Genomic DNA, 72,089 nt, shown 5'->3' with positions numbered 1-72,089 from the left:
ACATTCAGCCTATATTCAAGTCAAGTTCTTTTGCTATGGTTATTTTGGGTTTATTTCTTCAAGTTTTAAATCATCAAATTAATGGCTTTAAAAATCACTTCAAATAAATTTACCCCAGGCCTTTTTTTTATTTTAAACAACTGCTTTTTTAGATTACATGGAGCAGAAATAACTTAAATTTCCCTAAGAATTAATAATACTAAAACTAATATGTATTGATACTGAAAGAGTTTTAGCCTGAATAAGATTCAGGAGAACTGCATTCTAGTCCTGTCTCTGCCACTGATCGTCCCCAGAACATTGGGTGATAAGATTAGATGATCTAACTTCACAAGCAGTTCTAGAATTCTAAGACTCACAAAATTTGGAAAGTGATTTATAAATATATAGACACATCTATATACATGTACATCTAAATTATCAACCTAATGTTAGAAGAATCAAGTGAAAAATTACAACTTGGGGGGTAAAAGAAAAAAAGGAAAGGAAAGAAAAAACATTTGTCTCTCCTATTTAATGATTCAACAATAATAGTTATTAGTAGTACCTTTTTCACTGTGTCCTTCAGATTTTGCACATTTCTGTAGATATGATGGTCATCACTCTGAATGCGCTACAAAAAAAAAACCAGAGTGATTATTTTAGCATTGTCATATTGACACTTTATGAACCTCGGTGTCTCTAACTGAGGTATGTTGCAATTCACCTGGAATTAAAGTTCTTAGCATCTGTGCCCACAATGACCTAGATTTCACCAATGACCTAAATTTTCCAAGCTCTTAAATTCCCTTGGACACCAGAATCCAATCATTTCCCTTATATGGAACCTCTCTTCATTTTTGCAAAATCATATTGAAGTTTAAGTTTGTGGAAAGAGCGGAGTGGCTTATGCAAATTCTGCCAAGATTAAAACCTTCACTATACCCCATCAAAAATGCATGCTCAGAACAAGAAACGTACATAAAACATATTGTATAAACAATAGGTCCTCCTCAATAGGTACTAAGTACCCTTTGTTCTGCTCACTTCACTCAAATTTTTTCTTAGTTTTAAATGTTCAGAGCCATCAAATTCACATACATTTGATTTTGTCATTTCCCATGACATCAAAAGTGCAGGAGTCTTTGCCTACCACCATGGAACATTAACTCTTCTCATTTCCCTCTTTTCTCTTTCCCGTCCCTTCTCTTGATTAATTTGTATGAAGTGGATCCATTTTCTCACCTACGTGTCTTTTTTTTTACAGCTCCCAACATCTTTCTCATCTCACATTACTTGAGTTGCTTTTCCTAGGGACAAATGAGTCTTCTACGCACTTGTCTTTCAGACTCCACCCATCACCATAAACTCAAAGTGTGACTTTTGCTTTAATTAAGGAAAAACAAATACTCTATGCTTCTAAATGACTCTTATAATGGCGTTGCTGAGATCCCTCCAACTGCCAGCATGGGAGGGGGCAAAGAAGATTGGGGAGAAAGGGCTCTAAATGGAAGAAGGAGGGAAGGCAGGTATCTAGGCAACTCGGCGTGGGTGGAGTTAGGCTGGGAAAAGGACTTACACAATGGCGTAACTTGTTGCTGAGGCTGGCCAGGAAGGACACCACCTCCTGCATATAAGGCTGGAACCTATCAGACTGGGGGAGCAGTACTTCTTCAATGGTAAAGTTCAGCACCTGCCTCATCAGAGAGCAGCGCTCATTCATCTGCAGGCAAATTTAGCAGTCATCACATTAGGACACCTCAGAAGACCCAAACCGTGGCCACCACCGCCCCAGACAATCATAACCGTGGCACACTGCCAGCTCGTCACTACTATTGCTTACATGGACTCCGCGAAACAATTTCTCTCCAATGAGACGAACATCTGTGTTGTTATCTGCCAAACTAGCCTGCAGGAGAAAAAAAGACTTAAGTGCTTGGACATCAAGGAGACGAAAAAAAAGTTTGCAAGTAGAAATGTACTCTATCCTCTCTCCCAAGAGCAGCCCCATGAAGTCTAAGGAAAGAATTCAGATGGGTACACGAGTCTACAATAATGCACAGAGGAGTACAGGGAAGATGAATGTTCTGAGGGGTAACTGCATGACTCCTTTTGGGGTAAAACTCAATGTATGTACATATTTTAAAGACTGAAATGGAAAGTCTTCTGATAAAGCCCAATCTTGGAAGTCTATGGAGAGACAGAAAATAATCTCGGGTCTACCAGTAGAGATAAATAGTGGATTCTTAAAGATCTTAAATGTGCCCTGCGGACAAGTTTAAGAACTATCTGTGTTCCACGTAGATAACATACAATAGAGAGAGATTGAGATGAGTACCTCCTCAGCCAGCATGAAGGTGCGGTTGGTGATATAGGGCTGCTGGAAGTCGGACTCGTCCAGCCGGCAGTGAGGCCTGACGGGCACAGCCACTCCCTCCTGCCCCCACAGGGCAATGAAGAGAAGACAGCTGGCGGCCAGAGAACCCATGAGGGAAAAGCTCGCAGATTTCTGCAGGGTGGCCATTGCAGACAACTTGAGAAATTGGCAGCTAGGGAAGGTCAGCCTGGTATCAAGAAAACAAGAACATAAAGGGAAAAAAATTAAGTGTCAAGAAATATCACAACAAACAAAGCAATCAATAAGAGTTTGCTGAAACACTTACCTGTTTCAGTGATTCTGCTTGTGATGGGAAGGTAGAAGCTGCTGCTTTTATAGTCCCTAGGACACCAAACTTTTTTTACTTGTGAAAAAACTATGACATCAGCAATTATCTAATTTCCAGTGATGTCTTCTGAGAACCACCTAACCACCGTAGGAGCCCACAAAACGCCACCTCCTGTCCTTCCCACCTTGATATGCAAGTGTTTCCCTAAAACGTCACTTTGGTTCCAGAGGACACTCTTTCAGGTAAATCCTAGAAATTTTCTAAACCTGACATATTTTTCAAAGAAACCAATTTTTTTGTTTTTATAGATTCCAAGTTTATTTTTTGATCTCCTATAGTAACTGAGTAAGCATTTTGGTCACGGACTCATCTTTGTACGAGCTTCATAGATTCTTATCTCATTAGAGTTGGTCAGAAATAAGGACCCGTGTCCTATATCCTCTGCTTTAAAATAAATAGTAATTGTATCTGGGAGATAATTCAATTTTTAAAAATAATTTTATCTCATATGCTAAATCCTGAAGAAGACTTAAATTTTAAAAATTAGAAGCATTGGCTAATCTAAGCACTGTGTCCTCTTATTCTTTTTTTCAAGTGATCATAACAATTATAGTAGATGCAATTACATCTCAAATTCTTTTTATTAAATTGAAAGCAATATCAAATTGAGTTTGGAAATATTAATATTGAACAATCCTATCATTATTTTGAATATACAAGTATTTAAAGAATACAGGGATAGAGTAGTTCATGTTGAAATCTTACCTGCACTCATTCTAAACAACAACACACAAGTCTCAGAATAGCATTTTCAAAAATCTTATAATAATTTTTAGTATATATATATGGATATCTAAAGAAAAGACTATGGCTACATGTTGATTTTACATTATTAAAAATACACAGACTTCTAAATAACACCTAAAATCTAGACTAGAAACCCTCCCAAGGGATGGGAGCAGGGAGCAGGTGTCGATCTTTTGCCACAAGAAGGAATGTGAATTCTTACAAATTATTTCAATCAGATTTTTTCTCCTCACAACTACTGCAGATTAGGAGTATTGAAGAACTGGAAGAAGGAAAGTGAGTCATCGTAGAACCTGGAGCATTTTGTGAGATGGCACAGACCACAGAGAAGGGTGAGAAGAGCAGGAAGACACTGAGATTTGGGGAGGTGGTCTTAAGAGAACAATGCAAAAGGGAAGGTTGGAGAAGAGTAAAGAAAAACCAGACACATTCCAAATGTTTTCTTGGGTTGTTTATGAACCCAAGATGAGGAAACTCTTCTTTATCCAATTTACTATTTATATAAGATATGGCCATTTTTGTCCAGAACTCTCTATATTATATAAGCACTAGAGTTAAACTAGTTTATGTATTAAGTAAGCTTTGCTTGGTTTGTCTGGGAGCCTGACAAGTATACATAATTTTGTTCCCATGGGAAAATTAATTTTGGCATTACTGAATTATGTGATTGTGAGAGGAACCTTCTGTCTCTTTCATCTTTGTAGCTCCAACCTTAGAACAGTGGGGCACACATAGGAAGGACTCAGTAAGAATATATGAATGGATAGATCAATAGGTCTTTGAAATTCAGTAATTTATTAAATATCTTTGGGAAATCCACAATGCCTTCTATTGAAGTGTACATCTCTCTAGAAGAAGATGGTCTTTAGGTATCTCAGGTAAAATGTTTTTTATTCTTTATACTCCTCAGTACAACACACATGATCATTGTTCCACATGAGGTTTGTGGGGGGGGGGGGAAGATCCTACCCTCATTATTCTCATTCCTTCCACACTGAACACCCACCACCACCTTTATACCTGCAATGGATTGCTGCTCCAATGTATTTGATATACATTTCTGAATAAGTATGCATCCTTGTAAAACATGAAGTGTTTAGCATGTATATTTTTTATTTTACAGGAATAATTCTCTTTCTTAGCTGTTCACTTAGCACTAGGTCTTGCTATCTATCCTATGTTGCTGTATGTACATATAGCTCCTTTTCTAACACAGCATTGTGTATCTGCATTTAACTTATTTGATTCCCCTTTGATGGACATATAAACCACCTTCAATTGCTTGCTCTACAGGCATTGCAGCACTGAGCAACCTCATGTAAGTTGTTGGATTCTATTTTTTCAGAATATCTTTGGAATAGTTACCTGGGGTAAGCCAACTGGGTCATAGGGACAAGTTCATTTACTTTTACTGGATACTACCAGATTGCTCCCCAGAAAGGCAACATGGATATACTCTTTCATACCAGTGAAGAAAGATTCCTGTTTTCTCATATTCCTTCCCACACTTGGCGTTATCCAGCTTTAATTTTGTTAGTTTTTGGACATATAAAATGATATCTCATTGTTGTTTTAATTTACATTTTTCTTCAAACATTTGTAGCCACTTGAGTTTCCTTCTTTTATGAATTGGTTGTTCATAGCAGTTACCCATTGTTCTAGTGGTCTTTGGTCTATTGTTATTGTTGTTGATTTGTTAGAGTGACCTGTGAATTACTCTTTTTAGGTTGTAAGCATAAAAACTCTTCTCCCAATTTGTGTTTTATTAATTTTGTCTATTTGTCCTTTGTTGAACAGAAAACTTAATTTGGCTGTAACTTAAGATGTTATATTTCATTTTATGGTTTGCACTTTTCAGTGCTTTGTTTAAAAAAAATCTTTATCTCTAAATCACAAAGATGTTCTTTATCTTGTCTTTTATTTACTCTAGAGTTTTGCCTTTTATACTTAGGTCTGTTATGACTTTTTGTATATGATGGAAAGTAGGTAGCCAGCTTTATTTTCTCCACATAGTGAGTCAGTTTTCCAACACAGTTTACTAAACAATGAATCCTTTATTACATGTCAGTTTCCCATAAACAAATAGTTACCTCAAAACTCTCTATTCTGTTGCGTTGGTTTATTTATTTTTTTTCTTACTATTCTTGAGACAATTCCATAAAATTTTTATTACTGAAGAGTGTCTTTATATTTAGACAGGAAAGTTTATCCTTTTTGCACTACTTTTTTCAGGACTGACTTGGCTATTTTTGAACATAAATTTTCTTTTGCATAAATTTGTGAAGAATTTTTTAAGTTTTTAGGAAAATGCAGAAGAAACTTTAATTCAGTTATCATTTAATTTTGAGATTAATCTGAGAAAAATTCACTTCTTTACAATATGAAGTCATTCCACCCAAGGGCATTTACTACTTTTCTACTAATTAAGATCTTCTGTTATAACCTTTGTATTTTAAAATTTTCTCCACTGAGGTATTGTGTATTATTTTCACTTCCTAGTTACTTTATAAAAGAAGTAAGAGATGAGGCTGTTAGTAATCACTTTCAACTTGGTGTGAATGAGTACCCAGTGAACTTGGAGAGAGAAATTATTGTGAGTCTCATCTCTGAGGACTAGAAGAGCATGTCCCTATTTTCAGGGTCAGTAGAGAGAAGAGATAGAGGGACACAGCAAAGAACAAGGCTAGATCCTAGAGTCTCCAAACATGGACTTTACTTATTTCCCAGTTAGTTCTGCTTGAGGATCACATTGACAGTGCCCAAGACGACTTTCTCCCACGGCTATCTCAATCTGTTCACACCTCGCCCACAACGACGCCTGTCAACCATAACCACCTCTCTCTTTTTCCTGAGGACTAAAACTTGCAAATCTGTACTGTATCTTACATTAAAGGGAAGACTATGCCACAAGAGTGTGTCTTAATGTAAAGGATGATATTTTCTTCTCTATTAATACCCGTTATGAAATCAATTTCAATTATAGAAGAAAGCAACATTTGTGCAAATTCCTTACTAATCTAGTGCATATAAACAGATTTTCACATTGACTTCCTAATGTCTGCCTTCTTCTGTCATAGATTTTTTTTTAAATCTATAGGTCCATTCTAGTCTCTCATTTCATTTATTATTTTGACTAGTAATTATTAAAAATCATAATTTACACTTGCTTATAACACCAGATATTCAAACTCATAGTGAAGCAACTAGTATCAGTGAATCTTATTATCCCAATTCTCTAAGTTTTAGGATTATTAATATTTCTCACAATCATTTGTATAGTTTAAATACTATTTTAAAATATAACTTTAAAAAGGTCATACTCAAAACTCTATGTATTTGGTTCACTTTTGTCAGACTCTCTCAGTCTCTGATGGAAAAACTGTAGGCCAATAAGTGCCAAGTAAGCTAGACATCCTTTACATTCTCATGACCTTGTTGAACTTTTTAAAATACAAATGATCAAATACAGAACCAATTCACAAACGTCAATCTTGAGAAAAATGTCCCCTTTTTCTTTTCTTTGTCACTGTCCTAATTCAGAAGCAGTGTGTGTGCTGTAAATAAGGTGACGCGTCACTAATTTAGGTCAGTCGGACAGTATGTCACTCTGAATCAGTGGCAAATCTGAAGCACACTGTTTAAAAGAAGTGTTACTCTGTTTTCACTTCCAAATTCTTACAGCCAAATAAACTAAGCCAATAAAATCTCATTCTACTTAACAAATACCTATTTTATTCCTGTTTGAATATTGCACCCTGTAGGGGTTCTTTGACCCATGTTTTATACTTTTTAAAAAGTACAGTAATAGTTAGTATAGTAATTGTGTTGTAGCAGCATTAAGATTAACCTGAGGTGGGATTAGTTTTGAGAGAAAACACTGGATGTACCTAAATACTGATTAGAGAACTGGAATTTAAGTTGTACCCCTATTAATTAATTAGCATGTCTTTAGAGAAATTAGAAGTATTGACACATCCTTAAATGAATAAGGAGGAAATTAAATATAAGAACCAAATGGAAATAGTGCTTGAAATCTTTAACAGGTTGGCAAAGGAAGGAGTTACTATAAACACCAAAGCCGTAAACAACTGGGACTATCTATTAAAATGCCCACTTGCAATATCTAATAGGAAAAATATCTGAGTGAGTTTTCCTAAGAATGGAGAAGAGAGCTTGGGGTGCTGGACAAGAAAAAAGGGTGCAATATGTTTTATTCTTTCATCTACTCATTTATTCATTCACTATAACATAAGCACAACCTCTGTCTGACACAATACTTAGAATATCATAGGTCCTCAATAAGTCTAGTTGAGTGATTACATGAATTACAAGCAAAGGTAATTAATTTTATGATTATTGCAATTATTGTCATTAGACCACTTCATTTATAAGCTCCTAGTATAGTGCCTGACATCTAACAGGCATTTAATAATTGTTCTCTTAGGTGAAGGGACAAATGGATATTTATTGAAAAAGTAACTCTCATTATTTTTATTCCTTCTTATCTTTTCAGCCACTCTTTAATGTAGAAAAGGCAAGTAGTTTTATCCCCTCTTTATAGCTGAAGAAAGTGAGATTTGTTTCTGACTTATTCAAAGCCACAGAGTCATTGTGAGAAAGCCAAACTTGATTTCAGGTCTTCTGACTCAACTGCAACCTTTATTCTCCATCTACCTCTTTCTTTTTTCATCCTCTGCAGACTGTTTTTTTCTTTAAATTCATTGCTAAAAATAACTTTGGATTATATATTTACTGTCATGGCACTGCGTTTGAGTTAAAGAACTGAAGTCCCACAGACGACATGAGGTCCACCGTATGTTGTAGCAGGGAAGCAGCCATTAACATTATAATCTCTCAGCCCTGGCCAGTTGATTCATGGATAGAACATCAGCCTGGCATATGGACGTCCCGAGTTCAATCCCCAATGAGGGCACATATGAAAAGAGATCATCTGCTTCTCTCCCCTCTCTGTCCCCCTTTTCTCCTCTTCTCCTCCCCCAGCCAGTATCTCAGTTGGTTCAAGCATTGGCCCAGGCACTGAGGATAGCTGAGTTGATTTGAGCATCAGCCCTAGTTGGGGTGCCCAGTGGAACCAATGAGGGAGTATGCAGATATATATTATTGAATATATATATATTCAATAGGTATGTGTTTGTGTATACTCTCTAGTCAATCTACTTAGATTTGAATCTGGCACTGCCTCTAGTTAACTAAATGGCCTTAGCTAAGTTATCTAAAGATTCTGTAAAAAGAAAATAATAATAATTCCTACCACATAGAGTTATTGATATAATAAATGTTCAGGAAACATTAGCTATTAATAATAATATCCTTCTTTATGGACATAATATGGAACAACCAAGAGAAAATTAAAACAGCCATAAGGTAATAAGCAGTTGGAAAATATAGATTCTGCAACTTAACTAAGTGTTTTACTTTGATCAGGCCTCACCTATTGAATTAATGAGTCTTCTTCTTGACTTGAAATTTTAATATCTTCCTTCTTTTTCATCCTCTATCATCAAACCTCCCTAAATCCTTTTGTTTCTTTCTTTGAAATATCTCTAAATTTAGTCTCTTTCCCTCTTTTAATCAATAAATATAAATTGACACTATCTGTTATTGGAACCAGTACAAGTGTGAGTAGTTGTTAAAACACAATTCCAAAAAAAAGATATTTGTAAAAGAGCTTTAAAGAGACTCAGATTTGGAATATATAAAGAGTTCTTACCAATCAATAAGAAAAAGACTACCCTGAAAAAAGAAAAATGGACAAGAGCTTGAACACTTTCCAAAAGAAGATATTTAATAAACATATGAGAGGAGTTAGACCTCTTTGGGCATAGAAAATGCAAAATTAAAACCATACACCTACCAGAATGACTCATTTTTTAAAAGACAATGTCAACTGTTAGCAAGCATTTAGAACAAATGGAACTGTGCCCTCAGTTAGTTGTTTTGACAACTTCTTGACACAGCCTGAGCAAGACCCAATGTTGAGTAAGACCAAACCTTTTCTATTCTGTATCAGAGACTCAAACAAGATAGAGGCAACTGAGTAATAAAAACTGATTCCTTCAGCTTCAATGTCGACTCCCCTCATCTCCACACACTACCAATACAGAGAAGCCCATGAGAAAGAGATTTATGCTGAATTTTACCTCAAGATAAGACTTTATCCAGAAACATCAAGGAAGTGACCAGAAATGTTTCTACCTTAGTAGAATCTTTGGCATGACCTTTTTTACTCTTTCCCACAAACATCCAATTGCAGCTGGCCAATGATCTGTTGTGCCCATTCTTAATTCTCCAACCCCATCAGGACCTCTCTTTTTAGGTTTCTTAAGAGTTGAATTAAAATTCTTTCCACACTTGGCATCATCTTAGTCTCTGAACCAAATTGTTTTTATCACCATTTAGACGTCCTCATGCTCTTCTCAGCCAGTCATGGAAATGGGTTTTTGATGGGCTTTCAGGAGCTGCGCCAGATCCTGGGGGGCTGAGAAAAAAGAGGAAGTTAGATGATGTTCGTACGGCTTCTGTTGGAAGAAAAAAAGATGGGTAACCTGACTGCACATGTATGTGTCATACACTTTCTAGTTTTTCTTTTCTCATGAACACTAGGTCCATTACTTGCATTTGTAAATAGCCATTATCTTCAGTTAGGATTGCTTTGAAGCAAACTGTGGAACAAAATGAGAGTGTTTGGGACCTTCATCTTTTTCTTTGTATACCATTTTATTCACCATTGTCTCCTCCTCTCCACTTTCCACCTTCTACCTCAGTCTGTTTTACATTTTTCTAAGGCATAAATCATAAAATTAATATTATCTATAATTTTCAAACTGCTCCCTTAGATTTCGTCTCTTTTAATCTTTATAATAACCTGTCAAGTTGTTATCTTAATTCTACAGTTAAGAAATATGAAATTCAGAAAGGTGAAATAACTTTTTCCAAGTCTCACTGCTGCATAATGACAACCTCAGGCCTTTAAAGCATGTTTCCCATTCATCATGTTATCTCAGTGTCAAGCTAAATGCATGTCTGATTACAAGATTTCAGCTATTAGAGATCCACGCAACGGAAATACTTGATCAACAAAGAGAGTTTCTTGGAATCTATAAAACTATTCTACTTCCCCATCCACATATTACCCTGTGTCTACTCCTATCATGGCACATAGTAATCTGAATTAAAGTATCCTGATTACTTCTTTAACTTCCTAACTATAGATCATTAGCTCCAGTAGGGCATGGAGATGGACAGGTCAGTTTTTACTTGCTTCTCCTGTAATTCAATTAAGTATAATTACTTCTCTCTCTCTGTCTCTCTCTCTCTCTCTCTCTCTCTCTCTCTCTTTCATTCACACACACACACACACACACACACACACACACACACACACACACACTATACCATATGCACTATACCACTTTATCTGAAGATGGTCTTTTTCTTTTTAGGAAAAGAGAGAGGGACAGATAGAAGGGAATAGAGATGAGAAGCATCAACTCGTAATTGCAGCAACTTAGTTGTTAGTTTCAGCACCTTAGTTTTTCATTGATTGCTTTCTCATATGTGCCTTGACCAGGGGGCTGCAGCTGAACCAATGACCCCTTGTTCAAGCGAGCCACCCTGGGCTCAAGCCAGTGACCCCTTGCTCAAGCCATCAACCTTGGGCTCAAGCCAGACCATGGGGTCATGTCTATGATCCATTCTCAAGCCAGGACCTTGCACTCAAGTTGGTGAGCCTGTGCTCAAGCTGGATGAGCCTGCGCTCAAGCCAGCAACCTCAGGGTTTTGAACCTGGGTCCTCAGCATCCCAGGCTGATGCTTTATCAACTGCACCACCACCTGGTTAGGTGGGATGACCTTGAGTAAAATGAAAAGACTAGAAAGTAAGAATGTGGCTACTCTGCATAATTTCCAATAAATTACATAATTATTCAAACTGATCACAGACAGGTTTTCTTTTAAATAGTAAATCTCCTTCTTATTCTTGGAACAGAAATTGAGGCAGTTATTAGGAGAGGATGGCAAGGAAGAAGGACAATGCCATTGGGCATTAAGGGGAAGAGAAGCGCAAAGCTCCTGTTTCCTCATCTTGTGAAGAATGAAACCTGCACTCATATGATCCGGGCAGCCTACCTGTGGCCTGTCCTCTGAGCTAAGGTTAAGCCTGGAAGACTCACTCAGGGAAGGTCAGGTTGAAAAGGATGATATCTCTGTGTCTCTCAAGAGTTGTCCCACTCTTCCTACCACAAGCAGACCTGCCTCTGGAGTGACTCAATGGCAGTGACTACCCAAGTCCCCTGCCACCCTACTCTCTCTACATCATTTGCAGAGCCATCCTGAAGGCACCCAAGAAGAAAAACCACAATAGCAACTATATACATCTTCCTTACTAATTCAGTTCTCTATCTCTTGCTCTGCCAACCCTGGTCACCATGAGTTGTCCCATGCTATTCAAGGTCTCCAACACAACCTCAGAAGAAGCACCCCATGCTCTGGACCTTACATCCTGCCCAGACTTATCAAAAATTTGCCTACCATTTGTTGCTACTACCCAAGGTGGTACCAGGTCACTGAGACTGTAGTCACCAGCCAATCCATTCCTAAGCACTAAGAGCTAAAAAATATTCTAAATGCAATCAACCATTTTGCAAGATTCTTTAGCATCTTAGCTCAAAAGAATGACTAATGGGTAATTTGGCCACAGTGACAAGCATGTAGAAAAAAAATATTTGATAACTATTTCTGGCCCTGGCCAGTTGGCTCAATGGTAAAGCATCAGCCCAGTGTGTGGATGTTATGGGTTCCATCCCAGTCAGGGCATATAGGAGAAGAGACCATCTGCTTCTTCACCCCTTCCCCTATCCCTTCTCATTCTCTCTCTTCCCTTCCTGCAGACATGACTCAATTGGTTCAAGTGCACCAGCCCAGGTGCTAAGGATAGCTCTGTGGAACCTCTGCTTCAGGTGCTAAAAATAGCTCCATTGTGAGAATGGCCTCAGATAGGCAGGGCCTCGGCCACCGACTGGGGTTGCCAGGTGGATCCTAATTAGGATGCATGTGGGAGTCTGTCTCTCTATCTCCCCTCCTCTCACTTGGAAAAAAAGGGGGAAAATCTTTTTAAAAACATATTTCTGCCCTGGCCGGTTGGCTCAGCGGTAGAGCGTTGGCCTAGCGTGCGGAGGACCCGGGTTCGATTCCCGGCCAGGGCACACAGGAGAAGTGCCCATTTGCTTCTCCACCCCTCCGCCACGCTTTCCTCTCTGTCTCTCTCTTCCCTTCCCGCAGCCAAGGCTCCATTGGAGCAAAGAGGGCCCGGGCGCTGGGGATGGCTCTGTGGCCTCTGCCTCAGGCGCTAGAGTGGCTCTGGTCGCAACATGGCGACACCCAGGATGGGCAGAGCATCGCCCCCTAGTGGGCAGAGCGTCGCCCCTGGTGGGTGTGCCAGGTGGATCCCGATCGGGCGCATGCGGGAGTCTGTCTAACTGTCTCTCCCTGTTTCCAAGCTTCAGAAAAATGAAAAAAGAAAAAAAAAAACAAAAACATATTTCTGTGCCTGTTACACACGTGTCGGGCTAGGCCTTAACCCTGACCTTCTGACTTTCTCATAACATTACATGTCTGTGACCCCTTTGGAAATATCTGTGGTTAGTTGCATTCACTGTAATTAAGAAAGAGTGGAGGGAGTTTTGATATTTTTGCATCAGATCCAAGATTGATTTCAGGGACCTTATAACATATTTCTACCAGGTAGCCATTAATCAACTCCCCCAAGATGTCTAGAGACTCCTCTGAGAACGTGCTCTAGCATGCTGCTTGCCTATGGGATTCCCCTGCACCACCTTGGTGGTTTAGTGTTCTCGACAATGACATAAAATGAAGAGGATCGGGGAAAGAACTGGAAGCTAGCATCACTTTACCTCAAGAGCCACAAATGCTTCCTTCTTTCATTTTCTTGCAGGCACAGATAGAATCAAAACTCTACCTTGATCTTTTGAGATAATCCACTTTCCCAGATGTCTACATTTGTCACACTGTGTTGCTAAGTGATTTATTCATGAGTTAGTATAAACACCACCAACTTGGCCAGAATTTCAATTATCATAATAAATGAAAAGTTTTGGCATTCTAATACAAGTTATGTCCTAAAATCCTGATCTAAAATTCTGTCCCAAAATCCACAAGGACCTTTTCATGACTTTACCAAAAGTCACTTCTCCCCACAAGTAAGTCTCTCACAAGAGCATTTATTGAGTGACTTCTGTGTGCCCAGCCCTATGCTAGTTGTCATTATTTAGGAGGAAAGAAACATAAGGAAAACCCCCTTGTTTGATAATCAAATTAGTGAGACAAACACTGAGAAGCAATTAGGAAACCTTAAAGTAACAAAGAGTATTGATATTAAATATAATCAAGATTCAGCCTGACCATGAGGTGGTGCAGTGGATATAGCATTGGCCTGGGATGATGAGGACTCAGGTTTGAAACCCCAGGGTCCCCAGCTTGAGAGCGGGCTCATTGGACTTGAGCATGGTGCAGGGTCGCCACCTTGAGCAAAGGATTATAGACATGACCCCAAAGGTCACTGGCTTGAAGTCCAGGATTACTGGCTAGAGCAAGGGGTCACTGACTCAGCTGGAGCCCCCGGGTCAAGGCACATATGAGAAAACAATCAATAAACAACTAAGGTGCCACAACTATGAGTTGATGCTTCTCATCTCTCTCCCTTCCTGTCTGTCCCTCTCTGTCTCTCTCTCTTCTCTCATTAAAAAAATTAAATAAATATAAATAAATAAATAAATAAAAGCAGGGTGAGAAACATGCACATGTGCAAATTTCTTGTTAAAATCCCTCTTTGTTTACCCCAGACTATATAAATATGAACAGTGGTGGAATTTAAGTGTAAAAAAATGGTATACCAAAAGGTAGTTTATTACTTCATGCATTTACTACTTAAATAAAAACAACAAAAGAGGTATACAAAACTAGATTATGTTATAAGTTTGAAAATATTAAATAATACCTGACAAAAAAAACAATAAAACTGTTATTTAAAGACATTTCCATATTGCTTCTTGATTGGCATCACTTGCAATCTTTTTCACCCATGGTTAAAATGAACATCACTACGGGCACTTAGAATACACTGTTTCACAGATGAGCATTAAAAAGAGTAAAGAATGTAAATTTGTGATTTCCACATTGGGCGGCTGCCCAGGTGCCCACCTTAGAGAGAACCCTGATTATAAGTGCCATTTTATCAACCACTTCTTCAAACTCAACAAAAAATTAGGTATTGGTCTTGCCGAACAGGTATGAACCGGCTGAATCCCACCACTGGATATGAGTATCTTTCAAGTGGCATCCAAGACTTGATGGATAAACAAAGAGTTAATGGGGAGGCCTGTATTAGAGTGGGGCTGGGTGGGCTAGGAGGCTGGGAAGAGTAAGGAAGGGTAAGTAATGGGTAGATGAAATAACATGTGGGAAGACCTGTAATTGAGAAGGAAAATAGTGTGCTCAAACAACTGAATCTCCCTCTCTTTTTTAAAAAAGCAGATTTTGGTTCTCAGCAGTCAAGCAGAAGATACCGAGATTTCTTATATACCTTCTGCCCTCATGCATGCATAGCCTCCCTATGATCAACACCCCACCTCCTCCAGAATGGTTCATTTGTTACAACTGATGAACCAACATAGACATAGCATATCACCCCAAATCACCCAAGTCCTTCAGGTGTTGGTTACAAGGCTCCTTCTCAGCAAGGCCCTTCCCCAACCATCCAGGCGACTGCCAACACCACCCAATGTATACAGTCACTATTTTCTTTTTGATTCACTACATATGACTATGTAACAAATTGCCCCAAAACTGAGCAACTTAAAAACAACATTTGTCATCTCGTATGGTTTCCAAAGGTCTGGCTTCGGGTCATTCATGACACTGTGGGCGAGATGGCTGGGGCTGCAGTCAGCTGAGGCCTGGACTGTGGCTGGAGGTTCCGTTCCTAACAAGGCTCACTCACCAGGCTGCCGGGAAAGCCTGGATTCTCACTACATGAGGCTCTTCGTAAGACCTGCATGACATGGCCACTAACACCTCCCAGACTGAGAGAGCTAAGAGAGCGGAGGAGGTCAAAGGAGGGCTTCTCCTGTGTGCCCTGGCTGGGAATCGAACCCGAGACTTCCACACGCCGGGCTGACGCTCTACCGCTGAGCCAGCCAGCCAGAGCTAGTTCATATTTTTTAAAATCAGTAACAACTATATGGCAAAGGGCTAGAAAACATTTCCCCAGAGTTAAGGGAAAGTGGGATAGTGGCAGCAACAGCAGAGATCAGCCAAACGGTTCATTGACTATTGTAGACAGCACTTCCACTCTGAAGATGATGAAAAGTAAAAGTCACACGCAAAATAAAGCTACAAATGCATTTTTTTCTCCTAAAATTTTCTGCACATGTTTGAATAGCAAAGCCAGAATTCCATAGTGTAAAAAGTGAAGATCTTCTGTGACCCTGCCCTCCATGGACAGACTCTGTACTGGCCTCGTGCATATTCCTCCACATCTCTCCTGTAGACCCACTAACTAGACTATTCTTATTTTACAAAAATGGGGTCACCATATACACTCTGTTTTTATTTCTTTTTGTTTTATTTTTCCAGGTTCTCTTTAAATCAATATATGCATTTTTAAGTTCTATTTAAGCCTATTTATAATCATTTCAAAAAAAATTATACCTCAGAGAAGAAATATTTTCTTCCTTGGTGGCTATCATCAAATAGCCCTGGTATTCAAGTTTCCCAACTTGACTAGCATAAAAAGAAATTACAATATATGCAAATCAAAATGATATAACAGTTCTATCAGCAAACCCATTATTTTTCCATGAAAAAAAAATAGTGGCATAGAAACATTTTGCATTTTGCAAACATTGTGCAAAAGATAATTTGCTGCCACTTTAAAACTCTTTGGAATTTTCTTAATGTTGAAGATGGTGGTTGTTAATGACACCCAGAGGATAAGAGGAAAGGTAGCTGAGCTCAGATGTGTACCTGAAGTCATAGGAAAGTGAGAAAGAACATCTGTAAGAGTTCAGAAATGTGTTTTTGCCAGGGAATGCAGCCCTTGATACAGTCCAAGGAACTGGTTACTGTCATGACTTGTGATCCTTTCCACTGACTAGTCAATGAAATATATGTTGAGTCCTCAGAGTCCTTCAAAAATCAGAAGTTCATTTCTTCGCTCAGCAAACATTTATCCCTTACCTCCTCCATGCTGGCCTCTGGGCTGGGTTCTGAGGAAAGTATACTTCCTATCTTCAAGGTGTTTAAATAAGTGTACAAAGTCAGAGGTGGAGTTTTCTTAAAGTAAGGAGACACTCTGAGCTAGAGACCCTCTAAGCTGTGTCCGGAAAAAAGATACAATTTACCAACCTAGTAAGAATCAGCATACACAAAGCCACCTTTGAATAACTGAGCAGTAAGGTGATATTGAAAGACATCTGTATTCTAGTATTTAGGGGTTAGGATTTCATTACATATGAGTCAGTTTCCTTTGATGGAAAATGGATATAACTGAGTACACTATAAGGATTACAGATTTGTGTGTCAATTTTCTAGCATACTGCCTGGGATACCGAGACACAAATTAATGTTGATTTTACAATGACACAAATGTTAGCTTGGTATCTGGCCACAGTGTGGAAGATAGATTGAAAGTGTAGGGAAGGGTGCAATACTGATCACAGGCAGAGGAATTGAGAAACCAGCACAACATTTAGGCAAGCAGCCATCGCCACATCGAAGGGGTAACCGTGGGAGCCAAGAGGAGAGAACAAGCTGAGAGACAGGAGGGGGAATAATCAACCACCAGGGGCTGGAGATGAGGGGTAGAGAACCAGAGAGGTCCAGAGGCACTGACTTACACCTGGGCGGCACCATTTGTTAGACTGGGGGCCATTCTGGGAAGAACACATCAATGAGGTAGTAAGTGTTATAAGTAACACGTAGACACAGACAACAGTGTGGTGGTAGCCAGAGGGAAAGGGGTGAGAGGAGGTGGGCAAAGCAGACAGAAATGGGGGCGAAAGGGACTTTGCTTGGAGTGGTGGGCACACGATGCAGCGTGCAGATGGTGTTTTATTGAGTTGCACGTCTGAACCTGTACCCCAATGAATGAAATTTAAAATATTTTTTAAAGATTTTAATTAAAAAGAGATACAGTTCATTCTCATTATCTGTGGTAGTCATGCTCTAGTTTTCCCTGCTTTCCTGAGATATTATAAGATACAGGTAAGTTTAAGGTATACAATGTGGTGACATGATACACATATATATTATCAAATGATTACCACAATAAGGTTAGTTCACACCTCCATCATGTCACATAACTACCTTTTTCTTTTGTGGTGATAACATTTCAGATCTACTCTCTCAGCAACCTCCCAGTATATCATACAATATCATCAACTATAGTCACAATGCTGTACAGTAGATCCCAGAACTTACTCAGCTTCTAAGTTTGTACCCTTCAACCAACATCTTCCCTCCTGCAGTCTCCCCGCTCCTGCAACCACCATTCTACTATTTCTCTGAGTTCTGCTTTTATTTTTTAGTTCCACATATCAGTGAGATCATATACTCATATATATATTTGTCTTTCTCTGTCCAACTTAATTTCACTTAGTATGATAAATGCCCTCGGTTCCAACCATGTGACACAAAAGGCAGAATTTTTTTTCTTTTTATGGCTAGATAATATCCCAGTGTGTGTGTGTGTGTGTGTGTGTGTGTGTGTGTGTGTGTGTGTGTGAGATGGACATTTAGGTTATCTCTACAACGTCTTGTCTTACCTCAATAATGCTGCAATGGCCATGGAGGCTATGAAAAGCTCTTATTTCCTTCGGATATGTGCCAGAAGTGGGATGGTTAGATCATATCATAGTTTCATTTTTAGTTTTTTGAAGAACTTCCATACTGTTTTTCACTGTGGGCCATAGTTGTGTTACTTGGGGAGTGACAAGACCTCAACTCTTGTCTTCCTGGAGGAAAGCATTCAATCAAGAGACAAAGTGCAGCAAGTAAAGGAGAAATTCATTGGCCATGCAAGAAGAAAGTCAGAGGAAAGGGACCTTGGAGACAGGTTTAGAAGTTTAACCTCTGCCCAATGCTCCCGTGGTTGCAGGTCTGATGGGGTCCCTTAGAGCTTTGGAGGAAGAGGAGTGCAGGGACAGGCGCCTAGGAGGAGAAGAAGAGGGGGAGGAGGGGAAGTCACGGCTATGCTCCCAAAGGGGGAGCACACTGGGTCCTCAGTTCTAAGGGATTTTAAGGGTGAGGATTTTAGGGGCCATACTGGGGAAGATCACAGTAAAATATTCATCAGCTTTCCAAGTATGTTTTTTACAGTTGTGTTCTTCACTGATTGGTCAGTGCCAAGCCTGGATCATTAGTCAGTGCGGGTGGTCCTGAGGTCAGCCGTGGCTTTCCGTTGTCTGGTTTTGCTGCCTTTCTGAGCCTGGAGCTGAAACATGAGAGACCTAGATGTCATCCCTAGGGGTTAATGCTTAAGTGCTATTCTCTGGCTTTCTTTGTTCCTCTCTAAAGGGGTCTGAAACCACAGGACTAGTGGTATGCCAGGAGAGGAAAGATCAGGGGAGGGTCCGAATTCCTTACCAGTGATATCAAATCAGGGGTCTAAACCGCATGACCAACTAAGAAAAGAAAGGTCTCCCTGGGGGAGAGGTCCTTGTTTTCCCAGTTTTGCCCACTGATTGGCACCTGGAGCTTTCCGCCCTGGTGGTCCTCTGTGCCTGGCCTATAGTGCCTGTTCTGCTCACGTCTGTCTAACTGCCTACCATCGTTGTGTTCTATAGTCTCCATGAACACTAGATTAGCAGATACTAAACCATTGCTCCTAGGGAGACTACAGGGTTGGCTTCTTGTAAGCCTCTGGTCACAACATTTTTATCAACTTATCAAATATAAACTTGTTTTACGTGTTTTCTGTTTAAAGGCATCTTACTTGATATCTACATTAATTCATTAATACTGAACTCAGAGCCACTATAATGCATGCCTGAAGAAAGCCCACGAAACACATGTGTTTTCTCCATAAAGCACCTCACAGCCTTTTTGCTCTTAGGAACACCAGACAGCACCTCAGCCCTATGCTTGGGGAAGCATTGTAAATAGCCAAGTCATCGCTGAGAAGCACAAATATGCAAAAAAAAAAAAAAGCACTAAATAGACCAGGAAAAGGAAACCAGTTTACAGCATGAGAGTTGAAAGAAGGCAGAGCATTCGTCACCTTGTTCAGTCTCTGCTGAGTCTAAGCACGTAGGGCAACAGTTTTCACTGCTCCGCACTCACCTGCAAGTGACCACAAAAGCACTGAGTGTATTGATTTGGGGGTTACAAAAGTTTTTTGAGTACATGAATTGTCAAATATAAAATCTGCAAATGATGAAGACTTACTGTATGTATACACATATAGTCAGAAAGAAATAGTCATTCTCAGAAGAAAACAGTCTCCGGTAAAAGGAGAAAATAAACGAGTTTCACATTCCAGGTAGTGCTCAAGTAAAACAAAGACCGGGTGAGAACCCCAGGATGTTGTGAACACAAGGTAATTGTTGACATCTGTTAGAGCACTGTGAGGGGAGAGGGGGAGGCAGGAACATAATTGCTTTAGTTTGAAGAATAATTGAGGTGGGCCAGTGAAGAAATGAAAACTTCGGAGAGAGATCTTTGAGGAAACTTGACTCTGCTCTTCAGAGGGGAGGCAGTCAACAATGAAATGTAAGCTCTGTGAGGGTAAGAGGTTTCCTCAGTGCCAAGAACAGTGCATGGAACATAGTAGGTGCTCAATACAAATTGTTCCTAATAGGTCTGGTTTGTTAGAGCTGGGAGACACCTTCGAGCTCATGTACCAACCCTCTAACCTTACAAAGAAAACACCAAAAAACAAAAAACTGAGGCCAAACAGGCTGAACGATTTGTCTACAGTCGCACAGCTAGCTAGTGGCAGGATTGTGGCCAGAAGCCCGAGACCTCACTTCAGTGTACATTCCCGCCACCGTGGGGCCAAAGCAAGAGAATGGGAGTGGGAGGGAGCACAGGCATCTGGCCACATCACTACAACAGGGATTTCAGCATATGGGGGTCTAGGTAAGCTTCTTCAGTGAAGCAAGAAATTTTCAAAACAGTGTGTCTAAATAGTATGACTTCATTTTGGTAAAATAAGAACAATTTAGCTACCATAGCCCTTTGAGGGGAAAATGAGGAGCGCTAGACTATTAAAGTGGTTTACTCTGCAGGGTGGAATTACAAGAGACCTTCACTTTGAACGGTACATATCTCTGCAGTGTTTGGACTTTATATAAAGGCATCTATTACTTTTGTTAAGAAAAAATAAATAAAAAATAAATACTTTAACATCTGTAGAGAAAAGTCCACCACTGCTAGAACTGTACAGTATTGTCTAAGTAGGTTAGTGGATCTTTGGCCAGTGTGAACAGTAAGCTTTGCCGGGATGCCTGCCACAGCCCGGAACGGCTGATTTCTTCACACGCCAGAGGGATCTTGGAGAATGGAGGAGATAGAATTGCTGCTGCAAAGTAGAAGGAAGACAAGGTGCTGGGAAGAAATAGGGAGGCACTCCTACTGTGGGGTGGGTGGGGAAGAGGGACAAGGGATGCTAAAAACAAACCGCACACACTCTAGGGATTGATAACATGGGCACCTACTGAGAAAGAAAATGACTCAGAGATTTGTAGTATCAAAAACAAAGGGTTTCCTGCCCACTCCCACCCCCACCTCCTTGCCCAGCTCCCATGCATGCAAAAACAGCTTGGCCATGCTCCTGCTGCCTGCACAGTTTGTAAATTACTAACCCCTGGTGGAGCTAACTTCATCAAGGCTGCTTGAGGACCCAACAAAGCGATGCATACAAAGAATAAAGCATAGTGGCAGGCTCATAGTAAATCCTTATCACGGTGGCTGAATGAATAGGCGATCTTATTGCCTCCACCTTGGGGAAATTCGCTGATTTATTTTTTGCTGCCCGTACATTTTCTCTTAATTAAATGCCATTCTAGAGCATTGTTTGGAATTGGGAAACGTGGGGCAAACACGTGTCCTGCCTGAAGACGATGCTAGAGAGTCTCCCACGTGGTGTTTCTGTTTTTGAAGACATGATGGGCAAAGGGTGGTTTAGGGGGCTTGTTAGGCAAAGGTCAAGGGTGCTCCTCTTTTTTTCCCCAGGCTCTAAATTAATCACATCTTTTTGAAAATCAGTGAGCGAAATGTTTAGAACTCCCAGAGACAGGAATGTAGCACAGGACTTTCAACTTAGATGCCATTAGTTAGTAATAGATATTCTCCGGGTTCCTTTCTCAGTGCTCCAACAGGGAGCTTCTTTTCTGGAATTGTTTCAAATATCCAAGTAGAACAGGAGACCACCTCCCCTCTCACGTCCAACTCCATGCAATTCTCACTCCACCTTCATCCCACCCTTCTGCAAATTAGAATTTGTAAAAGAGCATCCACCATCCAACTGCAGGCACGGAATGGCTGCTGCTCCCCTTGCCAGGAAATCAGTGACGGAGGCACCCTGCTACTAACACACGGACGGGTAAAGACGTGAGACTTGTACACTCAATATAATTAACAGGAACAACTTTCTCATTTCATGCATTAAGAGGAGGACTTCCTCTCTTCCCTAAAAGAAATATCACAAATTATTGAAATATGCTATAATGTCTTAATAATTGAAGCAGTGTAGTACTGCTAGGTGAACAGACAGGGCAATGGAAAAGAACAGAGTGGGAATTAGAACCAAATGCCCACTGGGATTTGGTACATAGTAAACATAGCATCTCAAATCAGTGAAATAAAGACGGATGTTTTAATAAAACTGTGCTGGGACAATTGGGTAATCACATGCAAAAAGACAAGGTTTTAATTAACAATACTCAGAATAAATCAAATAAACCAAAGACTTACACATGGGAAAAAACAGAAGAAACTTAAAAAATATAAGAAAATGCAATTGAATCCCTTTGTAACATCAGAGTAAGGCAGATCTTTCTATGATTCAAAATCCAGAGGTTCTGAGACAGAATAATGATGTACTCATCTACAAAACAAACAAAACCCCTCCGAATGGCGAAATAATGGCAATAATAATGATACACCAAGGAGAGCAAGTCAAAAGAGAAGTGACAAACTGGGAAAGATATTTGAAATGGGTATCTCAGGCAATGTAAGCTCCCCACTCTATGTTTTTCACAGGAAGGAAATATAAATGCCGTTAAACACATGAAAAGATTCCCAACCTCAGTCACAAGAAGACAACTAACCATAAGTCAGAACTGTATCCGGAAACCATGTCTCGCCTATTAGATTGGCAAAAATCCAAGAGTGAAACAACACACTGCTGGCAAGGCGGTGGAGAAAGATGCTGTTCTACTACGCTGGTCTAAGACTCATATGAAGGAAAATTTGACAAAAACCGTCAAAAATGTATTTGCCCTTCAACCTGGCGATCCCACTTCTGGGAATTTATCCTATAGATATAATTACATATTATTTGTACTGGTTTATTACTTGCAATGCTTGCATTGTAATTACAAGATTTCAAACAAATTTAATGTTCATGAAGATTATCTTAATGCCCTAAAAACCCACTAGTATGGACTAGTTAGATAAACTAGGGAATAGCCACACAAATGGAATACTATGCAGATGTGAACAGTAAAAAGTGTATGCCTTCTACATATTGATACAGACAGATCAGCACTTGTGTTATTGCTAGATAATAAGAAATATATACATTTGGTCCCCAATATTTAGCACAGAGCTCTGAAAACCCTTGTAATTTCCTAAGCAATAAGAATAACAGAATGTCTCCTTATATGCTTATGAGGTGACTTTAGTTGGTCTGCAAAACAGCTTCTGGATGTGTGCTGGTTCCCACATCCAGAAACCAAAGCAAAACAGGATAAGAGGATTTACACTTTTAACCTCATTTCCCCAGACCTCCAGGCAGGAAAGGGGCTGGAAGCTGAGTTAAGCACCAAAGCCCAGTAATTTAATCAATCATGCCTATGTCATAAAGCCTCCATATAAACAAAGGAGTTCAAAGAACTAAGCTGATGAATGCATCCACCTACTGAGGATGTGGCATTATCCCAAACTCCACAGAGACAGAAGCCCCCATGCTTGGGACCATTCCAGACCTCTCCCTACATACCTCTTCTTTTGTATGTCATTTGTATCCTTTATATCCTTTATAATAAACCAGTAATACTAAGTGAAATGTTTCCCTGGGTTTGGTGAACCATGGTAGCAAATTATTGATTCTGAGGAGGGCATCATGGGAACTCTATTTGTAGCCAAATCAAACAGGGGTGTATGCTGGCAAGCTGGGACCCCACTACTTGCAGTTGACACCTGAAATGGGGGCAGCCTTGCAGGACGGGGCCCTTAACCCATGGAGTGTGCACTAACTGTGGGTGATTAGTGTCAGACTGTTTAATATGAAGGAAAACCCCAGGCATTTGATGTCAAAGGTGTTCTCAAGGTAGAAACAGATCACAAGTGATATTACTGGGAAAATTGTTAAGAAAAAAAGGGGGAAAGTAAAGCTTTTGTGTAAGAAAAGAGAATTAAAATTATATTTTTATTTGTCTACATTTGCATTTAAAAAGTACAGGATAACTACACCAGAAACTAACAAATGCATAACTAATTCAGAAGGAGAATCAGAGTGGACAGGGGGGAGGGTGGCAATAAAACAAATATATAGAATTATCTTGTATTGTCTTGATTTTTGAACCAAAAGAATATATTGCATTGTCAAACAAGAAATTAAAATTTTAAGAAAATATATCTTTGGCACAGAATAAGATATAAAAACTGAAAACTACCCCATCCTTCTGTCTCATCCCTTAGTGTAACGTATGAAAATTACATCCTCAGGTAAAGCTCTGACCACACCCCTCAGAACCTCTTTTTCCCACTGAAGGAAGGGTTATCATATGATTGATAGATGGGAGTCTGTACTTACAGGATGGATTTGTTCAAGGATCTTCAAGCACAGGGATGTGATCAAAGGAAGACTCCATATTGGAAGGGAAGGCAAGATGTGGGAGTATTGGGTTTGTGCTTCGGGGTAAACAACCATTGCAACTCCTCACCCAAGAAAGAGAGACTAGTCTCTATTGTGCAGGAATGCTGAACAAAGCAGGACTCTACAGTCTTGTGGATTCAATCTGATTATTTATTGGGCACATTTTATGAAAGAGGCAATGTACCAAGATGTTCAAGACTGATGTCCCCAAAATCATTTGGGTTTAGATTCCAGCCTCAAGTACGGGGTGTGAACTTGGCTAGTTACTTAATTTCTGTAAACCTCAGTTACTTCAACTGCAAACTATAGGTGATAATTGGGAAAATTATCCACATATGGACACATAGCTCAATGCCTGGCACACAGTCAGGGCTTAGTAAGGAGTGACCATCAATATCATTCAGCCAGTGCTAATGGCAGCCGGTTGCCCTGTATCTCATCAGCTAGAATGTCAGGCAGAGGCACTGCAGTTCTGAAAGAAGGAGACCAAAACTTTCCCTATCTCCCTCTCATTTTATTTTCCATTTCGGTTTATATTTAAAGAGAGTGAAGCCCTCATTTGCACAGAGCCTATTGGAGCTGTGTGTGTGTGAAGGTATGGGTGTGAGTGTGGCAACACTTTCAAAAACAATCTATTCTTTATGTTTTGGGCCTAGAAGGCCACCCCCCTGAACAGGAGCAGCTATTACAGCAAGTTTGCCACATGTGGGAGAAATCCTCAGCTAAAGCTGGACATCTTCTGAATGGATTCAGTGAATCCTTTTAACACACTTCAATCATTTGGCTTCAGAAAATCTTTTCAGTACAGGTGCAAATAACAGGTTGGCCTTTTTCCTCAGATTAACTGACATATAACTGACATACAACATATGTAAGTTTAATGTGTGCCATGTGATGTTTTGTACAAGTATGTATTGTGAAATGATTACACTATAAGATTAATTAACACCTCCATCACCTCACCATTTTTTTATTGAGGTAAGAACATTTAAGATCTATTCACTTACCAACTTCCAAGTCTATAATTTAGTATTGATACCTATAGTCACCAGGCTGCACTTTAGATCTGCAGACTTATTCATCTCTAGCTGAAAGGTTGTACTCTGACCAGTATTTCTCCATTTCCCTCATCCTCCAGGCCCTGGTAACCACTACACTCCTCTCTACTTCTATGAGTTCGGCTTTTTTAGATTCCACATATGTGAGATCATACAGTGTTTGTCTTTCCCTGTCTGACTTATATCACTTATAATGCCCTCAAGGGTCATTCATGTCATCATAAAAAGTAGGGTTTGCTCTATTTATGGCTGAATAATATTTCATTGTATATATGCACCATTTCTTCTTTATCCATTCATTTATTGATGGACACTTAGGTTGTTTCCATACCTTGGCTATTGTGATTAATGCTACAATGAACACAGAGGTGCATGTATCTCTTCAAGGCAGTGACTTCATCTTCCTCACATATATACCCAGCAGTGAAATTATTGGATCATACAGTAGTTCTAATTTAACGTTGTTGTTAAACCTCCATACTGTTTCCCATTGTGGCTGCACCAATTTCTATTTCCACCAATAGTGCAGGAGGGTTCCCTTTTTTCACCAATACTATTGTCTCTTGTCTTTTTAATAAGAGTCATTCTAATAGATTTGAGCAGTTTGCCTGTAGCTGTTGTATTGTTCTTCAGTTTGGTCCTTCAATTCTCTCATCCCATTGTGTATGATAACAGTAATATCTGTACCATAGAGGAGACTCAGTAAATACCATACTTTTTTACTAAGAACTGAACCACTAGCAAGAGAAATCATTACACTGGCACAAAAGTGTAAGGGCATTTATCTCTTACCTTCTGAGACGTCACAAGTTCTAACAGGCTGGTGATTATTTGAGAACCCCGTCTAGGGAAATTCAACACACTGAACTCCAGTGCTATTTCTATGGCCCTTTCACAGTTATGCCAGGGTGCCAAATTTAGTAAGACCTTTATTGGAATCAATACCCTTGATTGGCCTACTTTCACAAGCAGTTTGGCAATGCTGAATTTTCAGAAATCATTTGCAATTGATATGTGTGCAAAGATGTTTATAAAGTCCATAGTGAGACTGCTTGTAGTATCAGAAAAGATGAGGAAGACTGCTTTGATTTGGAGAGGCAGGATAGAAAGGCAATGGAGTAAATGAACTAGAACAGCTTCATGGTTACACTCTGAGTCCCATAACTGAACTAACCTCATTTCAAAGTCCTCCTCTGCCCTCTGTTAGTCTTTAGAATCTCAGAAAATTTATGAACACCTTTCACCCCAGGATCTTCCTCTTAAAAATAAGGAAATCGCCCTAGCTGGATGGCTTGGTTGGTTAGAACATCCCCCTGATACTTAAAGGCAGCAGGTTCAATGCCCAATCAGGGAACATACAGCAACAGATTGATGTTTCTGCCTCTCTCTCTCTCTCTTTCTCTCTCTCTCTCTCTTCCTCTAACTCTAATATCAATAAATAAAAAATTGAAAAGATTACTAAAAAAAATAAGAAAAGCAGTAGCATTTATCTTATGGATAATAAGTTTATTCATGCAGAACATCTAATACAAAGCACAAAGCTGCCATATATTACCTGATAAATCTTTCAATGGAAATAATCATTCTTCCTTCATATGGTTATTGTAGTACTAAGTGAATTAACATATATATAACCTTCTGACTAGTACTGCAGTCATGAGAGCCCAATAAGTCTAAATGCTTTCAACAAAGATTCCCTGTCCTATTACAATACAATTATTATCCAGTTCTACTATACAGAAGAGAAGTTAAGCTGGAATTGAAGTTTTTACCTGATCCATGTTTTGAACTACAGAAATTGATGATCTGGTACCAGAAAATGAGACCATTTCTTTTGGTTCAATCTACTTATTTAATTTAAGCCTCTTTTAATTTAAACCTTGCTATCTCAGAGAAAAAAGTGGCACTTTTCCTGTTACAGCCCAATCTCCTGTGTGATGTTATATGGTTGCACTGTTAAAGGCAAGCCCCTTAGACTGAGTGTATCTATCAGGGTCACCGCTCTGGCATTTGTGGAGCAGCCACCAGGTGAGTAGTGGTGTCTCAGTCTCAGGCTCCACAAACAACCAACCAGGTTTTCCCCAGGCATGGCAGAAATATAACTACATTAAAACCTACTGTGATTCTCTTTATTAAGTTTTGAACTTTGTAATAACAAAGTAGTATACAATTTAGAGTATGATAATATGGTATTTGTTTTAAATAAAAATAAATTCATGGGTCTACTGTAACACTTTTCTTAGAATAAAATGGTTGAACTACCTTTGTCTGTCTAGAATAAAGTTGTTTTTCTTTATTCCTCTCTAATGAAAACCTTTTAGTTTTTTATTTATATTTCAAAAGTCAAAAAGATTTTATGTAGCTCCTTGTGGCTTTATAACAAAAATCTCTTGTGGTTAGTTTAACTACCATTTAACTATTTGTCACTGATTTGAGAGAAGACTGTAGGTGCCTCTGTCCATTTTTCAATGGCATTGGAGAGGAACATACATAGTTTAATAATTAAAAGATCTGTGTTTGGATTCCAAGTTATCTCAGTCTCAATACATTTTACAAAGAGAAGAAAGACAATACTCTTAAGATTGTTCAGAAAATTAAATTAAATACAGTAGGAAGAAAGCAAGTCACTAAAATGCATTCAATACTATTACTTCCTTTCTAATAACAGCTAGATTTTACTGTTTGCTGTGTACAGGGCACTGTGCATGAACCTACTCACAGGAGCTATTCAATAACTTGTATGGACCTAATTCCATAACTTGCCTAGGAGATGACATCAGCATGTCAAAACAAGGATCTGAACCCAGTAAATCTAACAGCACAGCCTAAATGCTGAACCCCCACACCACCCAAGGAGATGCTTTCTCAAAAAGATATTGCAAGTTGATTAATTCTGTGTCGCTTTTACGTACCAAATGTTTAGAACTTTGTCAACTAAAAAGCTTAGAGAAGTGGTTCTCAACTAGTAGATGCAGAGACACCCCAGATGGTAGTATGAGTTTCTTAAGAGTTCAAGTGGTAAATATGAAGCTCAGGCTACAAGCTAGGTGTGCACAGAAATACAATTTCTTCCATTTTTCTCTTTAATGGAACTTAATTTTCAAGTCCCATTCAGGTAGGTCAAAGAATGGAGTCCAGGTCATCACAATCAATTGAGACTCCCTCTCACTTCTCTCGCATTCCTGCTCACCAGTGGGGACAAGGAGGAGACTAAGTCCTCTCTTGTCTCTTTTATCTGCTGAGATATATATATCTTCCTGACTGTCACTCATCAAAGCCCACAGGCAGCACTCCATTTCAGTTACTTCTCAGCGCCTCTCAAAAGTACAGAACATTTTGCATGCTCTCTCATTCACTCTCTGGCCATGGGAAATTCTGGGATACAGGGGGTCCTCGGGGTATGACAGTCTCGACATACAACATTTCGAGTTTATGACGTTCACTACCATAAAAACTTCTAAAAATTGAGATATGAGTATTTTGGCTTACACTATTAGTGTTGTACTTACAGACTATGTGGGTAAATTAGTTTGGTTGTGCACAGCAGAAGAATACACAGTAATGTGGCATAAGAGTGAGGGAGTTGGAGTCCCCCAGTGCACTTACCTACGCCATTTTGGACTGTTAAAAGCACAAGTGTTCCATTTGTGTTGCTTTGTTTGGTGGGTTTTGGCCCTTATCATGGCTCCTAAACAAAAGTCAGAGTCTTCAGATGGTAGTGCTTCGAAGAAGAGGAAAGTCTATGATTTTACAACTGTGTTAGGATAGGTAAGTGACTTAGGCTAAGTGTTTCAACTTACACCAAAATTCGGGTTACATCAATTTCGTCGTAGGAACGGAACTGACCCCCTGTAATGTCTTAAAACCTTTCTACTCAGGTCATCCTCAGGTTACATAGTCGTTTTACTTTTTGCTAAACATGGGCTAGATATGTGGCAGATGTCCAAAGGTTTGCTCCCTCCCTGGACTCTACCGAGGAAGTAAGGCAGTCATCCTCTTCCACTTCGTAGTTCCCAACCCAGCAGCATGCTGGTAAATGTTTACCAATCAGTTCTGAGGGGAGAGGTCTTGGTTTGCTGCGTTTGCCAACTTCTGCAGTACAAATATTTCCACCATGGCCAACGTCACGCTACCAATGTGAGAACACTGAAGGTGGGGTTGGAAAGAGGTGGCAAGTTGGCTCCCAAGGGCAGGTGTAGCTAGCTCCAGCACACCATTGCCCCGAACTAAATTATCTATACTTCTTGCTCAGACTAACTGAATTGACTATGTCAACCCAGAGCTCCATCAAGGGGAGTCTCAGTCTCAGGGAAGCACCCCTCCTCAACAACCCACCAACATTTACCCTTCACCTTCTCATTCCCATCCCTGGTCTGGTTACTTTGAGTCTCTTAGGACTACATAGTCAACCAGTTTTTATCTTTTGAAAACAAACTCCAAAAGCTTTACTCTCTACTTTCCTAGTTATTCAATAGCTGGTAATAATGGCTTATTGTCTAGTTCTGAATTGGAAGAGAAAATAGCAGATTTGGTGATGGAGGTAGGAAGAATCTGTATTTACTAAACCAAAATAATAGCTCACTACATTACAGAAAATTCACTCTCTCTCTCATGTCCCAAAACATCTCCTGTGCTGCCTGCCAAATATCACCCTGTCTCCTCACTCCCCACATGGCAAAGGCACAGAATACTCCTTGGTGCTGCAAGTTCAGGTATGCAAGAAACAATTTCACTTATTTTTCTCTATAATGAAAATTAACTGTTTTAGCACAGCAATTTGGCCTTTTTTTTTTTTAGAAGCAATAAGAGAGAGACAGACAGGAACATCGAGCTGTTTATGTCTGTACCCTAACCAGGAATATTACCTGCAACCTTGTTTTGGGAGGACACACTAACCAAGTGAGCTAACCAGCCAGGGCCTGGGCAATTTTTTTTTTTTTTTGTATTTTTCTGAAGCTGGAAATGGGGAGAGATAGTCAGACAGACTCCCGCATGCGCCCGATCGGGATCCACCCAGAACGCCCACCAGGGGGCGATGCTCTGCCCATTCGGGGCGTCGCTCTGTTGCGACCAGAGCCACTCTAGCACCCGGGGCAGAGGCCAAGGAGCCATCCCCAGCGCCCGGGCCATCTTTTGCTCCAATGGAGCCTCGGCTGCGGGAGGGGAAGAGAGAGTCAGAGAGGAAGGAGAGGGGGAGGGGTGGAGAAGCAGATGGGCACTTCTCCTGTGTGCCCTGGCCAGGAATCGAACCTGGGACTTCTGCACGCCAGGCCGATGCTCTACCACTGAGCCAACCGGCCAGGGCTGGGCAACTTTTTTTAAATTTAAAATACACATAATCTTTGACCCAAAATTTTTAGGATTTCCTTGATATATACTTATTACAGGTTGAATTATGTCCTTTCTCCCCCAAATTCATATGTTGGAATTTTAATCCCACTACCTCAGAATGTGACTGTATTTGGAGAGAGGATCTTTAGAGAGGTAGTCAAGTTAGAATGAGATCGTCTGAGCAGACCCTAATCCAACATGACTGGTCCTTTTAAGCAGAGGAGATTGAGTCCCAGAGGAAGATCAGGTGAAGACACAGGGAGACAAAAGCCATCTGCAAAACAAGAAGAGTGATCTCAGAAGAAACCAACCAAGCCAGCATCTTGATGTCAGACTTGTAGGCCTTCAGAAATGAGAGATGAAGCATCCACCGGGTATAAAAAAAAACCACACAAATGTCGGAGACTTTCAGAGGTATAGATGTAACTTTATTGGCCAGTTTCACCTGCGCAGGGGCAAATTCCCTGGTGTCCGGAGACACCGTACTCAGTAGGAGCTGCAAATGGGAACCGCGCCTGGCGCTTACAGCTAGTTCGTTATATATCCTAAGTAAGCAAGCATAATACAGAAGCAAAAGTGGCGGTTACCTATTCACTAAGGGAGTTGCACATAGCATAGCAACAGGGGCTGGGTCAAACTCATTGGTGAACTTCAAACATAAACTTCTGATAAGGGTCTCTAACCAATGGAATGCAAATGTTTGTCTTCCTTTGTTCTTAGCCTTACAGGGTCCCTATCATTACCTCCCTGTCTCTGCTTCTACACTCTGGCAATCCCACCACACTTTCCTGAATTTAACAATTTGATCTTTTCTTGATCCTTACAAGAGAAAACAAATTTTTGTTTAAGCCACCAGAGTGTGGTACTTTGTTGTGACAGCCCTAAAAACCTCTTACACTAATCTGAAAAAAATACTTGCACATTTTTACAAGGCAGGTAGTTGTGGGACAGTACTCAGACTTTTAGATCTTGACTTCAAGTAAAGAGAACAGAGAACAAAAGAACACAGTCTGCAGCAGACACTGGGAGCGCCCTCCCCCTGGCCCCTCCTCCCCGCCTTTTTAGTGCACGCCCCACCCCACCCCCACCCTGGACTTCCAGCGGCAGCACCTGCTTTCCTTGGCCTAAGGGCTTTCTCATTCCTTCCGGGCAGCAGTAGCCAGGGCATTGATGCTATCAATGCTTATTTCCTCCACTCTCCATTCGAGCATCCTTCAGCCTCTGAGTGATGGGAGCTCCCACACTCCACGACGCTGAGATACGAGCTCCCAGAGCTTTCCCAGCTGTACTCAGCATCAGTTAGTCAGTATGGTAGGTAGCAGGTTTAATAATACACCTCTTTACTGGATACTTCTCTGATTTATTTCCAGAGTAGATGCATTTGCTGTACTTGTCCTTCAATCATCCTCTGTCTTTTCTCTAACTTCTCTTTCAAGTTCCGGTCAGGTGGGCAGTAGAATGGAATCAATGGAGAGAATGCTTGAATCTGAACAAAAGATGCCAGTGCGCTATAATACATGTGTGAGGGGCGGCCCTCCTGGCCCTTAGGTCACTGCCCTAACTCCTGTCTCCCTTGCTTGATGTTGGAATCCATGGGAGTCCGCAGGACCAGAGTAACAGGCTTTATTGAAAGGAAGAAAGGAACCCTGCCGGGCACTTCTCCGGGGGAGAAGAGCACCGAAAACAGACTGAGGTAAAACTTTATAGGGTTGGGGATAGCCTCGAGCAAGGGTGTGTTTGGCTTTCTGGAATACTCTTCACTGGGGTGATTGACCAGCTTCCTGGAGTTCCTTTGTCCCAGGGGCAATTGTCCGGTAATTAAGGGTCAGGCAGCCAAGCAGAATAGCAAAAGGGCAGTTTGGAATTCATGTATCTATCACTTGAAATACTAAATTGACTTTTATTTCTCCTGGTATCCTTCACTTTCTTTTAAAATAGAGCAATTTTATAAAACAAGAAGGAAAATAATAATAGTTATAATTATTGAGTTCTATGTGCCCTTATTAAGTGCATTGCATGCTTAAAATTATTTAATTCTCACAATAACTATTTGAGACAACTTATTATTATCCCTATTTAACATACTCACTAATTGGAGCCCAGTGTGATTAGGTAGCATGCCCAGGATCACACAGCTAACAAGTGGCAGAATCAATATTCAAACACTCCTTTGTTTGACCCAAGTGTATATGCTCTGTTTAAATGAACACTTATGGGTGTTTCTAAGCTTCTTTGTGGTCTTGTTAAGATTGTTAAGTAAATATTGTTAAGATTGTTAAGTAAATATATTAATAGGAAGTCTTGTGGAAATTGACTTATTCAGCCAGAGGAAAATATGGTAATATACTCAACACATTTGACCTTCTATCATCACCAAGTCTGGATTTGAGACACCTTGCAGACTCCATGGAAAAGATGAGTTTAGCGTTAACCAGTGCCTTGGACCCATGGAAAACCAGAAAGCAAAGACTTGGCAAACGTTCTTTAAAGCAGGTTGGTTTTGACAGAGGGATAAGTTTACAAGATTTGTTATGTCTTTATTTTAATTAATGTGAATAAAACAGCTGCAGTAAATGACACATGGCAGTGGGTTGGTGTGTTATTAGCACACATAAACACATACACATGCACACACAAAACCACACATAGCATATTTTATTGTGACTTGGATTTTTCATTATTAGCAACTAAGAGTTTAACAAAGGGAACTTGACACAGGAAAAGAAGAGGCAGACTCACTTGCTGGATATGCTGAACTTCAGAGAGAAGAAATGGAAAACTGTCATAGAAAATTTGAGAATTCATGCAGCATGTATGAAGAAATGATCTCTTTCCTTATATGGAATTCACAAGAAACAATTGCTAAATGTCTAGTAATTTATTGCAATTTGAGACTGTCTTAAGATTAAGTGAATTATTATCTGAAGCTGAAGAAACACTAGATGAATGTGTTGTGCATAGCAGAAAATATCTGTGCAAGTTCTGCACGCAGTTTTAATGAATGAATGAACAAGCTAATCACAATTTATAAAATGAAAGTCAGCAGATGTTTTTCCAGGAGCTTCTCTAATCAAAAGTACTTAGCTTCTAAGTTTTATTTTTATTATATTCTTTCAGTAGTGACTATTGTATCTGTTCAGTAGTAAACATACTGATAGCCCCTACTATTCTCTACTTTTATATTTCTTCAGATTAGAAGAACAAATCAGAATGAAACTGTTTTTCTTGGTTCTCACATTTGGATTCCCACTGATGGAAGACACTGCCACGCTCTTAGAGCATGGATCCGTGAGGGTTCTCAAGTCTTGAGAGCTACCATTCGCAGTAATTAATTTACAATCAATTTAGGTTGATTGTTTATGCCAGGTTATACTAAAGCACTTCAGATGTAGTAATGCAAAATTACAATTTAAGGTTTATAATATTATTGGTTCTTTAGGAACCAAAAGTGTAAGTATGACACAAAAACCACTTTTTAATCTTTTCGGTTTCTCCTGAACCTTAACTGTTTTTAATGGGAACACCAAATGTGAAAATACTCATTGTGGGCAAAATTTTCCTGAGTGACATGCCCAAACTATGACTATAATTGAATTTATGAGTGCAAAGTTTCTATATTTTCCCATAGTGTGGCATCTTATATTTTATCTACATTTTCTTCCTGAAATTATAAGATTTTTAGTGCATCTTTTAAAAAAAATAACTTGAAGCAAGATAGGGAATCTTTGATATTGGCTGCATATTCATTCAGGGACCAACCTTACTATCTTTCCTTTCATCAGTAATTATAGTGGGTCCTTTATCTCCCCATTGCCTGACTCACACCTGATAACATCTACAATTCATGGTTACACTAATATAGTTTGCATATGCTAGGTAATTGATTCCACCTTCTAGAGTGGCTGAGTCACAACAGCGTAGTCACAGACTTTTTTGCTTTACCACATAACGGAAGTAGACAAATCATTTCAGCCACCCCTGCCTCGAACTGCCTGTGTGTGCGCTGAATGTAGGTCATCACAGATAGGGCTACGATGCCAGGTGCCACAATTTTAGGATGCACTGCCTCCTGCTTTCCAGATTCAACCTTTGCCTCTCTGAAATACGCCTTTTTCCCCATTGTGTTAGAGAAAATTGGCCTTCAACACAATAGAACTAACTTTTTTTTTTTAATATTAGGCTGACATCACTTTATTTTTTTTAGAACTAACATTTTTAATTACATCACATTGACTAGATAAAACACCTCCACAGGCTTTAAGCCACTGAATTGTAAATTTTGTAGGTGAGGTACACAGGCTCAAACCAGCTTGCTCAAACTTAATATAACCCAAAGCCAGTGGTTCCCAACTGCCTGAATATCAAAATTACCTGGAATTACAGTTTCCAGGCCCCATCTGTCTCTGGTCAGTTCTGTGGGTGGTTTAGGCATAGTTTCCCTCTACAGTCTATTGCTACTTGTGGACTGTTTTTATTTGCTTGGTGAACTTCAGCTAAGAAAGGAAACTAAATCAAAGTACTTTATTTCTATAAGCCAAAGAATAGGTAAATGGTAGGGTAAATTTATAGTGGCTTATCTTGAGAAGCCTCTTTTCTCTTTCCTAAAATGAATTTTATCAGAAAATGATATGGAGAGAAAAGCCAGAGTGGTGTTATGGCTGCAGTGGTGGGCATGTAAACTGCCCTGGGGTCAGCTGGGAGGAAGCCCTGATTCACAGCGTTTGCTCGCTCCTGTGGTGTAAATACTCCCACCATGGCAAATTTCAAACTACTTATGGTTTAATAACCTGCTCACGAAATTTCTGAATAGTTAACAATTGGCCCCAAAACAGGCTGAGAATACTACTAGGTTTAGAATATATTGTGGGGAAAACTGAACAATTTACCAACATTACCTAAATTGTGTATTAGGTGGTTCAAATTGGTTGTGAGCTCCCCAAATATTGCTCTGTTGGCCTCATGCTCCAACTTCCAAAGGCACCTGAGTGCCCCCTAGTCCTCATCTTTTACTCAGTTTCCAAGGATATGCTCTGATATAGGTCGGGGGCATAACAGCATGGATGGGACTAGTAGATGGAGTATTTAGTGAAGATAGTGGATGTCATCTTTAAAATTACTACTCCACAGAGCCTCGGCCTCACGTGTGGATGTCCAGGGTTCAATCCCTGGTCAGGGCACACATAAGAAGTGGATGACTATCTGCTTCTCTTCCCCTCCCTCTCCCCCTTCTCTCTCTCTTCCCTTCTTGCAGCTAGTGGCTTAGTTGGTCCAAGTGTTGGCCCTGGATGCTGAGGGTAGCTCAGCTGGTCTTAGGATCAGCCCCAGATGGGGGCTGCCAGGTGGATCCTGGCTGGGGTACATGCATGAGTCTGTCTCCCTATTTCCTCTGCTCTCACTTAAAAAAAATGACTACTCTCCCTCTTACCTGCTGATAGCAGGGGTAGTACTATGGGAGAGCTGCCCTCTGCTTGAGAAAGGCTGTTCTCCTTGGCAGACCTTGTAGAGACCAGGGTGGGAATGAAACATGAAATAGTGTAAGGAAGTTTGTCTCTTAACCTGAGGGAAAAAAGGGCTGAGTATATGCTGGGGCACAACCACAGCCAGTCCAATGACAGAGACTGTTCTTTCTCCGGAAGTAGCCCTTGTGCCGCAGACTCACCGAGAGAAACTGAGTGATGGCGGCAGTCAGACAAAGCATGGGTCCTGAGCATGCCAACAGGCCCGATGCCACCACAGGTAAAAGTACCCAAAACATTCCAAAACCAAATGTAAATGACTCTAGGGTCACTTGCATTTTAGACTACTTGTTCCTTTGGTAAACTTCCAGAAGCTGGGATAAATATTTTCTGGGTGTCTACAACTACAACAAAGATACAAAATCCAACCTTGAGCTCCCTGGGTAGCCAACCACAACACTGCTCTATGTAAGGACAGGCTTGTGTTGAATGTTAACTCAGTTTCATTCTGGTTAAATCCATTTGTACAGTATATGTATAAGCCTATATATTCTTTCTTCCTGACTAGAAAGGTAGGTATTTTATTTATCTTCTAAGAAAGCAAAGTTAAAATTTTAATTCCGAAATGAATCAACCAGAGAACTGAATCACAGTAGGACTCACAATGTTAGCACTTAAGAGTAGGCAGTGTGGGCAGATTTTGAGTAAGAAGACCTAGATTTAATTTACCAGCTGAGATCTTGGGCCAGTCATTTAATCTGAGTGTTTTCCCATCTGTAAAATGAAGATATTTATGTTTATGTTTCATGGTAACATTTCCTGCCATGTACTAAGCAATTTACTATATTTTTTATTCTTAATTCTCAAAATCATCCTTCAAGAGTTCTTAAAAGTTCAGATCCCGAGATCCAGAGATGAGAGCAGAAATGAACAGTGAACATACAATCTCCATGTATGCATACTTGTGCATGTTCATCTGGGTTCTCAGCCAGGGACAATGGGAATCTCAGCATCTACGGGGAAGTGGTGGTGGTGGTGGTGGGGGGGGGGGGTAGACAGGGGCAGTAGGCGTGTGCATTTGAGGAAAAACTTCCATTGTGATTCTGATATTTTCTCCCCACTCCGGCTTGTGAAATACCAGCTTCAACGAAAGTTATTACCACCAGTTTATAATATTTATTTGGGTGTGAAGTGTGTGGAGAGATGGAATGAACTGCAGAAGGAAATGAGGAACCTTTGATAATGGAAAACATGTTTCTCAGTTGTGTTGTTGGTTTACCAAATGTACACGTTCTTTCCAAACTCACTGAGTTGTAATTTTTTAATGATTGCAGTTTATTGTACATGAAAGTAAACTTTAATAAAATTGATTAAGACATTGAATAAACCATCTCAGCTCCTAAATAACAACAAATTTCATGAAACATTTCTTAAGTAAACTACTTGCCCACCAATTCAAGTGCATGTCCTTTGAATTGCTCTTTTAGTCTGAATGATAGAGCAATACTGACCCCTCAACACTCTTCTCTCCCCTGGGCCACTGAAGAGGGCTTTTGAGAGGCAGTCAGTAGCATACTGCAAGGATAAACTGACACACAGAAACTGGGGCAATAACCTGGACTTCATGAAAACCACATCCTAATCCATCTAACACTCGATAGCTCAAATTCATGTGGAGTGACTTATTCCAATGGGTGACCCCAGACTTTGAAGTCTACAGCTTAGGTAAGATAGACTGTGAGTTACACAGTTCCCTGCAAACTAGCTATTAATAATTCCTTTCTTTAGTGTAGATCAGTGGTCAGCTGTTGAAAACTGTCCTAATCAACTACACTAACCAACTTTTATTTCCAAACTTATTTTACAATATGCCTCAGTACACATTTGTACAGAAGCTAAGATGATTTGTGTTCTAAATCCAATTATACAATAATTTCTTTTATTTCCTTCTTTAGTGCCTTAGTAACTTTTTTGAATCAACAATTTTTAAAAGTCAGTAGAATGTAAAAAAATACCTGTATACCCACAGTTCTTTATAACCCCACAATAATGCCAAGATCTTTAACAAACTAAATTACTGTGAATCAATGATTTTGAATAAGCACTTTTGACAAATTTGAACAGATTTGAAAAATTTAGAGCAGATTATTTGTTTTCTAACGAATAAGCACACTTATCTTCAGTACCTTTTATGTATATACTATTGGTAAAGATTTTATGTATTTTTTTATAAAATCTATATTTTGGGAAAATTAAATTTATCATGATTTTCAAGATTAAGACAACAGAAAATGTACTATGAGTGAAGAAATATAGTCAGAAATATAGTCCAAAAGTTTTGTTAAATTTTTAAAAAATAATTCTGCCTTGGAAATTCTACATTTTCCCTATATTTATGCAAAGATATTGTGGACTTGGCTTCATTGCATTTGGATTCCTGCAAAAGAACTATAATATTTGACTAACCTGAAGTAGAATGTTTCTAAAAGATAATTATTTGTCCCACGTAATAACATTCTGGAAAAGCCAATTCTGTTTATTCCAAATAAACAGAATTGAAATACTTGATTTGCCTCTGGCCGTTTGGCTCAGTGGTAGAGCATTGGCCTGGTGTGTGGATGTCCTGGGTTCAATTCCAGTCATGGCACCAAGGAGAAGTGACCATTTGCTTCTCCACTCCTTCCTCTTCCCTTTCTCGCTCTCTCTCCCCCTCCTGCAGCCATAGCTCCAGGCACTGAGGATGGCTCCATGGAGCCTCCACCTCAGGTGCTAAAAACAGCTTGGTTGCAAACATGGTCCCAGATGAACAGAGCATCAGCCCAGACAAGGGTTCCCGGGGGGATCCCGGTTGGGATGCATCTAGGAGTCTGTCTCTCTATCTTCCCTCCTCTCACTTGGAAAAAGAAGGAAAAAAAAAAGAAATACTTGATTTTTATTAGGAAATGTCTACAAATTTTGGTTTTCCATTATACAAATAATTTTTCAAAATCCAGACATTATTCAAATGTAAGCCAGTCCTTATACAAACAGAATACACACAAAGATAAAAATATACATATTCTCTCAGCAAACTTTGTTACATAAATAAGAAAAATATATACAGCTGGTATTTCAGATCTAAAATAAAGTATCTTAACACTGTAACCACACACCAAAAATACTAAAACAACACTACAGAAAAATTTAAAAGAACAATCCATTTTATGATATCTACAATTATAAAGATAATAATACCAATCTTAGGAAAATATGTACTTCACACTGGGATCTTAATTTTTACTTCACTTTGTTCACTTTTTGGAATATTCTCTGGATAGCTAAAATTCACAATTCTACCAGCTATCCATGACACTTAATACAACAGTTAGAACACATGAAGAAGAACTAAATAATCTGTATCTTTATAATTTGGAATAGATGTAGAAAGAATTCTTTAAAAGTTAAATTTGTATGAACCTGTGTTAAAATTTTCCAAGTAAATTGAATTGACTATGAAAAACCAAATGATTCTTCTTAAGTAGGAAGTGTTAGAAAAAAATCCAAACACTTGAAAAGTCTTAAATAGTAAAGCAATAAGGAAAAACTGATTGAGCCAACGGTTACCTAGATAAAAGCAACTCAGCTAGGTATAGATTTAATTATGTTTTGCCCCAGAAACTCTCCTTCCTTTTCTGAGCTCGTGCCAGAGTCTGAAAAGCCCGGAGACTAGATGCTGCAGAGCGAGCAGAAATCTCAGATAATCTGTCATCATCTGCAAGGAAAGAATTATAGTTAGAGCAAAAAATGTCTCTTATAAATATATTGTTTTATGACATCAACAGGAAAGCAAAGGCATCAAGCTTTGTAATGTCAATATTACCTCTGAAAGAAAAAAGTAATCTATTGAAATATAAGATACTAACATTTTGAGAACAGTTCACAGGAATTTTCCAAGTTTACCATATTCAGAAATCAACCATTCAAATGTTAAATGAGCATTCTGTTTCCTTCCTGAAATCCCAGTGTCATTACCTCAACTCATGGCTTACAATTTCAGTATTACCTGGAAACAATTCATCATCATACTGTCCTGTCCTACTTTAAAAAGCACAGCTGTTCTGAGCAAAACATTTTTTAAAACTTCTTAAAAACAAAATGCTATAGTTTAACATGGTACTTACATCACATTTCTAAAATAATCTTAATGTAGAAATAATATTTGACTTGAATATGCTATCTTTTCATTATTACTGAAATTCCTCACTCTGAGTAAGCAAATCTATTATACGATTATTTGCAAACATTGTTTTCCATTAAAAAGAAAACAGGACTGGATTCAAATTGTCCAGATATTTGAATCTGAAAACAGAACAACTTGATTTCTAATACACTAAATTCTGAAAAAAGTCCAAAACTTGCTAAGAGAAAAGAAAACTTTTAATGTGCATGAAATTAAAATACATAAAGCATTAATTCAAATTTACTTTCAAATCCAAAAATTATAAACTCAGAATTTCATACTTCTAAGGAAGAATTATAATTTCAGTTGTTCACATCAAGAATTCAAAATACCTCCTGCCACTATCAGCAGCATATGAATTTGCCATCATGAAAACTACACAGAAGAAAAATGTTCATTTTCCATAATAGTATTTTTTTTGAGAAGTGAAAATTGACAAGACTATATATACACACATTTGGAAAAATGATGGCTCTAATGCTAGGCCAAATTCCTGAGCCCCACCTAGTCAGGGTGGAGAACAGAGAGGGTACAGATCTCAGAGTGATGTGAGGCTCAATCTCTTACCATCCAGCTGACTGTCCTCAAAAAGACTCACAGGGCTTTAGGTCCCAGTTTACTCATTTGTTAAATGGAAATAACTTCACCCCCTCATAAGATTTCAAGGATCAAAAGAAATAACATCTGTGGAAGTCCTTTGTAAAGTATACAGTGCCAATGGACTGTAAGACCATCATACTGTTGTGAACTACCTGCCATATAATAAACCCTTATAGCTTTATCTTGTGTTACGGGACTATGGAAATACCTTCATCATTAAAGGCTTCGTGCTGAGGTAACTGGAAATTGTTCTTCCTTGCTTTTCCCACTTAAAAAAAAAGGCAGAAGAAATTACCTTTCAAAGCTACCCAACAGTGTATTTATAGTAAACCCTTAGTGAAAGTAAGCTGTCAAAAATTAATTTTAAATCTTTAATAAAAATTACTATGAAAGGGCCATTCATTAATTTATAATGTGTTTATTATTAACAAATATGTAAACAAATGATAAATAACCTCCTAGAATTCTTTTCAATGATTATGTTGCCGTAGTCTAACTTTAAAAGAATCTAGTAGGGTCCTGTTTAAAGATATAGATGAAATATACACATTTACAAAAAATGTCATAAAACCATAGGAAAGAAAATGGAAGACAAGAACACAGTGTCAACATTTTGTGGAAAGCAAATGAGAGGGCAGTGAGGGTGCTGTTATCACACTCAAGCAAGGTGAACCCTAAGGCGGAGAGGAGGGAAACCCAGAAGCAACCGTTCTGTCCCCCAATGGCTCAGCCCCTGAGTAGCACCGAAAGCTACTGGCCCAGCAAACAGTATGGGCACCAAGACTACGGGGGGGGGGGGGGGGACGCTATGCAAAGTATATATATGCTTGCCTAACCACTGTGCTGCACAACTGAAACCCAATACAAAATAATACTAAAGTAACTATAATTGAAAAAATTAAAATTAAAAGAACAAGTCTGCCAGATCATCCTTTAACTTGGCAAGGTGGGTAACTATCCCTCTCGCAAAAGAGAAATGGAGGTTTTGTCTCTGAAGGTTTATCAAAGCTACTTTGACTAAAGGACACCAGGTTCAACTGAGGGCACGGGGACCATATTCAAACCAGGGAGGCTGCACATACACGTACTTTATCATCTGAATGGAGTAAACATGTGATCCATAAAAAAATAGGGTGCTGTATAAAGGGAATATGCAGTGTTAAACAATTATTAGAAATTAAATATATTAGTCAAATTCTTTTTAAAAACTCAAAAGAAATGGTAGAATATATATAAAAATTAGTAATCCTTTCAAATTAAAATAAAAAGACAGATATGGCAAATAGGAGAGGTAAGGTAAGAAAATAAGATCATGATCAATATATGTCCAATACCTAAATAATAGGAGTGCTAGAAAAAAAGGGAACAGAAAATGGAGGGGAAGAAATTACTAAGTAGTTCAAAAAAATTTCCCAGAAGTAAAAAATTGAATTTCCAGACTGAAAAGGTATGCTGAGTACTAGCAAAATTAATGAAGAGAGATCCACTGTAAAATTCATAGCATTAGGTATAGAGAAAAGATCCCAAAAGGCTGCCAGGAAAAAAAATCACATATAAAAGATCAAAAATAAAACGAGCATTAGACTTCTCTTGCAACAGTAATAGTGTGAGCTAGAAAAGAGCAGAGAAGTGCCTAATGACCTAAAGGGAAATAATTCATGACCCTGAATTCTATGTCCAGGTAACATCTGGCAATGTCTGAAGACATTTTTGGTTGTCTTACCTGAGGAAGGGATGCAACTGATATCTAGTGCATTGCCTATATGTGTATGGGAAAGAACTTGAAAGACACCTCACACACAAAAGTGAACTTGGGAACAGTACAATTAACTATTCCAAAGATGAGATTTATCCTATTTAAAGAAATTACATTAATTAAAATACTAAATAACATAATTTATTAACATATAGTATATACTTATATGCCTTTGTACCTAGGAGTATAAAACTTTCATTTTAAAAGACAAAAAAATTAAGACCAAAATAATTACCGTTGTGCTGAAATTCTGGGTCTTTCAGAGAGCCCTGAATCCGACGAGAGGGATGCCAGTAGCACGAAATACAGGGTGGAGAGGGAGACCGCCCAGGTGTGTTTTTGGAGCATTCTGGATTTTTTTTGCAACATTCTGGAGGAGTTGCTGCAGCACATTTGGCGATACTGATTTCAGAATCTTCCCTCAAAGGCAGGGGATCAGCTGTTTTTACACCAGCAGCTGGAGAAGTCTGACGGGCCATCACATGGCTTCCTTTCTAAATGACAAAAAATAGATAGATAGATATCTCTGTGTGTGCACGTGTAAATAAAACATTTGAACACAAAAAAATGTATTATAAAAGGAGTAGGAGAAAATACGGGGAAACTTAGCTTCCATGTGAGATTAACATATAAACATATACTCCAAGTCTAACTAACAATTCCTTAAGTCTGACAAGACCTCCCCATCCATTGATCCTGTCCCCTCTGCACTCTACTGGACCTTACTTTCTTGAGTCCCATTTTCCCTCCCTAACCAACTCAGCTTCCATGGGTAATCATTATAATCACTTCCCTGCATACACCTTAACTCCTTTACCTTTCTCACTTTGTCTTACTCCCTTGACAAAACATGAACCCGTTAAATACAACTCTACCTACCCTGTGCCTCTGCAGCCAAACACTCCTGGGGAAAAAACACACAACCCACCCTGACTGGTCTCACATCAGATCTGTCTCACTAACCTAAAGTGGCCCTTTAATGTTGCCCTGCAATAGCTCACACTGCCCTGGTCCACTCACTCTCCCACTATCTGAAAAAAACTTCCAACATTATCTTTCCCTGCCTCATTCCCAGCAAGGGTCTTTCTTCATATTCCACCAAGAGCAAGAGACTTTCCACAAGCTCCCACCACATTTTCCTACATCCCATCAGCAGTATCCATATAATATACTCTGCCTTCCCCTTTTTAATAATGAAGGACTGTCACAGGGCCTGAGGCCCTTCCACACCCCCACCAGATCCTATGCCTTTTCTCCTATTCGAGAACACCTTTCCAACAATTTTCCTCTCACTCCTGCATCATCTTTTCTCTCTCCTTAAAACTGTTCTGATCAACATACAAATGTGCCATTGTCTCCTCTTTCTTGATCTCACTTCCTCCAAGTCTCACTCCCTTACCCTGCTCCCTTTCATGGAAAAAACTCTTGAAAGAATTGCCTGTGATGCCGTCTCCAGCTCTCCTCTCCCTTCTCTGGAACTCACATGCATTTAAGCTTTTGTCCCTATGACTATCAAAACTGCCCTCTGTCAAGGTCACCAAAATCTCCATGTAGCTAAATCAAATAATCAATTTTCATACTTATTGATCCATCAGTAGCACTGACAATTTGTCCTCCTGGACACATCCAGGACACCACAGTCCCGTGTCCCAGCACCTCATGGTTGTTCTCCTCAGTCTCTTTGCCGGTTACTCCTCAGCTTCCCAGTATCAACCACCTGGGGCTCAGGTCTGTCTGCACCTACTCTTCTGTCTGCATCCACTCCCTTGGTAACCTTCCCCAGGCTGAAGACCTTACATACCAGTACCACCTTAAAGAGCCTCAAATCTGTTAGCGGCACCTTCTACTCTCCAAACTCAATCAACTCCCTACTTCACATGGCTGCTTGTATGTCTAATAACCTTCTCAACTTGAACGTGTCCAGAACAGAACTCTTGGTCGTCCCTGACAAATCCTTTCCTCACACTGTCATGCCCGTCTCAGCTAAACAGCAGTTCCATCTTTATTGCTCAGGCCAAAAATCCTGAGTCACCCTTGGTTTTTCTCTTTCTCCCACCTCATATCTTATACATCAGCAAATCTTATCAGCTATACCTTCAATGAATATCCAGAATTAGACTTTATCACCTGACTGCCTTTACTACCACTGTGATCCAAACGACCATCATTCTTGCCTGGGTTTTGTAATTGCCTCATCTCACTCCTCTGCGCCTCCAAAGGCTTCCCATTACATTCAGAATAATATTGAAAGCCTTTGCTATGGCTTATAAGGCCCCACACAGTTTAATCACTCAGTATGCCTGTGAGCTCATCACCCACGTTGTTCTCCCTTTCTTGCTTTCTGTTCCAGTCACACAACTTCCGGGCTGTTCCAGGAAGAATGGTTTCCTTCTCATCCTGGGGACTGGGTAACAGGGCACTCACTGTTCTTTTGCCTGAATGCTTTCCTAGATATGCATATGGTCGATCCTTCACCAGATTATGCTCAACTGCCACCATCTCAGTGAGAACTTTCCCGGCCATTTCCTATTCACTTCCTTTGTTTTATTCTTCTTCTCAGTTCTTATACTTTAACATACTATGTATTTTACCTAGTTATCCTGTTTATTGTCTTTCTCCTGCACTAGAATATAAGTTCAATAAGGGCCAGGATTTCTGTTTCTTTCACTGCTCTATGTCCAGTGCTAAAACGGTGCATGGAACATAGTTAGAACACAATTGCCAAAGAGCCGATGATCAATAAACAGAGCTGTTTCTCTCTCTCTTCTTGCTGAGTCACTACTGACAAGATTTGAAAGTAATCAGCAGAAATAACAATGTCAATATCAGGAAAGTAATCTAATGCTTCTGCCTTCCTAAAAATAGGTTAATAAATTGTCTTCACATATGATAAACAAAATTTTCTAAAACCTGAAACTATCATTCATTTTACATGTGAATAAAAAAAATCACTTCCTGAAAGATGTTTTTCCCCCAAATAGAAATATTTACCTTCCTCAAATCAGTCTTTGGAGTTTCTAAGCCATCCTGAGAAGACATTCTTTTCTTCTGTTCTGGGACTGGAGGCTTCACTTTAGATGGAGACACTAAAACAGCACCGCCTGGAAAAATGCAGATGATAAGTTTCAATTAAACTCAATTTTCACACAGCAAAGGCAGGGAAAATAAGACTGCACAGCATCTGCCTATTACCAACAGCCGGAGTGGTCAGGTCGTGGTGAGTCCTCTGGACCCCACCCAGCTCCCGCAGCTTTGGAGTGGGAAGCCTGCCTCCTTTTCCTGAGGACATGGAAGAGGAATCTGACCTACAAATTAAAATAATCTGTTATGAAGCATTTCCTCCAGGAAAGATGATCAAAAATACTCTGCCATCATTATGCAATAAAATATAAGACTTTTAAGATAAGACCATTTAGTTTCTGAAAAATAAAGGAAGCACATGCAGGCAGGAGCGACTGAGTACTGGAAGAGGGAAGTCAGTGCGAGTCAGCAGAGAGACCTCCCCTGCATCAGGGCCTCAGGAACGGCAAAACTCATGCAAGAACAAGAACGGATTGGACTATGGAAAAAAAGCACCATTATCAAAAGTAGAGAACCACTCCCCATAGAAATCTGCATATAAACCAGCAGGAATTAGTTATCTGCCAAAATCACTTACTTTAATATTGATATATATTATAAAACATTATCTTTATTTTTTGGTATAACCATCTGATATTTAAGAATATCAGCTATTTTCATTAAATCATAAAGAAAGTCATTCTTCCAGTCACATTTATAAATCTAGCAAATCATAATTAATAGGACATAAATGAAAATAACACTACTTCCTCCCCAAGAAGCTCAGTGTTCAAGTAATGAATTACCAATTAGTGGTGACTCAAATGCCTGACTGAATCAAATTATAAACCATATACAATGCCTACTTCCTGACATTAAAATATAATCTGCCCTTTATTAGTCATAAAATCAAAAGTGTAAACCACTAAATTAGTGACAAAACAAAATACATTATTGTGTACAATAACGCTGCCATATACTGATTAATTGAAAACTCTCACCCTTCTTTTATCTTGTCTGCCTTAGATTTTTCATGTACTTCCAATTTCTCTAACTCTCCCATATAAACCTGCTTGTCCCTTTCCCTTTCCTCCACCTCCTCCTCTCTTGGCTGTTTCTGTACGTCTTCACCAGTGTTCTCTGCATCCCAAGCCAGACGCCTTCTAACAGGTATGCAGGGAGCATCTGACAAGCCCAGTTTCTCCGTGGTAGTTTTCTGGGGCTGTTCTTCCAAGATAGGTCTTTTTTCTTCTAGTTTTGTAGAAGCCCATTTCTGCAAAGTCTTATGGCTTGTAGGATCTCTGCATAACAAATTAAGTTTTATTTTAAACCTGAGTAGTTTAAGGTTTCTAATTAATACTAATTTTAATGAATCCACCATTTCTCTTTCACTATTCACAACTCTGTATTTCCCATAGATAATACCTTGCACCAATATTGAAGAAATAAATCTAATTAAGAGTTTATTTTACAGTGTAAGACATTAAAGTTGGCCCTGGCCAGTTGGCTCAGTGGTAGAGCGTTGGCCTGGTGTGTGGATGTCCCAGGTTCGATTCCTGGTCAGGGCACACAGGAGAAGTGCCTATCTGCTTCTCCACCCCTATGCTCCTCACTTCTCTCTCTCTTCCTCTCCTGCAGGCATGGCTCAATTGGAGCAAGTTGGCCCTGGCTGCTGAGGATGGCTCCATGATCTCTGCCTCAGGCGCTAAGAAGTGTTTGGTTGCTGAGCAATGGAGCAACTCCCCAGATGGGCAGTGCATCGCCCCCTAGTGGGCTTGCCAGATGGATCCTGGTCGGGGCATATACGGGAGTCTGTCTCTGCCTCCCCTCCTCTCACTGAATAAAAAAAAAAAAAAAGAAAGAAAAAGACATTAAAGTTGTGATCTGGAGTTGCCATTAAAATACTCCAAAATAAAACATATTATCTCCTCTTCTACCTTCACATATACATGCCTGACAAAATTCATATGTATCCCCTAAACTGACATTTATACACATAAACTAGGATCCCACATGGTCTAATTTGGTCAGTTACTCAATTAGAGTTTGTGCACAAACTTCAGTGTATTTGTGGATCTGGTAAACTGATGCAAATTTTTTACTTTAGATAGAGTAATCTTTTCCAGACAGTATTAAAGAGTAGATTTTGTGATGAGCTTTTAAATCAGGCATCACATAATTACAATTTACAGTTCAATTTGGTATGTATGACTATATTAATATACTGTAACAACTAAAAACTACTGTATTTTATTTGCTACAAATCAGTGTGCTATTTCTTATAAAAAGTTAAATCTTTTCACTTCATAACTCAGGACCTAAGTTCCATATTAACCATAAAAATGTATTAATAGCCCTGGCCGGTTGGCTCAGTGGTAGAGCGTCGGCCTGGTGTGCAGCGGTCCCGGGTTCGATTCCCGGCCAGGGCACACAGGAGAAGCGCCCATCTGCTTCTCCACCCCTCCCCCTCTCCTTCCTCTCTGTCTCTCTCTTCCCCTCCCGCAGCCGAGGCTCCACTGGAGCAAGGTTTGCCCGGGCGCTGAGGATGGCTCTGTGGCCTCTGCCTCAGGCGCTAGAATGGCTCTGATTCCGACAGAGCGACGCCCCAAGATGGGCAGAGCATCGCCCCCTGGTGGGCATGCCGGGTGGATCCCGGTCGGGCGCATGCGGGAGTCTGTCTGACTGTCTCTCCCCGTTTCCAGCTTCAGAAAAATACAAAAAAAAAAAAAAATGTATTAATAAATGATAATGGGACAATGCTCTAACCAACCAAGCTATCCAGCCAGAGCTATACAAGTATTTAAAGCAAGTGTGCATACTTTTATTTTTCAAAAAACAAACTAAAAATAATGAAATATAATAAATGTCTGGCATATCTCCAGTCTAGAAGAAGAATTTTTAGTAGTATGTCATTTATCTATATAATTCCATGATCTACATAAGCTAAAACATACTTTTTCACCATACACAAAGAACATCTCACCCAGCAAGATCTAGTGCTCTAATGTTACTACTAATGGTTCCTTCTGAGCTCGTGGTCGAGGAAACATCCCAAAAGCAGTTTTTGTCAGACAGAATCTGATTCAGATGATCCCGAGAAAAATGTGTCCCTTGAATTCGTTTCCTGTAACACTCAGCCTTCTCCCGGAGCTCTTTAACCTACACAGGGAGAGTCACATCATATATTACTGTAAATGCATCTTTGCAAATATTACCAAGTAGCATATTAATGACAATGCACACATATAGCCAGAGACCAAAGAGAAAGGAAGCCAGAAATAGCCAAATACATTCATCAAACTATGTGCATTTTTAAGCAGAAACTAAAACAGTCAAGCTAAAGCACAATGCAGTTATTTCAGGCCAACAAGGAGGGAGAAATTTGTAGCAACTAAAAAAAATATTGACACCTACATCTTATTTAAATTAAAATTACACAAGTACTCTATGCATTATTACAATTTTTTAAAAACTCAAAAGCAACCAACCTCCGCATACCACATGGCATTTAGAGAACCCTAGGAGAGGAATACAGAAACATACTTAATGACAGGTTAATGTACAGTTGAATATTAATGGAAATCATAGAAATACCTATTATCCTTCCTTCTAAATATATATATCAAATTTGTCAACCAAATTATTTTAGTATTTTTAGTAATATTTAATTCAATAACCAAGATAGGTTAATATTATCTCAAACACCAGCCACATTATTGCACAGCTAGGATGCTGTCCATGATGGGTTACCTAGTTACTATTCCTATTTCCCTACTCACGGATAATTACTGAAATACCCAAAACCCTAACCCCAGTCTTAATTTCCTAGTTTTATATACAGTTGTCCTTAGTATAGAAGCCCCCAATGAAAGAGTCACAAGGCTTCCCCCTCCAAATTCCTCAACATTTCCTTGGAATCAGCAAAACCTTAACTTCTTAAAGATGTATTAAATACATACTAATGTTTAATCCCACAAAATAGCAATTGTAATATACTCAACAAAGTGACAGAATACAAAATCATGTTCTGATGAACTATAAAGCACTTTGAATTCCTGAATATAAGAATAACATATTTCCATGTGAAGTGTAGCCTTTTAGCCTCATTTGAAATCCTTTCATTTTATACATCATACTGCCACCTTCTGGTTTCCATAAGTATTACAGTTCTACCATGTAAAAAAATTAAATTGCCCCTCAGAATTCTAAAATAATCTGTTTAATATTATAAACCAATGTTATCTCAATAAAAATTAAAATAAGTAAAAGAAAATAATCTTTATTCTCAAAAAACTAATTTTTTATCATAAGCATGGAATATTAGCATTAAAAGGACATCTATCTTGATACTGACCGATTAAACTGCCTTGCTTTCACTTAAAGACAAATAAAGCAAATATAAAACTTAGCATTGCAAAAACAATTGGAGAAACATATCCTCAGTTCCTTAATGAGACACTATTGCATGCAAAAAAAAAAAGTTACATCTCTAGGGAATTAACCAAAGTGAAAGGACAGCATCTGTCATGGCATAAGAAGCCGAATAAATGCTCAAATGAACCAAACCTAAAACATTACTAAAGGATAATTCAAAATATTATTTTCTTCACTGCTAAAAAAAATTGAGCCATATTCATGTATCATTTCTGTAAACTCATATACCTACTTTGAAGAAAATTATGAGTACAACAGATCCTAAATAATGATTCGTACAACATCATTTCGCTCAAAGTCATTTCATTATAACACTGAGACGCTATAGGAATGTAACTCTTGTTTCTTTATACATTGTTTTGTTTAAAGTCACAGAACCCATCCACAATGTTAAATGAGGACTTGAGAGGTTTTTGCATTTAACAGGTAGAACTGAGACACATGGGTTGAGTCAGATAAATTACTAACCAAGGTATTCTGAATGCACAGGAACCTTTCATAAACTGCCTTGATATAATCCACATTTCATTTCTCATATGTCCTCCATGATTCAATGTTCCATGGCTACTCTATCACCTACATGATAAAACCTGCAAGCTTTAGCATCTCTTCCTCCCTCTAAGATCTTCAAGTCCCTCATGCATATCCCTGTTACTTATTTCATCCTACTGGAATTAATTGCTCATGTCATTCTCCCCCATTAACCTATGAACTCCTCAAGGTGAGGAAGAATGTAGTGTTTAAACTAGGGGTCCCCAAACTACTGCCTGCAGGCCGCATGCAGCCCCCTGAGGCTATTTATCTGGCCCCCACCACACTTCCAGAAGGGACGACTCTTTCATTGGTAGTCAGTGAGAGTAGCATAGTTCCCATAGAAATACTGGTCAGTTTGTTGATTTAAATTTATTTATTCTTTATTTTAAATATTGTATTTGTTCCCATTTTGTTTTTCTACTTTAAAATAAGATATAAGCAGTGCACATAGGGATTTGTTCATAGGGTTTTTTATAGTCCAGCCCTCCAACGGTCTGAGGGACAGTGAACTGGCCCTCTGTGTAAAAAGTTTGGGGACCCCTGGTTTAAACAATGCTTCCACAATCGGTCCTGAGTGTAAACTAAGTGCTAGGCCTAAGCGGAAAGGCTGGTAGACAAAGATAAGCAAGGAAGTCCCTGTACTCAGTGTGCTCACAGTTTTGTAGAGGAAGCAGACCTCCTTGTCTATGATAAGTTATTATCATAATATTACAGTTTACACCATAATAAACAAATGAGATATAAGCTGAAGGAGTGGATCAAAAATGGGGCCTATCAGTGCTGTACTGTGAATAGGGTGGAGTGGAAGGAGCAGAGAAGGCTATTCTATCCCTGTGGGAGGATCTGACTGTTTGATAAACATGAGGATGGATGAATATCTCCTCCATGGACACAGTGATCCCATTCTTTTTTTACATTAATTTTTTTAAAAGGAGGGAGAAGAAATATTTACAGAAATACTGCAAAAATTAGGTTTGCTCAGTTCTATTTGTTACTGACATTCAAAACAATGTTTCAAATTGACTTTATCAGCAATCTTTATTAATAACCTTAGTGCTAATGATATATTTTGCTAATACATAGTTTTAAGTTTCTATAATCCTAAACTAAGATAAAAAATTAGAAGGTTGATAGTTCCCAAGAAAGGTATTCTACAAGAGAAGAGTAAATTATATATATGGTGTGAACTCAATATTAAGCATAATCCCTATAGTCAAGAACCAGAGGCACTAAAAAGGGTATAAATAAACCCTTCCAAACTCAAATCAAAACAATACGCACATCTCTTTCCAGGTAAAGTAATGGCATCAGATTATATGATACAATAAACACAAGTAGTATGTTTTAATTTCTGAATTTCTTTTCCCAAATTAATAATTTGGCAAAATAACTTAACACTTATATACAGGAAATGCAAACTTAGAAAACTGGGGAGAAAAAAATAAACATTTTTTCCCAAAAATAATTCCCCAAAAGTGTGGAGTCATCCTTATACCTAGTAGTCTTTACAATGTCTGTCAAATTACAGAATGTGGGGTTTTATCTTGAAATAAAGACTTATCTGTGAAAGACACATTAGAAAAAAATTACCCAGAGAACAAACTGTAGGTCGCGAGATGGGAGGGAGTTGGGGTAATGGGTGAAAAGGGTGAAAGAGATTAAGAAGTACAAAGTACAGTTCTAAAAGCACAATAATAGAAAATACAGCATAGAAAATATAGTCAGCAATATTGTAATAACTATGTATAATCACTTTGTAAGGTATATAAATGTCTTATGTTATACATATGAAACTAAAATAATACTGAATGCACCTAATTTTTCTTAAATTTTTTAATTACCTCAACCAATGTAATTTGAATTATTAGATTACTTAAAAATTAAGAAAAAAGGAAATTTAACACAGATTCAGTAGCTATTCTGAGGACAGGAGCTATCAATTGTAATTTCTGGTTATTTTTAAAAATCCTTTAAGTGAGCATTTTAAAAAGCAACAGCGTCAGTGTTTATATTATGGAGATAAGAATATACAGCCACTCGGCCCTGGCCGGTTGGCTCAGTGGTAGAGCATTGGCCCGGCGTGCAGGAGTCCCGGGTTCGACTCCCGGCCAGGACACACAGGAGAGGCGCCCATCTGCTACTCCACCCCTCCCCCTCGCCTTTCTCTCTATCTCTCTCTTCCCCTCCTGCAGCCAAGGCTCCATTGGAGCAAAGTTGGCCTGGGTGCTGAGGATGGTTCCATGGCCTCTGCCTCAGGCACTAGAATGGCTCCGGTTGCAGCGTAGCAATGCCCAAGATGGGCCGAGCATTGCCGCCTGGTGGGCATGCCAGGTAGATCCCGGTCAGGCGCAGGTGGGAGTCTGTCTGCCACTCCCCACTTCTCACTTCAGAAAAATACAAAAAGAATAATAATAATATACAGCCACTGGACAAATAAAGCCATACCCCAATATTATATGACTAGGTACCTGTAACTTAGGTTAAATATTCAGTCACTAGACTATAAATAGATCTTAAAAGTACAATATCTCAAACAACATAGAAAGAAATGTAGGTGATATACAATCTAGAATACTGTAACATGATTAAAAAATGAGTTAGCATTCTACTGATAACAAAGTCATTGATTGATATCCAAGTGCATGTGATGAGTATGAATAATATTTCTTCATGAAATGTTAGGAAGAGGAAAATGGGGGAGTACCTTATATTTAGATACTTCATAAGCATCCACATATAGTAAATGTCTTTCAGTAAAAAAAAATTAAAATCTAAGACTTAAATAAAACATGCCATGTTAAATCCAGTCATAGACATTTATCACCAGCAGTGGTCACTGACCTCTTTACTAAAAATTCTTACTGTTTTCTAACTCCAATTTACTTTCAGAATTATTGTACCCATAAAGGTCAAAGCAAACTACACTACTAATTTAAATATTTACAACTACCAACAGTAATTAATAAAACTAACTCTTCTCAAAAGTTACATTACCAAAGTATCATAATAGAAAAGACAGATCTTAAATTAGCAACAACACAAAACTGTTCACTTCTATCAGGGATCAGGGTAGGATAACAACTGTCAACTTATTAGGACTTCAGACAGAAGAATCCTCTCAGTCCATTATATGTTTAGTACTGAAGTCTAAATACCAACTCATCTTAGTTTAAAGAAGTCTCAGAGACTAAGAGATAATTCTTCCAAAACAAGGAGCTTCTCATAACTCAACCTAATAAAACACCTACACAGGGCAGGCTAGTGACTGATCAGCTGACAGCACACTAGCCCGCTATGGCCACATCCTATGATCTGTCTTTGTTCCCAGCTTCTCCTCATTCCCCATCAGAATCTTTAGACACAGAGTTCCTCCCCAAGGTCATAAGCAGCTCAATGTACATATTTTTAATTTGATCTCACCAGGGTAAATATATGAATTTTGCCTCATATAATATCTGGGACAGCTTCAAGCTGTTTCTCTTACTCTGTCTGGACTGCCTCTGAGCCATGCTCAGCAGAGAAGCAGAGTACACCAAGAGCAGCCATGGTGGAAGGAATCAAGGAACCTCCTGAAACAACATCTGGAGCACAGGAGTCACCAGGACATGGTCATGGGAGCTGACAATGCAAAAAGCAGCTCCAAGTGCCAATGCCTTCCCCCAGAAGCTGATGACATGTAATCGTTAGCCACGGTTTTAAGTACGAAGCTAAATAAAAGATTCATTCCCCATCCAAATTATCCCTCTCTACAATGATAGGGAGAGGGAGTGTTTACTGATGCCTAATCTAAAGTGACATGTTTTAATTCAGCTAATTCACATAGAAAAGGCAAAAAATAAATCAAGATGTGGTTGAAAAGATGCTAATTATACAATAACCAAAAAAGCTCCACTGTTTATCCTTTGACTATAAGAAGCTAGTACTAAACTGGCACTTCCCAGATCAAGGATTACCCTTTCCCTCAAACCTTTCTTTGAGATCCCCAGAATTTCCCCCATATGTCAGGTATCCTGACATGGTACTCAAACCTCTATCAACACAGGCCACTACTTCCCTGTCACAAGACACATGACAGGAGGCACCACTGTCAGACAAACTAATCTTGAAAATAATTAATTTTCAATTGCAACGGTGGAGGTATGGATGTTATAAAATAATCAAACTTATGCTATAATTCTATAAAATGACTTTATTAACACAATAAAATATAAAAATATTTTTAACTTTAAAGACATTATAACTAAATATTAATATCTAAGGAGCTAGTTGGTATTTAAAAAGTAAACACACTAATAAATTATATCCTAATACAACGTTAAGCTCCTGATACTTTTATTACTATTATTGTATCACACATCTTTAAATTATCTCTATTACCAAATCAAACTCACTGTAAAATTAAACTGAAAAGGGTTCAAAGAAAATGTGGACTTACTGAGCTTATGTATACTCACATGGTTTGGTATGTTTTCCTTCACACGTGTCCAAGCCCCAGCTTTATATAAATACTGGGCTGGGCTCAGAAACTTTGCTCTATATTCAGAATGCACCTTCCTAACAGAAATAAAAAAAAAAAGAGTAAATATTTCACCATGTCAAGTATTTAAATACTATGCTATTTATCTTATAAAATACATACCCAAGCCTTTGATGTCTCCAAGGAGTACACTTCTTTTTAGGCTGACACAAGTCTTTTGATTCCATCTCTGCTTCTAACTTTAAAGAATAATCTGTTTTATTACACTAAAATAAAAAAATTTGAACTTTTTATGCTAAAATATTTTATACCTTAAAATGAAAGCATAAATGTTATAAGGTATACTTGGATTCTGTATTACAATTCTGTCTTTAGAAATAAGCTTTAACTACTAAAGATAACATAGAAATTACAAGAAATCAACAAGCAAGTTTTAAAATTAGATATATGACTAGTTTTTTGAAGTATAGCTCACAATATAGTTTCATTTTCTAACAATTAAAATTATCCTTGGCTAAAAAAAAATCTTTAACAAATAAACATCTAAATAAATAAACTATATTACTACTTTTGAGTAGTTTTATATGTGCCTTTGTTATTCCAAATTTACACTTAATTGTGTTACTGTAATTAAATATAAGGCTCCAATTAAGAAGTTACCACCTTGCTTTACTAAATAATAACTTAATCACTCATTTTTCTAAGAACATCAGACTACAAAAAAACTTATATATATACACACACACACACAATTTTACTTTTAGTCATATAAGTTCTATTTTTAGAACCCATAAAATATCAAATATGACATTCTAGGAGTTTAAAAAATTAGAACTATACCCTATACCTATAGTTAACAATAATTTTAATCTGATGTTGTAACTTAAATAGCTATAATTTCACATAGAAGCAGGTGTTTGTATATCCTGACATAAACCATGTGAATTATACGGCTATAATTAGCATTCTAAAATTTTGGTTTAAAATAACCTGTATATATGCGTTTGAGTTTGATTTCCATTATTTAATTTAAAGTATCTGCTTCTGTCACTATTGTTACTCCTAGAGCTCACATTACTGTAAGGACAATCATCTGATGTTAGATATAGCAGACTTACCTGCTATATTTGCTAAGCATTCATCACACTGTATTATATTTAGCTATTTACATCTCTGTCTCCCTAAGAGCCCAGGAGCTGTTTAGAGTTTAGCATGGTTATCACTGTATTCTCATATTAACTAATGCCCAGATCCCACTAAGTGCTCAATGAACATCTGGCATTTAATGAACACACACATGACTTAATGAACTAGCTAAAAACAAAATTTCAAGCAGTGCTAAGTGAAAAAAAAAATGCATAGAGTTTAAAATGAGGTTTTTTGTTTTGTTTAAAGGGTTGATAAATACCTTTTTTTCAGAAGATGTTGTTTCAAAATATCCGTTTTCTTTTAAATCATTTCTTAATTTTGGTTCTTTCACTGGAGATAAGCCCTTAAAATTTCTTTTATATTCAGTTTCATGGATTGTTGAGTTACCTTTGAATTGTGGAACAAATTTGCTTTTATTGTGCAAAACCTTAAAACAAAAATTACCTTAGTTTAGTTTTTTGTGGATTAAATATACAGAACTCAGTTTTTCAATATCTCAAAAAATTTCACACATAAAGTTTAATCATAGAATACAAAAATGACAAAACTATATATATGACTGTAATTTCATTTCACATGTCTAATTAATATCCAAAGGGCAACAAAAGCAAAAATAGACAAATGAGATTGTACCAAACTAAGAACCTCCTGTACAACAAAGAAAAGAGAGCGAAGAGACAATCTATGGAATTAAAGAAAATATATGCAAACCTTAGATCCCATAAAGGGTCAATATTCAAAATATATTAAGGAACTCAAAAATTCAATAGCAAGAAAACAACCTAATTTTTTTTAAATGGGCAAAGATGCATAAAAATACATACATAGATCAATGTAACAAAATATGGAGTCCTGATATAAACCCACACACAGTTAATTTACAACAAAGGAGCCAAGAATTTACAACAGGGACAGGACAGTTTCTTCAATAAGTTATATTGGAAAGACCAGACAACCACATAAAAAAAGAATGAATCTACAAAAGTCTTACGCCATACAAAAAAATCAAGTCAAAATAAGTTCAAGACTCAAACATAAGACCTAAAACCATAAAACTTCTAGAAGAAAGCATAGGGGGCAAGCTCCTTTACATCAGTCTTGGTAATGATTTTTTTTAATTTGATGCCAAAAGTAAAGTTACAAAAAGCAAAAATAAACAAGTGGGACTACATCAAACTAAAAAGCACAACAAAGGAACCATCAACAAAAGCAACCTATGAACTGGGAGAAAATATTTGCAAATCATATACTTAAAAAAGGATTAATATACTAGAACTCATACAACTCAAAAGAAAAAAAAAATTCAATTAGAAATGGGCAGAAGGCCTGACCAGGCAGTGGCACAGTGGATAGAGCGTTGGCCTGGGATGCTGAGGACCCAGCTTCTAAACCCTGAGGTCACCAGTTTGAGCACAGTCTGACCAGCGTGAGCACAGGGTCATTCGCTTGAGCCTGGGATCCTAGACATGACCCCATGTTCACTGACTTGAGCCCAAGGTCACTGTCTTGAAGCTTAAGGTCACTTGCTTGAACCCAAAGTCGCCTGCTTGAGCTCAAGGTTGCTGGCTTAAGCAAGGAGTCACTGGATTGGGGGGAGCCCCCCCATCAAAGCACATATGAGAAAGCAATCAAGGAACAACTCAGGTGCCGCAACAAAGAATTGATGCTTCTCATCGATCTCCCTTCCTGTCTGTCTGTCCCTCCCTCTCTCTAAAATAAAAAACAAACAAACAAGAAGAAAAATGGGCCAAGGAACTGAAAAGTCATTTTTCAAAGAAGACATACAAATGGCCAATGGGTATACAAACAGATAATCATCATCATAAATCATCAGGGAAATGTAAATCAAAACCACAATGAGATAATCAGCTCACACCTGATAGAATGGTTATTATCAAAAATACAGCCTGACCAGGTGGTGGTGCAGTGGATAGAGTGTCGGACTGGGATGCAGAGGACCCAGGTTCGAGACCCTGAGGTCGCCAGCTTGAGCACGAGCTCATTAAGCAAAATCCCACCAGCTTGAACCCAAGGTCACTGGCTCCTGCAAGGGGTTACTCGGTCTGCTGAAGGCCCGCGGTCAAGGCACATATGAGAAATCAATCAATGAACAGCTAAGGTGTTGCAACACACAATGAAAAACTAATGATTGATGCTTCTCATCTCTCTCCATTCCTGTCTATCTGTCCCTGTCTATCCCTCTCTCTGACTCACTCTCTGTCTCTGTAAAAAATAAATTAATAAATAAGTTAATTAATTAATTAAAAAACCAAAAAAAAAAATACAAAAGGTAAGTGCTGGCAAGGATGTGGAAAAACCCTGTACACTGTTGGTGGGAATATAAATTAGTAGAGCCATTATGGAAAACAGTATAGAGGTTCCTCAAAAAATTAAAAATAGAACTACCATATGATTCAGCAATTCCATTTCTGGATATATTTCTAAAGGAAGTGAAATCAGTATGTCAGAGAGCTTTCTGCACTTCCTTGTTCATTGCAGCATTATTCACAATAGCCAAGATATAGAATGAACCTAAGTGTCCATTGACAGATGAACGGATAAAGAAAATGTGACATACATATAAAATGGAATATTTATTCCACCTATAGAAAAGAAAAAAATCCTGTCATTTGCAACATGGATGAACCTGGAGAAGATAAGTTAACTGAAATTAGCCAGGCACAGAAAGACAAATACTGCATGATTACATTTACATGTAGAAGCTAAAAGTCAAACTCATAGAAGTAGGGTAGAACAGTGGCTGCCAGGCGCTAGTGGGTGGAGGAAATGGGGAGATGCTGGCCAGAGGGTCCAAAATTTCAATTATATGGACAAGGAAGTTCTGCAGATCTCAAGTACAGCATGGTAGCTATTATATAAATATATGCTGCTCACAAAAATCAGGGGACATTTCAAAATGAATATGAAGCAGTTAAAAAAAGCATTTGATATTTTCTTATTAAACAAGAACATCAGAAAAGCAAATGACAAGTCAAAGAAAGTAGTTTGATTATGCAAATGAGATGCAAAACCAACTTTTAGTTCATTGGTGAAAATGCACTATACACAAGGCTGAAAGCACTGGAATATCTGCACATTCCCTGATCCCCTAACTTTTGTGAGCAGTGTACTTGACACTTGCTAAGAGTCTTGCTCTTAAGTTTTTTCAACACACACAAATAAGGTAACTATGTCACATGATAGGTGTGATAGTTTCATTGTGGTAATTATTTCACAAGATATACATATATTAAAACATTACATTGTACACATATATATAACTTTTTGTAAATTATACCTCAAGAACCTGGGGAAAGATCTGAAGTTCAACCATCTATATTCATTAGTACTGTATTTTGAATAATAGCTATTATAATCAAAATAATGCTTAAGCCAAAAGAAGTAATGAATCATTTCTCTTCTCCCGTCTCTCATCAGTTTGGTAAAGGAATTAGTAGAATAGGCATATTTTAAGAATATGAACATAGACATTAGCTTTACAGGTTTTTTCCCTCAATATGAATTTTTTTTCTTCCTGCGATGATAGAAAATTCTTAACGTTTTGAATGTCTAGTGTGTTTTCATTTGTTTGGTTTTTGTTTCTTTGCTTGCTTACTTTTTGCTTAAGGCAAGGGAAAAGTCACCTAATTATTATGTTTCTATCTTTAAATGTTTCCTTTTATCCTTAATACTTCATAATATGGTTTCCATTTTATAATATATTACTACTGATTACAAGGAAAGCAAATGAAAAAGATGGTGCTCAAATAAAGTATATTATTGCTATATAACTGACTAGTGTATCTTCATAAAGATCGACTCCAAACACTGTATCTTTTTAAATTACAGTATAACTTCGAGTATTTTCCTGCCCAAAACTATTCTGACTCCTTTACACATTAATATAAGACATCCTTTCAGAAAGCAGGTGTCTGATAAAACAGAGCTAAACAGCTCCTTTAGTGGTTCCCAACAAGCATTCAATTTGTCACAGAACTCTTCAATCCACAGACTTTGAAACTGATTCGCTTCGAAGTATCAAAGAGTATTTGCTTCCCCCCAAAATTCTTTGAAATCTTAAGGCAAGAAATAAAATCACTAAAGTATTACTAGTGGTTTTATACTTCTGACTCTATATAAAAAGAACATTTCTATATAATACTTTCACTGAAAAATATAAAAGTTGTTAATGGGCTTTAATTTGATCAGCCCTATTTTAAAGGTGAAACTATGAAAACTGAAGAATTCATAATTCTCAGGTATTAAGTAATTTTTTAGGTACATTTACCATCAAGAATACTTATAAACCAGCAAAAGAAGTATTAGTCCTATTACTAGGTTCATAAAGAGTACATATATCACTTTATATTATTTTATATGTTTCTAAAATGTTATATAAATTTCAGGTTTTAAAAAAACTGAATAACAACTAAATAAATCCAAAGCTTTCACAATTTATAGGATCACTGGTGTTATTAGCTTAGTGTAAGATGACTAATTCTTGCCTTACTGAATTTAATTATCCTCTCAGTTCTTAGAGGTATAGGTATAGTGAATGTTGAGGAGAAAATGAATGTGAGGGTATTTGAAGGCGCATGCGTGTGCTTGTGTGTGTGCGCGTGCGTGTGTTTATAAAGAAAAACACAAAGATGAAGAAGAGAAACAAAAGTCTGAGCTGTCATGAGTCTCTGGGGATATTCTAAATGGAAGTGTTTCCTACTTAGGCCTAGGAGAACATTTAAAAATGTAAATGAGAGTTAAGAGCCTAAGAAGTCTCCAGAGATGACAGTAGTAAAACAAACGAGTATTTATTAGAAATGGTAACCCAATACTAAAATTGTGCAAGGATACAATGACTCTAATGTCATATTTAGTAATCATTGTAGTTTTTGAATCTTATAAATTTTCAATTCCTCTACAGTTCATTTAATAAAAAGATAGTTATCTACCTTGTTACTATCAAAATATTTTCCATTTATTAAAATAAATATCCAAAGCAGTTATGTCTTTCTTAGAGGACAGAAAAACATATATTAGTTAACTAAACACATTTTAGAATGAAATCAATTTAATATTTTTTAGTAAATAAATCAGAGCATGCAAAAACTGACTAGTCCAAAGTTTTCATTACCCTGTCTCATATTTGGTATACAAAATGGATCTGGCAACAGTAATCATCAGTAGCCTAGGACAATTTAGTATTACTATTATAAATCACAAGTAATAGAAAGATTTTAGCAAGACTCTCATTTTCACTTCTCTAGAATATACCTCCAAACTTACTTAATTATCTAATTTCTTACAGCAATTAGTTTTTATAATTTATAACTAGATTAAATGATGATATTCAAAAATGATGTATTACATCCATTAAACTACCTGATTGGCTGCAAAAACTGGAGCAGTTTCTTTAGGGGTCTTCCAAACAAACTGCCTTTGATATTCAGAATTTCTCAAGACACTATGTGAAGGAACAATAGTCAATCCAGCTTTCTTCTGCAGAACTCTATCCAACTGTTAGGAAAAAAAATCCCAAAGTCATTACAAGTTATCATTCAAACTTTTTTTTAATATGGTAAAAAAACATAACATGAAATTCACTTTTAACAAATTTTTAAGTGTATAGTACAGCATTGTTAATTATATCCACATTGTTGTACAACTTTTCTCAATTAATAATCTCCCTTTTAAATTGTCAATCTATTTAGAATTCCTTTCTTAATACTGTCAAGAAATACTATGCATCCCAGAAAAAGATTAACATCTTTCAGTTCTTCCCTATCAATTATTTATAATTAACTACTACTAAGAAACAACAGCCCCTTGCTTCATCCCCACATTGCTTCTGGGACACCCCTTCCCCTGCCCACCAGACTTATACATCACCTTCCTTGATTCCCCTACGCCCCCTGGTTTTCACAAGCCATGGGTTCTTCTCCAACACTTCTCAATGCCTCTCCGTGGTTCCATTCAGCGATGGGCATGAAATGGGAAAGAAGCACAGTGGAATGGAGAGATGTGGGAGGCACTGAGATGTCTGCACGGGTCCCTGCAGCCTCTGCTTATGTGCTCGCAGGGGCCTTCTACAGGCCAGCTATGACATAAGAGAGAACTGCAAGATCTTTGAGATCTAGCCAAAACTCTCCTTTCTTTTGCATTTCATCAATTGAGATTCTGTGTTGTTTTTTTTTCCTTGCTTGCATACAATAATAAATTGAAAAGAGCCTAGGTAAAATCAGCTCACCATCCCTGCCAGAGGTAATGACCTACTCCCCTTCTCTGTCTCAACTTGATCTCTCCCTTAGGACTCAGGCGCTGATATATGTTGAATAAAATCCAGAAGCAAGCTGTCCACCCAATGAAGAGATATCTTAGTATAACCAGTACAAAGTGACCATTAAGAATAGAACTAATTCACAATAAAGTCAACAGCCTCTTGTTAATATCCTATAGACAAGGAAACAACAATGGAGAAATTTTAAGTATTAAATGTAGTATTATTAAAATGATGACATCTACAAAGAATTTTGTGCTTGTGCAAAGAAATACGGTGAATATACTTACCGTATTATCTATGCTTTCAGAGGGAAGCTTGGTAGAATGTTCCAGTTCCACATTTTCATTAGCTGGTATATGGTTTGCTATTACATCCTTATTATTTTCCACAATATCTCCAGCCCCTTCAGCTCTGGAGTCTGCAGAGTGAGATCTGGTTCTCTTGGGAACCCTGGAGGCTTCTAGTGCAAGAACTCTTCCTTGGTTAACATCTTGCTTTTGTTCTGCCCTCTGTGATTCTGGTGCTTCGGGGGCTTCAGGTGCTGGTGATACTAACACATCATTCCCTGAGGTAGCTCCATTCCACTCAAGAGATTTTGAAATCTGTGGGTCATGGTAAGGGACTCTTCTTTTTGAAATAAAACTTGGCTCTTTCGTGATTCCTACAAAATATAGTGTACAAAAGTAGCACCTATCAAGCATAAAGTTACAGGGACAACTTTTAGTAATATCTATGGGAGGAGAAATAAAATATAAAATTCAGTTAAGACCATAAGCATAGTTTTTCAACATAAAATCTTTAATTTTGCTTTAAATAAATATTAAAAGTTAGACCATAAAATTAGGGTCACAATGTTCAAGTTATCCTTACAAAAGTCACTAGAACCACAACGTGATGCGCCTGGCAAGTCAGGCAGCACATGCTGCCACCGTTTCTAATTACTCTCCTGTGCTACTTAACAGAACAAAAGGCCCTGGTACTGTCAAAATTTGGAACTTTTCACAAGGCTTCTCTTATGCAGAGCAGACCAAGATGAGAAGGGATGAGATGTCATTATGCTGGATCTTGGCTCTATATTTGCCTTGATTTCCTGAGAATTCAAGAGAATGAACCCTTTTAACAAGAGCTAAGATACTATTTCTCTATATTTCTGTCTAGCAAGCAAATGTCCAAAAAACTTAACCTTCTGCCCAGGTAAGAGGAGCTCTGTGGAATGACAGACACTAAGATACTGCCCCAGTTTGGGGCCATTCTTTATATACAAGACTGCAGAGTGGGGAAGAATGGTAAGATGGGAAGGGAAGGAAAGGAAAAGGAAAGAGCAGGGAGTGGACAGAAAACCTGCCATGTTCTTTAGCCTCTATCATGGACGTTTCAGCCATTGAAGAGTCCCCATTACAAGGGTTTCAGTGGTCTTCAAACTGGGTCTATATATGTTTGGAGGCACATATCTATTCAAGGGGGGTGGGAGAGCGTAAAACAGAAAAGAGCAGCTTAAGGGAATCATTTTCCAGCTCCCAACTTCCATATGTGTTATTTCCTGACACTGATTTGCGTAAGAGATGCATCTGCCATCTGTAATTTTATTTCCCACCACCCCTTTCAAAAGCATCCTTTTCCCACTTCACAAAAGACAGGCACACCTCTCAACCAGCCTCAGGGTATAAAAACTATCTCATAGGGAAGGAAAACAAAGGGACAATTCAAGAAAGTATAACTCCTGAGGGAGAAAATTTGACAGCAAAGCAAAGGAAACAGAGATTAGGAGTAAGCGGCACCTTATTTCATCCAGCTCTACACCTTTCCCATCTACCGTCTTAGAATTAAAATTCAGGTGCAAGAGTGTTGTCAAACGAAATGCGTAAACTGTATGTATACCACATTTACCTGGATTGAAAAGGTTAGATCCTTTTTCTCACAGAAAATAATTTTGATTAGTTTTACCAAGGAGGACTAACTTTACCACTTATATCTATGATGAATATTTACCATAAACTGGATGAGCTAAATTGGCAGCTCCAGTTTTAACAAAATATATGTAAAATACATGTACAATATTTAATATACCAGAAACCACATTCTTCAAAACTATGTTACACTTATAAAAAAAAGTAAATTATCAACTTAAAAACATGAAGGAATACAAAGACCTTCTAAGTTTTTTCAGGGGGTATAAAAGCTAAAAAGTTTGAGACCACTGCCCTAGACTTCTGCTTTAAGAGAGAAGGCTTCTGGTAGAAGAGCAAAATAAAAGGGGAAGATCTCAAGTGGCCTGCCCTGTGTCCCAGCACCAGTAAAAATACACTCTGGGGAAAAACTACACTTTGTTAACAGAATGTCCAGGCAGCCCTAGGTAACACTGCTGCTGTTCCTGGCGAGCCTCCCACCTCCCTCTATGAGCATCCAGGAGTTCTCACGCTGGCTTCCCCTTACCTAATCCTCCGCTTGTGAGGTATCATTCTCCAGAGGGGTTGTGCTCCCTGTTGGGTAAACAAATGTTTAGGTTTGCTCACTTGTACTGGGGCAGAGCCATGTGTGCCCTGTGTGTATAGTCTATGGAAGGCTGCCATGATTGCCCTCAGGGCAGCATAATGCAAATTGCGGGGTGCCTTCCTGCTTGGGAGGGGCTACTGTTTGCTGGAGAAAGGGTTTCTTCCCTTAGCCTGTTTTTGGCTGGGGAGAGCAGAGGGAGAATCAGGAGGGAGAATCCTGACAGTGAGTCTAGAGAATGAGTCCAGATTGTGGAAACAGAGACCGAGTTGGGGCGTGGGAGCCCTGATTTCCACCCAGCCTGTTTGGCTGGGGAGTGCTGAGGCTGGTGGGGGCCTGTGCGTCTGGGGGAGTCCTTAATGCTGAGGGGCTTGGAAGCACTGCCCGTTTGCTCGTCTGCCATTTTAAGACTTTAAGAAGTGGAATGGCCCACCATTTTCTGGCTCCACAGTTCCTTTACCATCTGCCCGAATCCAATAGGAACCTGCATGGCCACGGTGGGGGCCACTGGCCTTACACTCCCAGTCTCAGTTCATCACCTCTCAACCCTCAAATATACTTCGTCTAAGCTAAAATGTCATGGAGGCAACTATTTGGTTACCCCGTTTCCCAGTGTCATAAGATCCCTCTAGCCCTCAGTGGAGCAGCCACACTTTTAAGAGATTTATTTTGGGTATCTGTGGAATTTCCAGTCATTTGAAGAGGATTATGAGCACCACCCTGCCCAAGAAGCAGGGACATCCAGCCTTTGAAATCAAGCTCTGGGCAAGGGATCCTGACTCTTCACAAGGTCCCTAAAGGAGCCACCCCTCTCGCCAAGTCTTCCTTCTATTCTCCAAACCTAATCCTAGAAATACTCTCAATTTTACTAATTTCCCAATCTTGGCACCCCACTTGTAAGCCTTTTCTTTTCCTGGCTTAATACACCTATCATTTAAGGAACTTATTTACCACCCATCAGGCCCTCCCACACGTCACATATGAGGCACCAAGCATTCATCCGTGTACATGCCCTTACCAGGCAACACCTCATTTAATCCCTCCCAGCAATCCTGTGCAATATGCTTCCTAAATCCCACTTTGTGAAACAAGCCAAATTTGCCCAAGGCCACACAGCTCATGTGGATTAAAACTTAGGTTTATTCAGTATTTCAGGAATTACTGATAGTTTTAATAAGCACAAGTGTATGTCAGCTACTACGTGGTAACAAGGTGGTGCAGACAGACAGAGCCCTGCTCTCAGAGGTCTTACACTCTGGTTAGGGAGAACTAAGCAAGCAGGTAGAATAAAGTCAGTCTGTCCCTTCTTCTCTCTACCATGCTTTGGGAAACCTTGGCCCAGGGTTCTGACTTCCCTAGTATAAAGGGAGGAAGCACCTATGATGACAAAATGTGGCCTCTGACTTCATGGATTTTGAACAGTACAGTCTTGATTTCAAATCATGGTTCTATCATTTACTAGCTGTGAAACTTCGGCAACCTACTCAGTCTATCCAAGTTTCAATTCCTCAACACCTCAGCAGTACTCCGCCCCACGTTAGTCTACTCTAAGCTTTCATGTCTCAGCTCAAATATCAAATCTACAGCATATTTCCTCCAATCCATCTCTCCCTAAAGTTATCTATCATGCTAGCCTACAATTTTATATACCAGCCTGAAATCTCCTGGTTTATTTTATACTGAGTTACTTGTTCATTGCTCTTCCCCACAGTAAAGGGTCTTTGTCTAGATCGAGGCTATATCCCTAGAAGACAGGCAATCATCCTGGCCTATAGTACACTGTCAATGAGTATTTGTTAAATAACTAATGCAGAAGTCAACCAGGCCAACTGACCAAAGCTTCACAATTTTTTAATTACTTTGCAAACTTAACCCAAGGCTTATTCAAGTTATATTGGCTATCAGTTTGCCCAACTTACCTAATTGATCTGATCTAAGTCCAGCCCATGGGTACCTTTGGCCCACTGAGGAATTACATGACTCTGACAAGTATGACTTTTTCCACAGAAAGTTCCTCTGGTATTCACTCAGCCCCTGTAATGCAAAGTACAGTTTGAGTACAATGCAATGAATGAACGTTGTGTTAAAGCAGGCATCAGTAAAAACAACTTCCCAATCTCTAAAAAGGGCTCTAAGACTTACTAAGGTTGATAATTAAACAAAGAAGAGCTCCTTAAGAACAGCTAATATTTACCCAGCCCCATGTTAAGCAGTCCCATGTGTTATATCCTTTAATCCTCACAACCACTTGAGGCAGATGCTAGCAGGAATCTGAGGCTCAGAACATCTGCCCTTTTGCTGGCTGTCTGAATCCAAGCCTGGGCTCTTCTCCAGTAACAGTGACGATCTAAATCTCCGTCACTATAATTATCCTAATTAAGGTCTAACCGAGTACACAATATTATGTATTATGCCTAGTCCCTTTCGAAATGTTGTCAAGTCAACTGAAGAAAGACAAATTCACCTCCCATTCTGGATACAAGCGCTTAAGATAAAAGGCTAAGACAGTCAGGGACTGGGGAAAGCTGTCGTCAAACTATTTGTTAGTTGATGGGTGTTTGACCCTGTCAGCTACCTGGCACTTATAACGAACCAAACGCACAGTTATGAATAATGTGTATTTCTTATACCGTCCTTATCCTGTAAAGATCCCGTTTCTCAAGCCTTTAAAAAACACGCGCACTTTTCAAGTTTTAAAGGGGGAGGGGCGTTAAATGCTAAGCTGCGAGACAGGCCACAGGCGTCCCAATCTGAAGCCCATTATACAGCGCTCTCCCTGCACTGCCACTCCTCCGAGCTTCCCGAACCCGGCTCAGCACCGCCTCACGCTACCGCAAGGCAACTCGGAAGTGAGTGTGACCGGAGAGGAGCCGGGTCAGACGAGACCAGCATCCTCCGGGGCTGTGGGAGGCAGGTTCCGGGGCTGACAGGCTCTGCGGGGCCGAGGGGCGCGGCGCACAAAGTCAGCGAGGCTCCCGCGCCCCGCACCCGCCCCGCCCCGGCACCCCCCATCAGCCTTCGGGCTCGGGGACCCCGGGCTCACCTTGAAGCGCACCGGCATGTCGGCCGGCGCTGGAACCCCCGCACTCCGACAGTTAACGGGACAAAAAGCCCCGAGGGGGGCGGGGCAACAACAGCCGGTTTCCTAGCAAAACCCTCGGCCTGGCGTCCCCGACTACGCGCCGGCGCATTCCGCGCTTCCCTCCTTGAACCCTGTCGCTCTGCCTTTCCCTGCCTAGTCTGAAGCTTGAGAACCAATAGAAATTTGGAAAACTGCTTGCCCTCATTAATATTCCACCAATCGATGCCCGAAAGGGGGACGTCCGCCTCCCGCGCCAAATCGCGAGGGCTAATAAAGATGGCGGGCGGAAGGCCGGCCAATGAGGCTCCCGGAACCGCGGTGGGTGGGGCCCGCGGGAGCTTTGTCTTGAGCAGAGTTCACAGGCTGCTGGAGCGCGGCTTTCGTGCAACAATGGGCGTGGGTGCTGGAGGGATTCGTGGGCCTCGCTGGGCCGAGGCTCCTGTCGTCATAAAGCACGAAGGTGTGTGTGCTTAAACCCAGGATGTATGACGGAAAATGTTCAAGTCTAATTTGAATGTCAGTTCCTACAACCGAAAGCTATGAAAGCTATGTGAGACTACTGTCACATCGAAAGAATAGGCCCAAAAAAAGAAACACAAGCTTAGGCAGGGCAAAAAAAATTTATTTATTAAATCATGAAAGACAAATTGCTGACTCCGATGTTTTTGCCTCCCACAATCCCCCCTTCCAATGTACGTATAACTCTTATATTAGAAAACATTAATTAATGATGCTTGTGAGTCTCAACTGCCTTTCCTCTCACGTCTTAAAAATGACTTGAATAGACTGTTGTAATTAATAACTATTTCTTGTGATTCTACCATTGACAGAACACTGCTGACCATGAGAATGGGAAAGAAATAAATCGTCTACAGTTCGCCAGTATACTTCGGGGGAATGAATGTATATTTACTCAATAATAGTGTAATTTATCATGTGGCACATTCCCAAAAGATAGGTATAAGTGAAAGGGGCATAGGAATTGAAGAAGGGAGTCATCCCTAAGGGCAGCGATGATTAGAAAAAACAGAGATTATTAGAAAAAGCCTCAGGAAAAAATATTGAGACAGCCTTGAAGGTTAGAAGGACTGAAATAAGAGGGAAATCTGACCATGAAAGAGCAGATGTCTGAATGGAGTGGTGCCGGGCTTCTTCCAGGAACAATGAATGCAGTGCCTTTTACTTTTGTCATTTGCTGACTGAAGAAAAGTATATCCTCTCTTTTAAACTTTCAAATATTAATAACAATCCTTGATGTTCTTTTTTAAGCATGTTCTGCAAAGGCTTATCTTCCTGAATCCTGATTGATGTCTCTGCTCTTCATCATCACTCAGATACTTAAAAATTCATTTGAAGTATCTACCTGATAGCTGAAACAAAGAGAATATTAAATTAGTCTCAATGTGCCACGCATCCAGGAGGCCCTTGAAAAATGTTAATTGATGGTGACAGCATCTCTACCGTGTAAATTAAGAATTTAAGAATGGCAAAAACAAGACACAGAGGAACATAAAACAAAAGTCCTCTGCAGGAAGGCAGCCTGATCTTACAGGGTAGGAAAGACATAGCTCTGGTGGAACACAGCTTTGTGACCGCGTGATGCTCTGGTGAAATCAGCAAAAAAGCAAGCATGTGGAATGTAGCCTATCAATTAACCAACACCAATAATAACTGCAGGAGTAGACCCCCGGTGAACAGGGAATACATGACACACAAAAAATGAACAGCACGATAAAATAACTTAGTCACAACCTGAATTTGCTAATATGTTGTAGGAAGAATATTTTATTTTTAAATAAAAGTCTACTTCAATTTTTGAAGCAAAGATATAGAAATGAAAAAAGGGACAACCTTAGCAAATGACAGTTTGTAGCCTGTTTTACCAGCTCTTATATTCTCCGATACTACAGGAAACAGACCCAGTACCCTACAAAGTTCCACCCCAGTGTTTTTGGGAATCCTAGGAAGTGTCTTACACATGCTTAAAGTTACCGTATAAGCCATGCCCAGCAGCACTGCCAATAGTTGTGCTATTCCAATAGCCACACATCAGTAGATGTCACTCTTGCTGCTGGTCACCACAGCCACATTTTCTGGGTACTGAGTCTCTCTGGGCATAGCATGAAACCTCCTCAGACTGCCCAGCCCTGTCAGAGATCTGTGGCAAGTCTCTCTCCCTTTTTTGTTACCCACTATGAAGTACCAAAGCATTGAAAAGAACTTTTCCATTTGTATTTTATCCTCTCTTTTCTCCAAAGGGCTCAAAGTAAAACCCATAGAGTCTAGGCCAGAAAGTAATTCTTCAAATGATCAATCTCATTCTGTACTGAGATAAGTTTCTCTCTTCCACCAGTTCAGGCTCTCCTGTTGGGACAAGGATGCTATATCTGGCTCCCTCTTTCCTTTGTTAATTTCTCTGTTTCTCACACAAATATCTAGTTATTGCCTTCAAGAAACAAAATTGATACAACTGCTATGAAGGGTGATTGAGGCAATCCCTTTAACCCAGCAGTTCCACTTTTGTAACTTTATCTTAGAGATATACTTGCCCATATGTGAAAAATATTTATTTGAGGTTGTTTACTGCATTATCTACAGTAACAAAAATTAGAAACAATGTAAAGGTCCGTGATCAGGGAACTAGTTAAATTCAGACAGGAACAGGCTGTGCAGCAGTCCCACATGCCAATGCGGCTGCTATGCTCCTCAGGTCTTCTGACCCAGTGGACCCATGGTTGGTCCCTCAGGCGTTAAGTACTGTATTCGTCACGATCCATTCAGGAAAACAGAAACCACCAGAAGCATTTCAACAATTAAAACAAGTAAGCTATTGATCGGTTATTAGAGAAAGAAAGTAATCCCAGGAGGTAGATCACACTCCTGAGGCTGGAAGAACAGAGGGGAAATGTTGAGGTTACTTGAACACCGTTTTGCTGTAGAGGCCTTGTGGAATTCGTCAGCTCTGAGAAGGGTTCACTGCCTGGCTAGTGATGGTGCCTATGATGGGACAAAATGAGGCTGCCTTTGGGAATGCCAAGTGAGAAGAGGAAAAAGGGAAGGAGAAGTGAGAGACTGCAATGAACTTCCCACCGTGTACTAAAAGGTTATTGTTGAGGTGTTAATGAGAGAAGATAGCATGCTAGTCACTAGTGCCCTCTGTTAGCAGACCTAACAGGGAGACATCTGGGTAGGAGGATCTGAAAATAAAAAGCAGAGTGTAGAAGAGTGTCAGACTGTACCATAATTTGAGGTAAAACAAAGATGAAGAAAAAGTGATACCATAAAATGACATCATTCACAGCCACTTTCCTTTCACTCATGAGTCCAACTCCATTAGCAGCAGCTATAAGATGAAAAACATTTTATTCAGCTTATAAATATATGCAAACATTAAGGTGTTGATAACTATCATTAGGGCTACTCTTTTTATATAACTCCTCCATCGAACCTTTCTAAGTTCACTTTGATATATATAAATTTCTATATATCACAATCACAATAAAAAATCTTTAAAGCAACTTTTATTTGCACTTGAAATATTATAAATATACTTACTACTCATTCTATTAAAAAAC

General features: G+C 39.0%; 2 protein-coding genes across 7 annotated transcripts in view; both read right to left on the bottom strand.

Moving 5' to 3' along the window:
- The window catches only part of IL22 (interleukin 22), a 4,407-nt gene extending 1,904 nt beyond the window's left edge, over window positions 1–2,503 (bottom strand). The window contains exons 1-4 of the mRNA XM_066365763.1: window positions 2,318–2,503; window positions 1,823–1,888; window positions 1,559–1,702; window positions 548–613 (exon numbers count right to left, since the gene is read on the bottom strand). Coding sequence (XP_066221860.1) covers window positions 548–613; window positions 1,559–1,702; window positions 1,823–1,888; window positions 2,318–2,503 — 462 coding nt within the window. The remainder of the gene's footprint in view (window positions 1–547; window positions 614–1,558; window positions 1,703–1,822; window positions 1,889–2,317) is intronic.
- Window positions 2,504–37,931: 35,428 nt separating this feature from the next.
- On the bottom strand, window positions 37,932–68,637 carry MDM1 (Mdm1 nuclear protein). 6 transcript variants are annotated; one of them, XM_066368701.1, is made up of 15 exons: window positions 68,476–68,637; window positions 67,352–67,466; window positions 63,230–63,603; window positions 62,045–62,179; window positions 56,925–57,092; window positions 55,679–55,782; window positions 55,494–55,593; window positions 49,560–49,589; window positions 49,055–49,230; window positions 47,073–47,372; window positions 46,204–46,316; window positions 46,003–46,112; window positions 43,247–43,505; window positions 41,464–41,523; window positions 37,932–40,187 (listed from the first exon to the last, which is right to left on the bottom strand). In XM_066368701.1, exons 1-15 carry the CDS (start codon window positions 68,491–68,493, stop codon window positions 40,075–40,077), a joined length of 2,175 nt encoding a protein of 724 aa, XP_066224798.1. In that variant the 5' UTR covers window positions 68,494–68,637; the 3' UTR covers window positions 37,932–40,074. The 6 variants fall into 6 exon arrangements, with proteins under 6 accessions (XP_066224798.1, XP_066224799.1, XP_066224801.1 ...); XM_066368702.1 differs by having other exon boundaries at window positions 55,679–55,755; XM_066368704.1 differs by lacking the exon at window positions 41,464–41,523.
- Window positions 68,638–72,089: the final 3,452 nt, after the last annotated feature.

Source organism: Saccopteryx leptura, chromosome 2, assembly GCF_036850995.1.
Source record: "Saccopteryx leptura isolate mSacLep1 chromosome 2, mSacLep1_pri_phased_curated, whole genome shotgun sequence".
Lineage (NCBI taxonomy): Eukaryota > Metazoa > Chordata > Mammalia > Chiroptera > Emballonuridae > Saccopteryx > Saccopteryx leptura.
This window is presented reverse-complemented; position numbering and strand designations above follow the sequence as displayed.

Bases quoted from the DNA above. Each gene is read 5' to 3' on its own strand.
- MDM1 (XM_066368701.1), bottom strand. The intron at 46,317-47,072 runs GTGAGAGTTTTC...TTTAATTTGTAG, and splicing joins GCAGACAAGATAAAAGAAGG to GTCAGATTCCTCTTCCATGT. The intron at 43,506-46,002 runs GTAAATATTTCT...TTTGTCATTTAG, and splicing joins CAAAGACTGATTTGAGGAAG to AAAGGAAGCCATGTGATGGC.